Raw genomic sequence first — 71,379 nt, forward strand, 5'->3', positions numbered from 1 at the left:
AAGTCGTAGAGTGTTTGCATACCACAGCAAGTGTTTGTTTTCTCCTTAGGGACCGTTTGTGTTTGCTATAGCTGACAACAAGAAAGGTGAGGAAGAGAGAGCTAGTGTGTTTTAAAGCATGATAGGAGAAGAAAAAAAAACCAAGTCTTTTATATTTTTCTGGTATCTGGAGAATATTTTGCTCTGCAATTAAACAGATTGTAACTGGTAAAGGAAGGATGGGAGTCCTTCAAACAAAGGGACATGGGAAAACAAAATGGGAATTGTTGGCTAAATCCTGAGTGCTAAACTGGTCAGGATGCTGTATCATAGAGGGTCTAGCAAGTCAAACAGACACTGGCAACTTGGAAAACCATTTGCTAGGGATTTCAAGCCGTCCGTTCTTTAGCCATCCTACTGACATAACATAAAATGGTTCAGACTGTGTTTATCCTAGAGCTAAAAGGAGGAGATTATCTGTGATTTCAGCACATACACATATACTCACCTGCAGCACAGTTTGACTCAAAAAACATCCCAGAATGTTAGGGTTTTTTTGGTTACCCTTTTGCACATGAAGGGTTTAGAAAAAAGTAGCTGATGGCAACCACTGAACAGTCTTACTGATGACAAACATGGGACAGTTCATTTCCCTTTGTCATCTGGGTTGGCTTTAAAGACATGATAAATGCTGAATTCAAAAAGAATTGTTTCACTACAGTGGCTAAGATATACATCTATCTGTATACACGGAAGCTTGTATAAGAAATAATTTTAACATATTTAACATATTTTAAAAATAAATATTTATCCTACTAAGTCTTTCCATATCATACCAAGTTTTTAAAAGAAAAAAATATTTTCCTATGTATTACAAGCTTTAGGAGCTCAGAATTGAGATGCAAAATAAAATCAGTATTTCAGGGTAGGACTGTGTCATACTGATTACTGTACAGCAGCCAGAACAGTGTGGTTTCCTGTTGAAGTATGAGAAGAAATTAAAGTCTGGTTCATCTCACAAGTTCATGTTGCAGACAAGTGATGGTACTGCGAACGCCATTATATTTTTAAACTGTGTAGAGATTTCTTTTTCTAATTGGAGATCCCTAACAAATGCTCTAAAAGATATAGGTAAGTGGTGAATTTTTATGTCTACGGACATGCCCAAAGCAGGTTAACTATCTTCAGGTGACACCTCCTTGGGTAGGCAATTTCTTGTTCTCTTTTTGCACTAATGGATGCTTAACAACCCAGCTCAGTAGAGACAGTGGAATTCACTAGGCCAGGGAAGCTGTAGCAAATAGCAGAATTTTAAAGAATTTGAGTGTTTGCGTATTTGTTTTTCTCATGTAATAGTCTCAGCCTTCATTTAGATTTACAGTATTAGGGTATGTTTTTAAGTACTTTATCTGTGTATCAATTATTCTCTGAAGAGGGCTTCACTGTATATCTACAATATTGCACTTGTGCAGTAAAAACAAGTGTCTGAAGAACCCTCATGAAAATACATAAAAGCCAATTATTGTGATTTGTGTTTACATTCCAGCTGTCTTCTAACGAGATTTTTTTCCATGCCATTAAAAAAAGAGGATAGTGCTGTCAATTTCTGGACTCAGAGATAAAGTTCATGAAAACATTTAAGTATCTGTTTCGGGTTTTGTCTTGTTGGGAGATTTTCCTGAAACTAGATGAATTTAAACATATGCAGGAGTGACTTCATGAATTAAAAATTTGATTTAATAGAAGCAAGTAAATGCACAGTGAGACTGAATTAAACCACCATTTGTAGCCATGGGTTCCTTCCCAGCACAAAGTAACTGCTTACCTTTGACGATGAATGCCCAGTGTATTTCAGGGCAGTCAATAGGACAGATCTGGCTTCCAGAGGAATTCTTCCAGGCTACTAATATTTCTACTTGACTATGAGCAGGGAACAGAGTATAAAAGGTAAGACCTCATTACCACCAGTAAGCAAATGCCAGCTTCTGTGGAGCGCCCCTAGTCAACCTGCCCACACCCAGGCACAGAGGTCTAGAAGCTGCCTACAGCCCCACACAGACACAAATGTCTCTAGAAAGCAAAAATATCTCTAGTCTGCTGAGGCAGCACAGCACAGGCACACACATACTGAAAAAATGGAATTAACTCCTGTAGGAAGTGGGGAGTGAAGTGAATATGCCCCTCTAACTGCACTGTAACACTCAAACTGCAACTGCTGTAATAGCACAGTGAATGTTCCTGTTCCTTAAAGGGTGTCATGCATATCAAACCTTTCTCAGTCTTAATTACAAAACAAAAAATAATATTATCCTCTTACTGTATGTCTTTATTTACCCTCTCATCTGCTCTGGCTTTTTAATATCCAAGTTTTAGTTAGAAACAGATGCTTCAGCTTTAGCACCCTCTTGTAATGGCTTAATACTCTAGGTAAGATCAAAGACAGGGTAGAAAGATGCTACACTGAGCACAACTTTTGAGCAAATGGGTTTGAATATTCATTAAACAACATTTAATTTAAACACCCAAACCCTAAAAGCAGCAACATATGGGCCTGTTTTATTTTACATAAACTGAATAGGAGGTTGTGCCATTAGTTTCTGCAGACATAATGTTCATTACAAATGAAGTATGTTTTCCTTTAGGGAATGCACCACCATTTCTGTAGTGTTGTCATTCCCCCAAAAGGTTCAGTATACTTGCCATATGAAGTACTATTCTTGGCAATGTGCTTCAAAATGTAAACAAAATTCCCATAGATTTTCATCGACAAGGGGAACCTGGGGCAAATTAAATTCCTTAATGAGAAACAAATAATGAAAAGAGCTCTCCCTTTTCAGTATTTTACCATATTTAAGAGACTATCTCAATTACATAGTTTGGTACTTGGGTTTTCCCCTTACTCTTTGTGATGAAACATTTTTGCATAACTGTGTGATACGTGGTTCTACAGTCCTCTGCTGGCTAAAGAATTACTTTGCACAACCTCTTTCATAATCTTGCATGAGTCTTTACTGAAAAGCAAGATATCTGCTCTTGAATTTTGTGTAGATCAAAAATGGCTAGATAAAAACATTTTTATTACTCAGTAAGCCCCATGAAAAGTATTTTACATGTGCTCCTGCACTTCACATCCCAAGAGAGCTATTTAAGTGAGTTAAAAAAAAAAGAAATAGACTGGAGGTGATAAGTACTTAGAGAACTAAGCCAAAAAGCAACAGAAGCTTCATTACATTTGGGACTGGAGGATCTGTTCTCTCTATAGTGTTGCTGTAACTATGTTATTGAGAAGTACCAATTCCAGAGTGGGCTTCTGAAATATCTTGTGCAGTGTTTACTTCGTAGGTGTCAGCTGTAGCATTCTATTTCCATTTACTAATTTTAAAGAAGTGAGGCAGTGAAAGGTTTGTTTCTGTTCCTTTTTAGTGTTTTGTTTGTTTTTGTTTTAAATTGAAAAACCCTTCAGAAATTATTTTGGATCTTTGCTAAAGAAAAACAGTTCATGTGGGACTGAAGAAGCATAATACCTTGATACATCTGGGAAGTCTATCGCCTTTCATCCACATAACAACAATAAAAAACGCTTTACAAAGTTCCCTCAGCCCTGCAGACAGCACCCTCAGGTTTCTGCAGGGTTTTTTGGCACTTTTACCCACAAAGGTGCCAGTGGAACATTGATCAACCCCTAGGAAAGAGACTGATTAATAAATTGCTTTATATGAGCTGTGTGATTATTGTTCATTCCTACACAGTCTATGGGAAAGTAAAGCTAGAAAAAGCATCTGCAAGCAGAACAAACCTAAGAAACAAAAAGCCATTGGAACGAAAAGGGCGGGAATGCAAGGTAGAAGCACAAGAAGAATGGAGATACATCACTAAGGATTTATGCCTTGAGACATGTATCAGTGCAATAGCTGTATAGAGGTAGCATTTCCCAAAAGTGAGTAGACAGGTTTCAAAATGAAGCATGGTCCATATGCAACAGAATATGGAATAAAGACAAGATAGTCTCTTGGCTAAGCAAGCTTGTGGGTTAAAGAAACCTCAGGCTTCTTTAAGGGCACAGTAAAAAAATGAACCTGCCCCTAAGGGCTTTGCATCAGGCTGACAGTGATGGTTAAAACATCAAACATGGACTAGTTGTTAGGTTGAAGCTTAAGGGTGGCACAGCTGTTGACCTAAAGACTGTATTATAGAACACCACTGAGGCAGAGCAGAGCTGGTTGATACCTGGTTGCACTCAGTGTGTCTTATGCACTGAGCCTCTCCCTGACTATTTCCACGGAGTCAAGTCCCATCTCTGGTTTGTGAAAAGAGAGCAGGTCTAGCAGTTAACAAGATGCTTACCTTGACACAAAGGTTCTTCAATTCCCAAGCATATTTGCTTCATTTCTGATCTGTGGAGAAAGCCACAGGAATCACTGTTATACTAATAGGAGGTTCAAAGCTGCACTAGAAGTTGAGACTGGACTTTAGAAAGCATTTCTTTACCAAGGCTGGACTCAGGGGGACCACGTGGGGCTCAGCATGGGGAGGGGGGGCTCAACAAACACCACTCTGTTCATGCCCCAGGGTGCTGGGTTATACATTTGGGTTTTGTGGGTTAAAACCAATTGTTTGTCTGTATAATTGTATTTATTGTATTATTTTTATTAAATTTTTATTCTGACTTACAATCTCTCTTTTGAATCGGGTTCTTTTCCCCTGCCGGTTTACCTTTAAATCAGCACAGACATCCTGCCAGGACCACAGGAGTGCCCCACTTGTCTTCAAAACCAGTGTAGGTTTTTCTAAAGAGACTTTCCAAGGATTGGTCTGTGCAGCACACCATGTTAAAGCTTCTACAGAAATATTTATTAGTCCTACAGCAAGGCTTTCACCCAGCTTACCAGACATGCCACACCAATGAAGTACTGCCAGGAGCCCAAAGAACACTCTTGAACCAAAGAAAGTATTTTAAAGCAATCATTTATCACACCAAAAGGAGATTTATTATTTCAAAAACACAAATCAGAGTCATGAAAGGCAGCTAAGAGACATTTATGCCTCTGTAGATGTTCGTGGTTAATAAAAATGAGAAAAAAATTTGATGCATGTTGCATTTATTCCCTGTTTAATGCCAGATGTTTACTTTTCAACATTTCTTTGACTCTGGACAGTCCAATTTCACCATGCTTTCTGTGGTTTATGCATGAATACAGTCCTTCATGCTTATTTACACAAGCACTGTGGATTTCAATGCTAGGAAAAATATATTCTCATTTTAATTAACTCCTGAAAAAAACCCTAAAAGTTTAATAGTTGTGTGTGAATAGGAAGCAGTTTGTCCCAGTTCTAGGCCCTTACACTAGTCTTTCCTTTTGTAAAACCCTGAAGTAGGGCCTAGATCAACCTTTCCTCAATTACCAGAAGTGATCAATTAAAATAAATACTCAAAACATGAAATCTCTCAGTTCTCATGTTTTATTATAACCCTCTGCTTACCTTAAAAAAAAAATTACCTTCTTCTCCGTAGCAGGGTCCATCATACTATAAAGAGAACCGTAAAACAAACTATGCAAGAACTATTAACCAACATTTTAAAAATCAACTTTCCCCCCCATTTTAACTTAAAAATATTAAGCTGCTTTCACTGTGATTTTTACATTGGCTGTTAAACCTGACAGAAGACATTGAAAAAGGAAAGTGTCAGTCCCAATTTTCTACTTACAGCCAAAACCGTGCAAGAGATATGGATCTGAGGTCATTTGTCACAGAAAAGTTTTATTATCAGTGATTGAAACCTGTTATCAAATCAACACAAATGATGCCTGGCTTAACAAACAGGCTAGCAAAAATTGACAGAAAATGATAGCAGGGTAGCAGCTCCAGTACAATCAAATCAGATCATCATGAAAGGCAGTGAAGCATGTTTCTCCTAATGGGGGTCAGTTTGCAGTCTGGCCAGCTTCATTAAACAACAAGCTGCATTTTAACCCAATGCACACAAGTACAAACTGTTATCATCTACCTCAGTGAAGCATTTCGCTCCCAAGATTTTTGCTGATTGTGTAATAGCTACTATGTTAAGAGAAGGCACAGATGCTCTGAATCTCCTTCTGCCTCAGCACACTATTTGAGCTTATTTAAGATCTCTGTGTATGAACAGCAGTAACTTGAAAGGAAGATGGAGCTTTATTAGTAGTATTGGTTGCCGATGGCCAGCTGTTGGAAAATACAGTTACCTTCTAGCACATGATGTGTCTTTTAGCCACTTTTGCAGGCAGATGTTCCATTAGCCACAGCCTTTACAGAGAGCTAAGACCAAAATTATGAGGAAACTTACTGAATTTGAAATGAGGATAAAATTCCACAGGGAACATTTTTAAGACACAACTAGAGTTAAAAAATACTAACAACAAACCTAAGTTTCCATTTAATTCTTTTAAAATGAGGGAGTCCAGAGGCATTAATGCACTTGGATGTGCCTGCTCCCGACATGGATTTATCAAAGGTTACTTAAAACCTTTTTATTTTATGTCTTAGAGGCATTGTAAAAAATGCATTCATAGAAATAACTTGGTCTCATTGCTATTGTATTGGGAACATGATGAACAAAATAAATGTTTGCCACCTATACTGGAGAATTCACCTGCTCAGATGAAATTTTGCCAGAATTCATAGCAAAAAAAAAAAAATTAACTACTCTTATCTGGTCTGTTAGCAGTATCAAAATAACCACCCAAGAAAGGCTCAATCAACCTTGTTTTGCTCAAATAGAAGCAAATCAACAGGGAGCATTCACAATTGGAATTTCAAACTTACTGTATGCATCTAGTATCAATAGCTGCTACAGGACAATGTTCTATTTCCTCTGTGTAGGATACCAATGACATTAAAAATTCATTTTTTTACAGCAACTGACCAGAATAATATGAACAAGTTAATTTCATCTGACTGTTGCAAACAGTTGATAGTGACCTAAATACTTTAGTCCTTAAAGGACACTTTTACTATCAATAGAAAGAACCTACATCACATAGCATACTATACCTCATTTATTTTGAGACATTGACAATATTAGCTTCATTTCTTCTCCTCAAGATTTGTTCTCAAACCTGTTACAAGCCGGTCCCTAGACCAACCCACCTCACTGTGCACAGGTGATGTCAAATTTTACTATCTTTCATCTTTATCACAGTTATCTTTTTCTATGAAGGCAAGACACTCTTGGCTCCTCCAAACAGACTCTGTTAAGTCCTTCTCTGATATGATGTGGTTTGTCTTTTGCCTTCAGTACAACAATCTCCTTCAGACAGGAGCCACCACTGTCTGGCTGTGCCATATTTATCTCACTGAACACAGGAATGGAACTTCAGCAAGAAGCTGGACCACTGGACATGGTTTCATTTAAGACAAGCCCTTAGGCTTCTGCACAGCTTTCAAAGTGTTTTACACAAAGATTTAATTTATTCTTACTAGACTGGCTATACAGTTTTAAGTCCTTCCTATGGAAAACCCCAAACATTTTCTGTGCATGCAACTCCAACAAGTCCAGGCCATTATAAATGGTGGTTAATAAATGTCTTTCCACGTGTATCAGTTTGAGATTGCTCACCACCAGTTTAATAAGCTGGTCTCCAAAATGCCTTCAGAGACTAATCTGAACTCCAGATTGATAAAACCTTGAGATATTGAAATATGAGGGCCAGGCCAAAGTCTGAAAGCAGGCAACAGTGACAAAACTACTACCTATAGATGATGGGATGTGCCAAGATTGGCAGAAAACAAAAGAGTTCCTTTAGCACACAGTAGGGAAAGAAGTGCAGATTCCAGTTCCACTTAATTGTTTCACCTCCCACAGGAAAGGGGATTAACCTAGAGTCTGCACAGCACAGTGTGTGCATTAAACCTCTGAATTACAGAACACCTGCTACACATTGCTTAGACTGGAATGCATATGGGCAAAATGTTGGCAGAACAGATACTCACACGAAGAGCTGACCACAACTCCCAACCACTGAAGCACCAAGATTTCAGATGACAGCCATTCATTTGATTGTTCTGTTCCAAGCAGAATGACAGGAGAAAGGAGAAAGGATAGCCACATCAACACAGAATGTTGCAGAATAGTGGAAAAACTCCAACAGGTTGATCTGATTCGTTCAGTTAGCTCTAGATCTATGTCATTTTGACCCCCTCCCCTTTTTTTTGTGCTTAATGGTTCATATTGCAAGACCAGAGTACAGCTTATGGATATGTGGTTATAACCTAACCATCCACACAAGAGTCAATTGTTTTATTGATTCACTATGTGTCTTTTGCTATCAATCTTCAAAAAAAAATGGGGCATCAAATACCAACTTATGGCACCAAGTAATATCTATTTCAGTTCAACCCCTTTGGCAAGTTACTGTACCACATAAACCTGTAATAAGTAGAATGTAAGACATTACAAAACTGAAGAAGGGAACTTTTAATACTGCAACTCCAGAATTAATTTCTGCTAGAGGTAGATGCCCCTGGAACAGTACTGTTTACTGTATAAACTCAGAACACCAAGGCTACACAAGACACATACCCCTATGAGAGCACTTATTTATAGATCCTTTGTGGATTGCACAAAACTAAGATAAGAAGGCTTTTGAAAAGAGCAACTAGGATTTGTGCCAGCACTCTACAGCTTTCAAGTCGTAAACATCTGGAAAACACTAACTGTATGGTCTTCACTGAAACTGGTGGTTTCCACTGCATCCAAAACAAGAGTGAAACAAGAACATGACTTAAAGCCTCAGCTTCTAAACACAATTATTTTTAATGCATATTTTCAAAGGAGTTGACATCTTTGGCAGGTGATAATTTGACCTCCTTTCAGTCTATTCTATGAAAGATTGCTATATAACTCTTCCTTGTATTTGTATTGCTGTGTTCACATCACCCCCTAGTGATTGTTCAATTACATTAAATAGCATGACTCTTCCCTTTTATATATGTAAAGGGTTTACTGCAGATACTACCCCTGAAACAGGTTTAGATTCTAAGACTTATGTTCATAACATTTGCTCCATATCCCTTACAGTATTTTCAGTTGTCTGAGGTTTACTCACCAACTCGAGAGACTCCAGAGTACAGTGCACATACTGTATCAAAGTACACACATCCCACTTTTAATACCCCTCTAGCAATTCTTTTGTTAAGAGAACTTTCCAGTCTGACCATTCATGAGACTCTCTGGCAGAGAGTCTCCATTCATGAGACTCCCAATGCCAGAGACTTTCACAGCTGGCACCGGGGGGCAGCCCCTCCACAACTGTGGTCCCCACACCCCCACTCACAGTCAGACCAGGTTTCCCATAGCACAGTCTCAGAAGTCTCATTCCATAAAGCCACTTATTCATGGCACAGTAACACACAAAAAGCTCCAACTGCTACCTCTGAGGAGGGACTCCAAACTAAGGAACTCCTGGGCTTTTACCCCTTCACAGCCTAAGCACGTGACTCCTCTACTCCTGCCACCCTGAGTGTCTTTGTGCCCCTCAGAGGTTTGGCAGTTCATGGCCTCTTGCCTCAGGTTCCCACCAAGAGCTCATCCTGCTGCTGCACACGGAGCTACTTGCACTGAACATACATTCAGAACACATCTTTAGGAAGAACATCCAATAGGTATTTATCTTTGAAGCCCTGCCTGACAAAAGCCTTTTAACTTCCACGGGACCTTAAAATCAAATCCATTTTAGAATCGACCAGCATGTTTTGCCACCCCCTTAGTCTAATATCACTAGTTCACCTGTGGCTTTAAGAAACTGGAGAGCCCTTTCACCAGATCAAGTGCCTATTACTCCCAGTTACTAACATCAATAAAGGCAAAAAAACTACAGCATGAGGTACAGAGAATTTATGGTACAGCTAACAGTGTGATGCTGCTGAATACAGAAAACAGTAACAGTAACCCCACTAGTTCGAGACTCAAACTGAAGGTACTAGAAAAGGTATTAAGTGCTTCATCTATACTTGGCAGATCTTGCACAATATCCCCTTTCAACCACTTTAACAACTCCTAACTATGGTACTGTTAGTTTCCTCCCCCAAACAGTAAAAATGCCTTTCCTGCATTACAAAGTGCTGTCTAAGTACAATGGTAGTACAATTCAAAAATACTGTACTTAGATAATAAAATCAGAACCATAATCAGCACAGCTGCTACAGCTGCAATCTGTTTCAGTCCTATTAAGAGAATAAAACTTGTATTTTCCTTGCTCCTCAAAACACCTGCACCAGAATGCCCTCACTTCCATCTTAAATGGCTCCTTTAACACTACCAGATGAAAAATTAGGGGTGTACTACACAGTTGGTAGGCCAGAGACAGACCCCACAGCCTGTCCTGACAACTCGGGAACAAAAGACAAATCATGCCCAACTCCTTCCCTACCGAAAACCATTAACTGTGGAAGTAGGCAGCTCTGAGTATCTCTGTGTACATGTTTTGTTCTCCCTTACGCTGTATTCTACAGGTCTATAGAAATAAGGCAGCCAAACAAGAACATCTTAAAAGGACTTTCCAAACCACAGTTTGAACAACAGATGACAAAAGCCTGTCTATATCCATGAAGTAACACTGCCTGCTTGGAATTAGTTCATACTACTACCAGTAGAAAGCATTTCAAATAGATAGTCAAAACAAGAGGTGTTTAATTATGAAAAGGTTTTAATACACTGCAAACAGTGCACCTATGCTGAATTTCTCAAACTTTACAAAAAGTAGCTTTCAAATCAAAACTATAGGACAAATCAGCATTTTATTGACACAGTTTATTTGACGTTAAAGTCAGATGAACAGGTTCTGCTTTCCAGAATAATTCCTTCTGTACTTCTTCATAGAAGGATGCAGACTGTAAAGGAAAAAAATACATTACTACCACAAAATTAAAACAATTTTTGCACTCATACATTTATAAAGCCTGAAAAACTGGTTCCTAAACAAGTCAGGTGAACCACACTACTCTTCTTTTAAGAGCATAAAGTTCAAAATTTCACAGCACCGTCATGGGAATAAATCAGAGCCTAGGTTACAGCATCCCTGTAGAAGAGCTCCATAAGCTACAGGTGCTTTGACAGCTTTCTGTTTAAGACACTAGACATGCTGTATCAGCTCCCAGACAGACCATTTGTAATAAAACCACTTTTTTCTGAACACTTACTGAACACAGCACTTAGGTTTCTGCAACAAAAATACAGGGACTTATCTGTAAGAGTATCACGATTGTTTATAAGGGATTTACTTGAAGTAAGTGTAAGAAAACAACAGAAATCTGTTCCGAAAATAGTTATCATACTACTTTAATCTATTTAAGACAATAAAAACCAAGGTCTACTATCCTCCCTTTAGCATACCTACAAGTGAAAAATGTAAGCCTTGCTTACAGTTAGACTAAATAATCAGCAGCTTTAGGAACAGTAAATGTGAACTGCCCAATTTCTTATTTCAGTCTTTACACTAATCAGGTATTTCATCTAAGTCAAAGTCACATAAGCTATCAATTCAGTAGTAATTGATAGCAGTAATTTACTAAAGCAATTTGTAAATATTCTTTCCTAGTCTTACACTCTTGCATTTGGTTCGACATCTGCACAAGTACCACAGTCTTTGCAAAAATCAGTGTTAGACCTACATCATCATAATGACTGGACTGTAGAATGTCTACACTTACAAAGCATTCTCAAATCATACCTGTGATCCATTTTCCATCTGAGGAATGTTCAATTACTGAAAAAGAGAAAGCATTAATTAATATTAAGAATATTTTTATCTAAGTTCTACTACTGTAGAAGATGGAGCCTTGAAGATTTTTACTGACACTCACAATACGCTTTTTTCAATAACCACATGGAAATGTGCTGGGAAAACTTCAAAATTTTGACTACTGTAGAGACTGAAGACTTAAATTTCACACATTGTCTCAAACTCAAAAGGAGACCTAACAATAGTTGTTCAGAGCTTAACTAATATTCAGAATACAACTGCATGTTCAATTATGCCTACAGGCTACAATGGCTTAAAGTGCCTATCCATCCACACTTCTGTTTGAAGCTTTTTTTTTAGAAAAGCCTCACATGTCAAGGGCTGTCACAGGTACAGCTGTGACATTAAAAGGGAGGGTGGGCTTTTTTTTTTTATATTTCAGTGTTGCATGGTCTATGGTCACTGCTCTGAAAGCAAAGACTGGGTGAAGGACATCCACATATACTTGTTGCAAATTTTTAGCAAGCTCAGCAAAGTCTAGAGCTACAGTTACATTAAATAACACACAGCACTTTAAAATACTTCTCTTCAAACTGCAGGGAAAACAGAATGGGAATTCTAATGGGGTGAGAGGGAAGTACCAAAGAAAACAACCAGACATTGGCACAGTTACATATGACCTTAAGTTCAAAAAAAAATATTCAAGTATGATTCACCATTTCAGTAATTTTCATGACTAGATGGTACATAACTTTTAGAATATACACTTGGCTGAAGATTTTTCAGAATCAAGTGCCTACACATTTCTGAGATAAATAGTTCTCACAGACTGTATAGGTGGACTCAAAAACATATTCCAGGACTCCTATTAAAAATTCCTCTGCATAGCTGTGATAAAGGATGATGAACCATACCACATCATTATCTTTAAACATGCATTTTTCAAGATAAATTTTAAAGACACCAGTGTATTTTACATTTTTCTGTAATGCAGCACAAAACTCTTATCAAGCAAGTTTTCCAGAATGCACACAAAATAATTTATCCTAAGTGAGGACACAAAGATTAACAAAGGTGGTAAACAAGTAACATCTAACCCATGCATACTTATCAATTGAATGATAATTTAATAAGATATCAATAATGAAAACCACAGTTTACCTAATATTAAGACTGCATGCTGGTTTGAGAAGCACTTGATACAGAAGTCCAATCTCCTACATAATTACCACAGAACATGATCCTGGCCCTAAATTTGCTTTAAGAGGATTTCTCTGAACTGGACAGCTTTAATAATTCAAGTGACAGTAATTTAACCATTTTGCATTAACACTCAATAACAGGTACTTTCAGGTGCAAAAGTCTTGACGGGAAGTTCATCCATACTACTGGGATCAGTGCAACATTAAATGACTCCCTTGCCATTGACAAAAGGGTATATGTTATGTGTCACTACTATACCAAATGCTATTTTTGTGCCATAAACAACTGTAGGACTTCATGATTAAAACAGCACTAAAGCAGAAAGGAAGAAGGCTCAAAACCTATCTAGTAGAATAGCTCCCTCATCTAATAATTGTCAGTTACACTGGTCCATTTCCATCCAGTGATAACAAGAATTTGACTTCCACACTAACTAAAAAATCTAATTTCACTGAAATTTCCAATTTCGCTTTAATTTGTGTCTTAGCTTGGAATACTACAGGACAATAGTTAAATATAGTTTAAGGCAGACAACTGTGCCTTTTTTATTTCCAAACACCATCTCAAATGCACTAAGGTGTGATGTGACTCAGCTTTCATGTACGCAACTACTTACACACAACAGTCAAGTTACACATGCAATTGCACTGTACTACTTTGAATCAGATCCTGGGGTGTTCTGAACCAATGCCTCAAATTAGAGTATTGAGTTCCTTGGATTTCTTCTCACTGAGTTCCTTATTTTAAAGCTGATTCACTGGTTTCAAAAGTGTTGTTTGCTACTGGTCAAATTTAATTTCTAATTCACATGGAATAAAGTGCATTATGTTATAATTTAACCCTCACAGGACAGAACTAAGTTTAAATCAAACATGCATGCAAGGCAGTACAGTGCTTTAATTGAAAGGATGGACACATTTCAGTGATGTATAATTCAGTCACCACATCCATGCTCATTTCCAGTACCTGTAGATACTTCATTTCTGATGGAGAATTCCAAGAAAGTAGAAAAAAAGCAAAAGTGAAGATTACTAAAGTACAAGATGTCAAGGCATTTTCTCAACTACAGAACTAAGCATTGAAACCCACTACTCTCCCTCCCCTTATTAAAACACCTGAAGAAAATCCACTTGGCTGCACAGCTTATTCTGCATTTGTCAAAGGACAAAACACCACGAAGGAAGATGACTGGCTTCCCACCCAGGCTATTCCTCAGTTGTGGTTTTGTTTCATGACAGAGGAACTCTGCCTCCCTCCTAGCTGCTGGTATCAGGTTCCATCCTCAGCCCAGGAAGCTCCCACCACAGGAAGACTCTACTATCTTCGGAATCAGTCACTTAAACCCAGGACAAAACAGGCATTGTACTTTTTTCTATTTACACTCTGTTGTCATTGCCTAAAGTATCCTTAACAAACTCACCTTGATAAATAACACCATAAGTAACAGTAACTTGGTGGAGTAAGCATTAGGTACTTAGGCAGTCTAAGTAACAAGTGTTAAGATTATCTAATGTGTGTATTGCGAGACTGAGTCATGTGATTAGAGCAATACTGTTAGATTTAGGAAAGTGAAACAATAATTTAAGAAGCATTCTTTCATGTTGTATCAGCTAAGCTTGCAGCAGTGAGGAGCAAAACTAAGCTACAGAGCTGATGACAAGCTATACAACACACAGATTACCTTCTGTTATCCAGTAGAACAGGTGAAAAAATGGAAAAAAAACAGCATTACTCTGTTGAAGCATCTAATCAACATTCCAAAGGCAAATGCTCACTCTAGCTTAAACATATTCTCATCCTACCTTCTTGCCAGCACCAACATTTGCCTTGGCTGTGCCCCTGACTTTCTTCATTCTGTTCTTACGCTCCTTTCGCTGCTTCCTGGAAGTCTTCTTCTTTTCGTACAAGCCATGCTATTAAAAAAGTTAAAATAGCATTTGATATTGTTTACCAACTCTGTTACCAACTCTGAATTTAATTTTTATTACTTCTGAACTCTTCATATACAGTTTAAATTTGAAATATTAACTAAACAGCAAGTTCATTAACCAATAAATGATTCAACACAGACCATAAACACTTAAGTAGCACATGGATCAGCCCCATCTCTTATACTTCTTCCAAACCTTTAAAAGTGATTTATTATCTATTATTGCTAAACATCTCTGGTAACAAGTTTTGCCTTTCCAATTCTCCTGTAATGCAGAATAAGAAAAACTTAGCCTCTTTTGCAAGTGCAGAGGCTAACCTGTGTTATTTTAAGATGTCTCATATGACTGAGTACACCAACAGTACTTTCACAAAACGTGTAAATACTGAGTAATTAAATGCTTCTAACCTATCCTAACTGCTTCCAAGATACTAGAAAACAACATACCCTGGCAAGCCTGTGCTTTGGTTCATTTTTCTTTGCATAGTCCAAGGAATCGTATATCATGCCAAAACCGGTTGTCTTGCCACCACCAAAGTGAGTTCTGAAGCCAAAGACGAAAATTACATCAGGGGTTGTCTTGTACATTTTTGCCAGCTTTTCCCTGATTTCTGTTTTGGGGACTGTGGCCTTCCCAGGATGAAGCACATCAATCACCTAAGAAAGAATTTTGACAAGTTGTATAAGAGGTCAATATCCAGTAAAACTGCCAGGTGCTACAGTCCCACCAGGAACTTAAGACTTAAACTAACCCACCTTAGCAGCACAAAGTATTTATTATTCAGTTTGATATAAAAGCAGTCAAAAATTTCCTGCTTCAGTCATTCAGATTCGAAATTACCTTTAAGATCATTTAATCCACCAGTAAATTCAACACTGTCAAGTCTCTCAATGGTACTAAGCCATGTCCTCCAGTCTACATGTCTTTTTAATATCTCCAGGGATGATGACTTAACCCCTTCCCTGGGCAGCCTGTTCCAATGCCTAATAATCCTTTTGCTGTAGAATTTTTCCCCAATATCCAATCTAAACCTCCCCTGGTGCAACTTCAAATGACAGAAGAGTTTGCTACCTCACCATCAGTATTTACCTTCAGCATAGATCAACACATCTAAAGCCATAAGTTTTTACAATAAGAACTTTGGAGATTTCAAGGGCCTTGTACTGACAGCAACTAAAAACGACCTGCAGCCCTGAGCCAACAGACAAAAAAATTAAAGGCAAATTTCAGTATTCTTTTACCATCTGCTTGCGCTGCAGCAGCCTGTTTGTCATGAACTTCCTGGTTCTGATGGTCACTGTGTCATTCTGCAAGAGAAAACAAAACAATAGCTACACATACAACTGAAATTTAATAAATACGTAAAAATGCACACTACAGCAACAGTCAGGAGCCTCAGACACTGCAGTGAACTCATGACCTAAGTAGACTGGTCTTAGGATACATAAAACACCTTTAAAGACAGTGAAAAACTGACAAACTCATCCCACATTTTCAAACATCACAGCAACACACATACTTTCACCATTCTGAGGTGAAAAAGCTTTTAGTGAAACACACCAATTACAGCCCAAGCATTGGAACAATGTAACAGAAGTTTCCTTAGGAAGCTCAAATGTTACAACAACCTCTGTGGTGTCCCACCCTTAAGGGGAAGGAGCACGGAAGACTCCTAGATGCTAGGATGACAATGCTAGAATGACAAAGGTCAGAGGGTCCACAAAAGCTTACAAAGTTTTATGAGCAAAATTACACACTTGGCATGGAAATGCATATGTTAGACCTTGGCCTCCCAGTGTAAAGACACAGCAGTGGGTTTTGGATAAAGGGATACGCCAAAAGGGAAGAGAGTGAGAAGAGAATGGGAGAAAGGGATCACCAATCCTGGCTCCAGCATCAATCTCAGCTTCCTGGGTAACCTTTTATAGATAAGTTTCTCCCTTTCTATGTCACTTAGTTATCATGTACAGTTCATTCTTCTGGACCTTTCTGGGAATAAGTGGGAGGACTTGGATTCCCCCCCGATAGTCCATGCCCATTTCCTGGCCTCACTGCTTCACTTGCACTGTGCTCTGTTCATGTCCAGGAGCCAGAACAAGGATGCCTGTTCCTGGAAAAGTGCTGCCCTACCTCCATGTGGCCCCTCTCCCCAGCCACAGCAATCCTTGGTTGTCATTACCAACACTCGTTTGGCTCCGCTGCCACCCAGCTGTTGGTGCTGGAGACCCACAGGAGCCCACTCGACTTTTAGGCTTTACAGCTTCTTAACTGTTACAGAATAGGTCAGGTAGGGAGGGACTACAGAGGGTCATCTGGCCTTGCTCAAGCAGGGTCATGCTAGAGCACACAGCACAGGGCTGGATCCAGACAGTTCTTGAATATCTCCAGTGAGGGAGAATCCACACCTTCTCTGGGCAACCTGTTCCAGTTGCTCACACAGCAAAGAAGTTCTTCCTCATGTCCAAGTGGAACTTCCTGTGCAGCAGTTTATGCCCATTGCCTCTTGTCCTATTGCTCAGCACCACCGTGCAGAGCCTGGATCCATCCTCTTGGTACCCTCCCTTCTGATACTGACAGCCATTGACGAGGTCCCCTCTAAGGCGCCTCTTCTCGAGACTGAAACGGCCCAGCTCCCTCAGTCTGCCCTCATAAAACAGATGCCCCAGACCCTTCCTTCTTGCCCTCTACTGGATCTGCTGCAGGAGCTCCATGCCTCTCTTGAAGTCAGGTGCCCAGATTTGGACAGAGCACTCCAGATGCGGCCTCTCCAAGGCTGCGCAGAGGAGTGGAATCGCCTCCTTCGACCTGCCGCCAATGCTCTTCTTAACGCAACGTACAAATTTCTCTAAAAAAAAACCTCTCACCCCTCTGTTTCCGTAACGCCTTCAGACACGGGCAGCCATGAGACACACAGGACTGTGACCTACGGCAGCTCCCTGATAGTTCCCGAGCAGCAGCCCAGCGTTACCGCGCTATCAGACCCCGGGGCCGCACCCGGCCCGGCCCGGCCCGAGCCCCGCTCCTACCAGCGGTCACAGATACGCGGCAGCCCGGCCGCCAGAGCGCCGGCTCGGTGCACGCCATACCCCCACAGGCGGGTGCGGGCGGGCCAGCCCAGCGGGGCGCGGCGGCGCAGGAGCGCGGCGGGGCCGGGATGGCGGCGGTGCGGGGTGGATGGCAGGGAAAGGACGGCACACTCACCATGGCGGCGACGGCGGCGGCGGCGACACGGCGGGGAAAGGGCCGGCACCGCCCCCCGGCCAATCATAAGGCAGCGCGGGGGCCTTCCCACGGGGTGGGGCCTGGCGCGGGGGTGTCTTCTTCAGAGCCGGGCGCGGTGGGGGTGCCTTCCGTGTGCCTGATGGCCCGCGGGGTGGAGGGACGCCGCGTCACGCAGGAATGGCGGGGTGAGCTCGGCCCGGCCCTGCCCGGCTTGGTTGAGCCCAGCCCAGTTCAGTTTAGTTCTCCCGCCACGGGCTGGCGCTGCCGCGGCTCTGGCTTCGCCTCTGTGCAGTCTGTCCTGGGGCTGCTGCTGGGGCGCCACGCGCAAAGTCACGGGCTGAGCCAGAGCCATGGACTGAGTGTGGCTGTGGAGTTGTTTAAGGCTGAGGGAGCTGGAACTGTTCAGTCTCGAGAAGAGGCGACTGAAAGGGGACTTCGCCCATTTGTATAAGTATCTAAAGGGGGGGTGTCAGGGGATGGACCAGGCCCTTCTTGGTGGTGCTGAGCAACAGGACAAGAGGCAACGGGCAGAAACTCCTGCACGGGAAGTTCCACCTGAGCACGAGGAGCAACTTCTTACTGTGCGGTGACCGTGCACTGGAACACTCCACCCAGAGAGGGTGTGGAGTCTCCCTCACTGGAGATGTCCAACGCTGGACACAACCCTGTGCCATGTGCAAGGAGTGACCGTTCTTGAAGGGCGGGGTGGTGTGACCCCGTGGCCCCACCGTGATTCTCCCAATCCTGCCCATCCCGTGCCCGCTCCACTCTCCCGGAGCCCCGAGCGCGGCGCGTCCCGCTGGGGCCGCCAGGGGGCGCTGCGCGCGGAGGCCGCGCCGCCCTGCCCGCCCGGCGCGTGCAGCCCCGTGGGCCCGGCGGGTCCCGGCGCCGCCGCCGCGATGGTGAAGGAGCAGTTCAGAGAGACCGATGTGGCCAAGAAAATGTGAGTGGGGCCCGTGCGGTGCTCCGGGGGCTGAGGCGGGGAGCGGCAGGATTCCCGAGGCGGGGCGGAACCACTGGAGCTGGGGAGAGGTTCGGGGCGGAGGGCGGGGGGGGGAGCTGATGGTGCGGCGGCTCCGCCTGGAGAAGCGCTGGCACGGGCTGGGCTATGCCTGTGCCCACGTCTGGGGGTGCCCAGGAATATAAACCACCAGCTCAACCCAAGGCAGCTGTGTTCTTTATAGTTATCTGAAAAGATCCTGTTTCAGCACTACTGTGAATCAATTTAATCACCTTTGAATTGCTTTCGAGTACTTTCGGGTCCGCAGAAGGGCAGTGGGGCTGGTGAAGGGTCTGGAGCACAAGTCCTGTGAGGAGCGGCGGAGGGAGCTGGGCGTGTTTAGGCTGGATAAAAAGAGGCTCAAGGGGGCCCTAATTATTCTACAACTACCTGAAAGGAGGGTGCAGCCAGGTGGGGGTCGGTCTCTTCTTCCAGGCAGCGATGGATAGGAGAAGGGGACACAGTCTCAAGCTGCACCAGGAGAGGTTTCACTTGGTCATCACGAAGAATGTCTTCACCGAAAGGGTGGTTAGACATTTAAGGGCAGATTGGAAGTAGCACTTAGAGCCGTGGTCTAGCTGACAGAGTGGTGTTCAGTCATAGGTTGGACTCGATGATCTCAGGGGTCTTTTGCAAACTAATTGATTCTGTGACGCTTAAGGGGGTGTATGCTTGTCATTAGAAGTGTTTCTGCATACGTGTATGCATGCCCATACATACATGTGGACTCTTCCATCCTAGAAGCCACATCTGCTTTGGCATGAAATCTCCAGAAGAGATGCGTCAGCAAGCTCACATTCAAGTGGTCAGCAAAAACTTGTATAGTCAGGACAACCATCACTCTCCACTGCAGTATGGAGTGCTGGACCATCGCATGGTGAGAACCATTTCTTTTTCCCAGACTCTTTTTGTAGAACTACCGAAGTGGTTAAAAAAAGTTGGAGTCACTGAAATGTACCGCTTATCCAAAATACACAAAAATGAGTCTTTACCTGAGTTTCATAGACTGTTAGCTGTAGTGGCAACTACTTTATTCATGCTTTTGGGGGGTTCAGGAATGCATTCTTTTGAGGCAGGAGGTAAGTTCTTTCTGCCAAGTTGTTGGGAGACCCAGAGACATCCATCAACATCATGCCATATCAACAGGAACAAAATGCCATAAGGTAGATTAATGGGCTGTGGGTCATTTTCAAGAGCTGTGTAAGTCCATGTTATTGGTGTCAGTAGGGGCTGTGTGTAAAAAAAACATTTTTCTTAAGGGTTGGAGTGAATCTAATGCTACTGACGTGCTTCTGATGCTGGGGAAAAGGAGTGGGTCTGCTGTTAGAATACCTGACTAGCTTAAAAACTGTTGTATTTTGTATCTATTCAGTCAATTACAGCAAATTTTTCTTTCTTTATGTGTGCATCCTCTTTCTCCCAAAGGGAACCAGTGAAAAAGACCGTCCCTGTGAAACCTGTGGAAAAAGTCTAGCTGATTGTTTAGGACATTATGGGTACATTGACTTAGAGCTGCCATGTTTTCATGTTGGATACTTCAAAGCTGTGATAGGCATCTTACAGGTAAATATGATTATGATTTGTCGTCAGTTTTTAGTCTAGAAAAAGTAAAAAAATCAGGAAAGATGACATCTGAAAGGCCAAAATAAGGTTGCATTATTAATTTATCTTTATGTTTTCTTTTGCAAAATAAATGTATTTAAATACCAGTCTTAGTGATGTAAATACATCCATTTTGTTTTATGTGACCTCAGACTGATAAATTTAATCCATTATTTTTCTGTTGTTTCAGTTAAATATATACAGTACAACTTGCCTTTAAGGACATCCTAGTAAATCAAAGCTCTGTTTGCTATATATGGATATTTAAGGTCCTGCAGAGCTTAGATAAGGATTTTCCTCATTTACTGTAACTTCTTTTTCTCCTGGGCTTTTTAATGTATATTGCAATGTGTGAATTGGTCTTTCACTAAGACAGTGAATAGTATCTCATTCAAAAAACTGCATTCTATTGAAGAACTTAAGGTATAGATCAAGAGGTTACATCTCTGAATGTTAGACAACTGTGTTTCTATGTGTTCACGTTTTAGATGATCTGCAAAACCTGTTGCCGTATCATGCTGTCGGTGGAAGAAAAAAAGCAGTTTTTGGATTACCTAAAGCGACCTGGCCTTACATACCTTCAGAAGAGAGGGTTAAAAAAGAAAGTGTCTGAGAAGTGCCGAAAGAAAAACACTTGTCCTTACTGTGGGGCCTTTAATGGTGAGTGTTGGCATTAGCAGTTTGTGAAGCTGTCCACTGTGATGGTTTTTTGCCTCGACAGCTGTGATAGGATCCAAATCTTGAACGTGCTTGTTTGTTGCACAGCTAGTGGGTGTTCTCTCTGGCCTTTGTTAAGAAATAGGTAATTTTATTTCTAGTGCCAGACACATGCTTGTTCATGTCTCATTTGTGTGGATATAGACATTCACCTAGTTGCTTGTATTGTTTCATGGAAGTAACCAATAGTTGATACTTGAATAATGGCAAAAAAACCTGTTGAGCGTGTTTTTAAAAATACTGGGAGCTGTTGGCAGTGATTAATACTTGAACATGAAAACATGGGTAGACTTAGTAATTTTGAGTGAACATCATTTTTTGTCATGGTATTAAATTGTCCTTCTTAAGATTATTCCTTCTTCAGGGCAGAGTATCTTCATAAGGTTTCACATCGATTTTCAAAATACATCTTGTTTTTTTTCATCTACACTGATCACATGTTACTGCTGTTTAAGGACTTGAAGTGTTACAGATTCATAGTAGATAGTTAATCCATAACTTAGAACTTCACACTTTTAACTCATGAAAATTGTGGGTTGTTTGTTGGAATGGTCAACAACCTGAATAAATGGAGAGCTGCTTCATCATGAGTGCCATATGTACATCTAGGGGGCATAAACAGTAGGCATTTACAAAATTACATGTTAGGTTGGAATACTTCAGTAAAAAAAATGAGTATTTGTTCTAGTTTGTGAAAGTTTCATGAATAATGTTACCTGTATGACATGAAAGTATTCGATTTTTCTGATAATTCACTTCCAAAATTAATTCAGAGATAGTGGTATGATGCATAAATGTAACATCTTAGTCCTGTTTTTTAGTGTTGGAAATTCTACTTTAAAAAAATATCTGCTGTGAATGAGATGAAGCTGAATTAAAAAGTGTGGACTAAACCACCTGCTTTCAGCTTCAGATGCAGCATCATGATGTAGACACACCAAACCATCCATACAAGAAAGTATGACTTGGTTGTCCTCATATATTTGTGAGTTCAGATAGCTGGTTAATAAAGCTAATAAAGTTTTATTTTGCTCTTGTGTTTACCAAAGGTTTAACTATGTTTGGAGCTGTACTTGTTTAAAGTTCTGGTATTCTTTTGTTGCTTGCAGGAACTGTGAAGAAGTGTGGTTTATTGAAAATAATACATGAAAAGTACAAGACAAATAAGAAAGTCGTAGATCCAATAGTATCTACTTTTCTGCAGTCCTTTGAAACTGCTATTGAACATAACAAAGAAGTAGAACCCTTACTTGGAAGAGCTCAGGTGACTTTTATTATTACTTAAATTTTCTGCTAGTTTTCGTGCATGACATGAAACTCCTCAAGGGTTTTCAATGTATGAGCTAAAGTCTTATGGTAGTCCAAGAATTCTGTATATCAAAAGACACATGAAGAATGTTTGCATCTATTGCAATAATGTTAACTTTGCTAAAATGAGAAATTTAGTTTATTGGTATGTTCTGATACATCACTTTCTGCCTGTAAAGAATGGGGGTCTTCTTGGTGTGTTAGGCTTCCATAAGCTAGAAAAGGAAGAATAAACATAGAAGACAAACAAGTTTGCACATACAGGTAGATTTACTGTAACTCCAATATAATTCCGATATACAGATACTTTTTTGCTTCAGATAACCTTAATGTTGAGAAGGAGAGAGGAAACTTTTTTTATTAACTTTCTATTTCATGAAGCTTTGCATTGTATGCAGTTTTGTTTCCTTCTGCTCTCTGCAAGCTGGGAAGATCTCCAGGTACATCTTTGAATAGAAAAAGCAGTGAATATCTGAAGCTTCTTATACTACAGCAGTAGCTGTTCTAGGAAGAAAGAAACTAAGTTTTGGAAAAGAGTCTAGAAAGTACTGTAATTTATGTGAGTTTCTGCGAATAAAATGAATACAATGTGCTGTAAGTTCATTGTAGGATGGTAACTGCTTTGTCTATTAGCTGTGAAATACCCTTTCTCATAACTCTTGAGAAAAGACAATAATATGATGACAAGTAAACACTAATATATAGGAAAAAAAAGTGAGGAAAGAATATAGGACATTAACATTTGAGATGCTTAAAGCATTGGTTCAGGATAAATAAACCAAAACGTAGTTTTATTTGCATGAATAGCTCTCTGTTTGCCTTTGAAAAAGACTTGCTTTTTGAACATCAGTAAATAAAGGGAGGAGGGAAGCACTGAAACTTGATATGATGGCTTTTCCCCGTTTTCCAATGGATTTTGTAGGAAAACTTGAATCCTTTGGTAGTGTTGAACCTCTTCAGAAGAATCCCAGCAGAAGACATTCCTCTACTTCTAATGAATCCAGAAGCAGGTAAACCTTCAGATTTGATCCTCACGCGACTCTTGGTGCCTCCGCTGTGTATCAGACCCTCTGTGGTGAGTGACTTGAAGTCGGGCACCAATGAAGACGATTTGACAATGAAACTCACCGAGATCATTTTCCTCAATGATGTAATAAAAAAGGTGAGTTTTCCTTCAAGCTCTGAAACTGTTGCCATTGAAAAGATTTGGTTAGAATTGAATACAGGAAATGGGTTTACTGCTTACAATCTGCTACTGTGTTTCTGTGTTGTTGGGATTTTATTGAAAGAAGTAAGAAAAGCTTGCTTCAGATGGAGCTGGCTGACTGGCTGCTTGCAGTTTAGGACCTGCTCAAGATCTGCTGGGATTCTTATGGGAAATGTTTTGTCATTTCAGCTCTGGTCTGTAAATTTCTTTTTTCCCTCTCCCTCCTATGACACTTTTCAAGTGGTCACTTACAATGGAAACATTGCACCTATTGCTTTGTGGGTTTTTTTTTCTTTTTTGTCCTTGTAGACCTTCCTCTTTTTTTACTACATCTTTGTTCTTTCTTTATTTCACCATCTGTTCTTAAGAAGTCAGGTTTCATTTAGCATGGTTATCAAATTGAGACTAGAAGTAAATTTGACAATATATAAGTTGTTTAGAAGAGCACTTCTATCAAACTAATACTTTTTACGCTTTTCAAAACTGGTCTTTTGTCAAGCAAACAAAATCAGTTGAGTACTGACTCTCCCCTGATTGACAAATTATGCAATACTGGTGATTTTCCTGACCGTTAAGTTATATTACCTTAACTTCAGTGGATTGGGAAGAATATAATTTAAACAAATCCTTAGTTTTGTCCAAAGCCCGTGTTAGTGAAAAGATAGCAGTATTCACCCTGTAATAAAGTTACCTTGCCTTTTTCATTCCAGTGTATGGAAGTGTCATAGTGTTATTTGCAGAAGAAGAGTTGTATTTATAACAGAAAAATACTTTGCTAGTGTAATATGTGTCATTATATTTATTTTCTGAACTGGATGACTATTTTGTTTAGCATAGGATATCAGGAGCCAAAACACAGATGATTATGGAAGACTGGGATTTTCTTCAGCTGCAGTGTGCCCTGTACATTAATAGTGAGCTCTCGGGAATTCCTCTCAACATGGCACCTAAGAAATGGACCAGAGGTTTTGTTCAGAGACTTAAGGGAAAGCAAGGTATGTCTACAAAGTTGGTTTTAATTTTATTTTTTTTTTGAGCTGCAAATATTTGCTATTGTCAGGTGTATCTCTGCCACTGCTGTGTTACACTTCAGTGCTGTACCTTAAAGGATGTTCCAATATGCTGTCTTAACAGATAACATTTTGCAAACAATTTTTAATAAAAGAGTTTTAACGTTTTTATTTTGTTAGGTCGTTTTAGAGGCAATCTGTCTGGAAAGCGAGTGGATTTTTCTGGCAGAACAGTCATTTCACCTGATCCTAACTTAAGAATAGATGAAGTAGCAGTGCCTATTCATGTTGCTAAAATACTGACCTTTCCTGAAAAGGTAAGTAGTATAGAACCAAAACTCAAAACTCAAAACTCTTCCTATGCTTTTTTTTTTCTCTTCTTGAAACCAGACCTCAGTGTTGTTTCCTTTTAGCCTTTCTATAAAAGGGAGTGAATGTGTTGCATTCTGTTTGAAAGGTCATTCAGTGATGCTTTGCCAGTTTTGTTGCTGTTGGCAAATGAAGGCTTTAGCATTGGATATGGCAAGTGCTGAGAGGGCATGTGGTCTAAGGTGTGACCTATTTATGGGGAAGAGTTTTGCTTCATATTTTTTGAACTCTTACATAGCTTCATGTGTTTGTTGGTGTATCTGTCTAAGGAGTGGTTGGGTATTTTTATATCTAAATTTATCACCCAGATTTTTAATTTAATTTAACTCTGTTATTGTGCTCAAAGATTGGCTTATGTTTTCCTCCTCTATTCTTTCCTGCCAATTCCCTTCAGCAACTTGAGGCTGTGACAGGAGATTGTCAGTTGAGCCTAAAATTTGAAAATGCAAAAACCACCAGTAAAAACAAGAGATCCTGAAACGTGTTTCGTTTGTTTCTGATTGAAGTCTTTATGCAACAGGTGAACAAGGCAAATATTAATTTTATGAGGAAACTTGTTTGTAACGGTCCTGATGTTCATCCTGGAGCCAACTTCATACAACAAAGGCACACCCAAATGAAAAGGTATCAAGCTTTTCTGTAATGATTCACTTTTTATTTCTCCTCATCAACTTGTTCTTACTGCTGTGTGAAAACAGGTTATATCTAAAGAGATTAAAATTTATTTTTAGAATCTTTCATTATGGGCAGTAGCAAAAGAATTGTCATTATGTCCTCAGGTTTAGTGTAATATTTATTTCTAAATAATCTGTTACATTTAATCTGAAGTGCACATACTGATGATAATGAACTGCAATTAGATTGGTATTTTTTTGTGACTGAGACTTAGTTGAAATAGAGGGTGTAGTACAGATGTAAATGAAAATGGGCAGTTATGGGCAAGTTGTACTGCCTGTTTTCATGAGAGCTGATCTGCAGTCAGTTTATAGGTAGTAAAAAGGGATAATATATGAATAAAACTTCCTATACTCTTTGATACAACTGAAACAAATTCTGGTTTTATAAATTGACTTTTTTCTTACTTACTGGTCTAATTACTGTAACTTTGTTAACTGATGTCAAAATACATTCACTACTTAAAATAGCAGCAGGACTGATGGTTAATGATTCAATCCGCACCAATTTTGTCTTCTACTTAGTGTAATACAAATACTCCAACATTTAATGAAAAAGCTTGCATTATTAACACAGAATTATTTTTCAGTTGTCTTTACATCTACTGCTTGTATTTCTTCTGACTGTTATTATATGTTGCTATTAAGATTTTTGAAATATGGGAACCGAGAAAAGATGGCCCAGGAGCTGAAATTTGGTGATATTGTGGAGCGACACCTTATAGATGGTGACATAGTCCTGTTCAACCGACAGCCCTCTCTTCACAAGCTGAGCATCATGGCTCACATTGTAAGTGCACACAGTCTAACACACAGGTGGGGCATCCCTGGATATTGGGTGGTTTACTTTCAGTGGTGTTTCTGTCTTACATGAGCACAAATAAACAGCATCTTCTGAAGCAGTGTGTGGGAACTAGCATGAGTACAGTGCAGTTGTGCCTTTGCATGGGAACTGATGGGTACTGGGATAGCTGTCTTCTGCCAGTAGCCATAATTGACTTTGGTATCTGTTCTTATGTGAGCATTTCATTTTTGTAGAGTTGTTGTGATCTCTGCAAAGCACATTGTCTTTTCTGTGCTTTGTATAAATTCTTCATAATGAAAAGTATTATCTATGTTTCTATAATACAATAAGTACTATTTCTGTCAGTTCCTGCTTGAGTTAAATCCTTTAATCAGGAATTTTCATCTTTCATCTGTGCTTGACTGAATGTGCATCACTTTTTTTTTCCCTGTTTTCCAGGCTAGAGTAAAACCTCATAGGACATTCAGATTCAATGAATGTGTCTGCACACCATACAATGCAGACTTTGATGGAGATGAGATGAACCTTCACCTTCCTCAGACAGAAGAAGCAAAAGCAGAAGCACTTGTTTTAATGGGGGTAGGTTGATAATGTTTGGGTTGGGATTTTGTTAGTGACAGACTGGGTGAGCCCTGTGTTTCTTAACTTGCACATGAAATCTGAAATATTATCTAGATTACTGGATGTGGATAATTTTTAACTTTGAAGCTGCCTGAAAACTGCAGAAGGGAATTCAGAATAAATTAGGACTGTTACTTAATGGTAGCCTAAATTTAATATCTGTGGAAAATCCAGTGGTTTTAAGTAAGCAGATGTCATTAGTATGTTTCTGCCTGACTGGCCTTAGGGATTGCTACCCAACTAGGGTGGCTATGTTACCAACAGATATTTGCTTTCTGGTCTGACAGCATGAATGTTAAATCTAAGATGGACAGACCAGCTGGAAAATGTGGCAGCAATACTGGACTTACACTGGAGAAGGCAACTTACCAGAGAAGGCAGGAGGCTCTTAGGGCAGGGTCAAAAAGGGTGAAGGGAGGGTAGATAAATAGGGATCCCATGGTTGCAAGCTTTGATCTGTGGTGTGAAAGTAGAGTCAGCAGTATCAAGCTGAGGATTTTCCAGTACATTGCTCCTTTAGGGTGACTAAATGACACTGCTGCTTCAGATGTACCCACACAACTGTTGGCTGCAGCATGTACGGGCTCCCTGAACTGACTCACGAGCTTAAAAAGAAAACCCCCAGCCCCCAAGTGTGGGATTGAGGTCTTTGTGGGTGTGTGTTCACTGGTGGATAGGTGAGGGGTGGGGGTGATGAACTGGAGCAGTAAACTGAGTACTAAGACTCAGACTTAGAGAAGAACATAAGAACATGGGGCTTGTGGAAGTGGCTGGCTTGACTGTTACTGATTAGTAAGGATCACACAACTTGGAATATTCCAGTAGCTCCCCATAGTAAGGGTAACCTCTTTTCTCCCTTCCCAGGTTCTCAAAGCTAGCTTGTCTTCCTTTCCCTTAACTGTCCCTACCAAAACACATCAAGTTGATTGCAACTTCTGTTTTGGAAACAGAATACATAATTTCCAGTAACTATTCCTTAACTGTCAATAGATGTGCATGGACTGCAGTGAACTGAAACTTGTTTTACTTTTCTATCTTCTTGAAGAAAGCTGTACTTTGATTTAGAATAAGCTTTGACCATTTTTGCTAAAATAAATACCTGAAATGGTAAAGTTTTGTTTTGAGTAGCAAATGGAATATAAGTGTCTTCAAATGCATAATGTTTTTCTGTATCATATAGACTAAAGCAAACTTGGTAACACCAAGAAATGGAGAACCTCTTATTGCTGCTATTCAGGATTTTCTCACAGGTATGTATATAAGCTTATTTCAGAGGTGTGATATTTAACAGTTTTTCCTTCAGAGTCACTTTGCTCCGTTCTGGAGTTTTTCCACATTAATTAAAAAATTTCTTCTTTCACAAGTCAAAGTGACATTATGAAATAAGGCCATTGTTTGCCTGAAATATAGTGATGTCCTTAGACTGATTTCTTATACTGCCTACCTTTGTGGCTGCCATTATTATTACCTTTGCATAGGTTTTGCAGTGTTTTTCTGCAAATGAATATTTGGGATCTTTGTCTGCATTAGGTAGATAGTGTAAACTGTTTATGATTATGGTAGAGGAGTTGATTTCATTCATTAAAAATTAGTTTTAACCTACAGTAAGTACCTTCAATGTACTAAATGCTTTGGGAAATGTCCAATGAACATCAAGAAGAAAGTGTACAAAAATAAATCCCATTCATTGATGGGATAGACTCTGAGAGAGAGAGAATAGATTACTGAAATGCACTGTTCCTCATTTTTAGAAGTTTGGTGTGGAGCAATTTTAAAAAATCTGGAAAGTATTTACAATTGAAGCTGTCTAAACCATTGTCATTTTGCATAACTAGCTAACTAGTATTAGAATTAAGTAATTGACACTGAATATGCAATAGTTTTTAAATTTAATCTTAATTTGCTCTGTCATAATCCTTTTTTTACATTCCAGGTGCCTATCTTCTTACATTAAAAGATACCTTTTTTGATCGAGCCAAAGCCTGTCAAATTATTGCTTCTATCCTGGTTGGCAAGGATGAAAAGATTAAAGTTCGCCTTCCACCCCCAGCAATTCTGAAGGTGTGTTATGGTATTTTTTTCATTTTACTAAGACTTTCTCCGTTGTGTGTACTTGACCCATGGTGATGTTTTCAGCAGAGACAGTTCTTGTTCTCTGACATAAGTTTTGTATGAGATTTTGTATTTGTCTAGTGTGAAGTGCAAGGATCAGAATTTGGGGTCGAAGCTGTGCAGAAGTGGTTTGTGGGTTCCTGACACTGAAAGGTGTCAGCCTTGCGTGGTGCCGTTCAGATGCAGGATTCCTTCAGGGTTCAAACATGGCTTTGCTGCTGTCCTGCTGCTGTGACACAGATCCCCTGGCTGTTTGTGACCAGCAGAAAATACCTTGTTCTTAGTGACCTCACTGTTACTGACTGTGCAGAGTAATATGGGTCTGAGTGCAGAAACTGTATTATTCTTTGGGTCCTGAAATGCTCAATAGTTCAAGGTTTAGGAGACAGGAAACCCGGGAAAGAGTATCCTTTAGCTGTGTTAAAGGTTAAAGAGGATGAGTGCTGTGTAATTTGTTTGCTTGCAGGGTGTTTTTTCCTTTGTTACATCATCTACACAAAACATTTATGAAGGGCAGACTATTTGTGTATTTTTTACAAACTTTGAAGAGAGTTTTAGTATCGTTTATTAGATTATGGTATGTTAAGCCTTCATTCACATACATTTGAGGGTGTTTGTATTTGATTAATTTGGTATTTAAGGCAAATAGTATTGTCTGGAGAGAGTTAGTACATTTTTAAATTTGTTGAATACTAAATGTTGGTGTATATGTTTTTACATCCTTTATTTAATTTCAAAATAATGAGTTTAATATTAGGGGAATTCAGGAAGTGGAATTGAAATATCAGTGAATAATACAACTTAAAGCAAGGTTAGGGAATTTATGGGCAGTATCTAATATGAATTCTATAAATTAATATCAACTTTTGTGAATAGCTAAGAGCAGTGATTCTTTGGCTACTTCTGTCACTCCAAATTAATAATTTTAGTGCTGGCTGTGACAGTTGCTTACATCTAACTCCAACTGAGGGGAGTACATAATTATACGAATCTTTAAACTCCTAAAATTTTAAATCAAAGGCACTATATAAAGAAGGAATTGTAAATGTTGCAACCTCTTCGAGAAATTAAATGACAGCAGCAGCATCTTTTTCTTTTCTTTTCTAATCAGAAAGGGAAACATAAGAGGGAGCAATAAAGCATGTTTCTCTAAATGCAAGCACATAACTGATGTAAAGGATAACCATGCTGTACTCAGAGATTTTTAAACTGTAGAAGTGCATAATACTTCCCTATTCAAAGGAATGCTACAAGTATGGTTCTCTATAGAAAGGTTCTGTACATAAAACAGTTTTACAATTACGTTCTTGCTTACTGTTTTACTGTAGCTGTAGCATAAACTTGTAATCCTAATTCTTCTCTTTCTGTTTCTTTAAGCCTGTAACACTCTGGACAGGAAAACAGGTTTTCAGCCTCATTCTCAAACCCAGTGATGATTGTCCTGTAAAAGCCAATCTACGAACGAAGGGCAAACAGTATTGTGGCAAAGGGGAGGACCTGTGTTACAATGATTCTTGTGAGTGACACTTCTGAAGCTGTGTTTTGAAAGTCTTCAAAGAAATTGTACTCTTGTTGAGTTCGCTGTAGGAGTTAAAGTGGTACTTCACATAAGTATTCTTTAAATGAAAAATAAAATTATGCAGTTGTTCTCAAAAGTTGAAGTTATGCTGAAAACCAAAGAAAAGATTTGGGTGTTTTCTTAAACTGAAATGTCTTCTGGCTGATGCTGGGCTTGTCGTGATGCTAACTTAGTATTTGAACTGAGAGAAAGAGAAAAGCTAAGCAGCTTAGGAGAGGGTTGTGCAGAGGGCAAATGGAAAAATTTGGTATTTTAAGTGGGGGTAATAATACAGAGATTACGAGACAAACACTGAAAGGAGTTAGGATACCTAGGGAAGATAGGAATCCCTAGGATATCAAGCCATCTGTGTCCTTCCAATTAGGGAAGTCAAAGTGGCAGACGGAATGCAAAGGACCACTGTTGAAGAGGCTGTAGGAGATAAGCAAGACTTTGCTTCTAATTAATTTAACATTCATGTGTTAACTGTTGGAAAGGAACATGAGCAGGCAGGATTAGGCTGGCTCCTTGCTGCTCAGAAGTGTGAGAAGAGGAACCATTGATTTATAGTAATTCTTTTATGCAATGTTGATGTGAGGAAGAACTTCGCAATTAGCACTCAGATCCACTCTACAGCAGACTGAGTGATTTCTGTAGAAGATAGAACCACTCTATGGCTGTGAAGTTTATTATAAATGTGGTGGAACTATTTTTGTCAGCCTCTAAATACTATGAGATGAAAGGCCACAAAGCAATTCTGCTCACACTTGTATGAACATAAGCCATCTTCTTTGCTCCACAGTGTATTCATTCTAGGAAGTATGGGAAGAATTTCCATTTTCTGAGTTTGAGAGGAGCTCATAATGTGGAAAACCTTTGGATTTTGTTGTTGGCTGTGTTCAGTTCTCTGAAAAAAATTCATTTCTGAAACCATACTAATTCTCTTCAGAAAGTTCTCTGCAAATTCTCAAAAAACACAAGAAATCCTACTATCATGTTTTGATTTTATATAGTAAGAGATAGAGCACTGACTTGTGATTCAAGAAGATGATTACCTAAATTCACATTGAAAATATTGAGCATGGAGTACAGTGTGCAAACATCTACTATGTTCTGCATAAAATGATTTAAATTGGATCCATCTACATACACCACTCCTTTGAAAGATGTACAATGAAGTTGGTGATGAATATATATTGTACTGCTATCAGAAAATAAGTTTAAAGTTCACGTACGCAAGATACTTGTTAATTGGTTCAAGACTAAAGCTTAAAGAAAGATTCAGTGCCTGAAATGGAAGGTTCTTAATGAAGAACCTTCTTAATGAAGAAGGAATAATCTAAGAGAGGCATCATGTACAGGAATAAAGGCAAGGCAGATGGGTTGTTATGGTTCTCTTGTAATTAAAGGAATTTAGGAGTCTACCGTGTCTTTTAACTTCAAGCTATGCCTCCAGAGGTGATTTGGTTGAACTGAATATCAGAATCTTCAAATAAGAGTACTGTAACTTCCTGAAGTATTTTTGCTCTTCTTTATCAATAAATAAATTGCATTGGTTTATTATGATTAAGGACTTTATTTCTGGATGGATAAAATTGATCAAAGACATTATTTAGATTAGGGAAGCAAAGTTTATTTTTAGATTTTTACCAAAAACTTACTCACAGTGTTTCTCACAAATCTTTAATTGGATACAGTTGTCTTTCTAAGAAGGAAGGAAAATAAATTTTAACTTTATTTGGTAAGGTCAGGTTGTAGGCTGTTCCTCTTACAACACTTAGTCATGCATTTCTACAGATACATTAAATATGTCTTTGAGTTTTACTCTTCTAATGAATAGAGCTTTTTTTTTTAAATTCTCTCCATAAGTGATTACTAGTGATTAGTTCATGATGTAGAAAACTGGTGTATTCTTTTTGCCTTTTTATTTCTAGATGTCACAATTCAAAACAGTGAGTTAATGAGTGGCAGTATGGACAAAGGAACATTGGGTTCAGGATCCAAGAACAACATTTTCTACATCTTGCTGAGAGACTGGGGACAGGTAGAAGCTGCAGATGCCATGTCACGTCTAGCCAGACTTGCTCCAGTCTATCTCTGTAAGTACATTTCCTTGTAAAATAGTACTTCAATGCAGAAATAGAGTGCAAGCAAGCAAGATTTTTGCTTCAAATGTGAAATGCTGTGCTTAAAAAAAAATAAGCTAGTTGTGAAGCTGGCAGAAGGGGAAACAAACGGTTGTGCATATGCTTGTGATGTTCACATGATGGGAGGCAAAAATAAAAGTTCCCAATGATGATAATATTCTGGTTTTAATTTGTTTTCTCAATGTGAGATGAAGCTATCAATTTATTTTTTTTTTTAATAATAGCTAATCGTGGCTTTTCAATTGGAATTGGTGATGTAACCCCTGGTCAGGGCCTGCTAAAAGCTAAGTATGAGCTCCTGAATGCTGGCTATAAGAAATGTGATGAGTATATTGAAGCTCTGAACACTGGAAAGCTACAGCAGCAGCCTGGTTGTACTGCAGAAGAGACACTAGAGGTAAAATTTTTGGTTTAATTCACTATACATTTAGAGTAGAGACTTCACAATGTACATGAATATATTTGTGAAGTCTTCTGAAAGAAGACAGCTAAAGTCGTCTTCTGAAACCTAAAAATACAAGCAAATGCATTTCCTAGGCATGCAACTTGAGCTGACTCTATAGAGACTTAACATTAAGATGTTTGTATGCATCTAAAAATGTTAGCTAAACACTTAACAACTGAGATCTTCCCTCCTTGCAAGAAGTACTGGGCTGATACACTAGAATAAAATGGCATAGGTAGTTGAAATGGAGTTGATTACATTTATTAAGATTTTCTAGGTTAATTAAGAACAGTAACAGTAAAGAAAGTGATACAAGAAGCAAAACATTGCTTTGGTTGTAGATCTCATGCAAGTGTTATCTTGTTCCTTATTGGGGTGAAAGTTAAGTGGACTTTGGTTATGCTGGGTTGTTTTCTTTTTTCTGTAGAAATTTTGGTGAAGAGCAATGAATGTTGTCCAAAAGCTTACTGACTTAGTCAGGTCAGCTGAAGACACTTTTGTATTTAAAGATTTTATACATTCACCTCGGATGGCTAATGTCTACTTGTTACCTTTAAAAAAAGTAGAAAGGAAAAAAGAAAAAAACCAAACACCACCACCCCCCAACCACAGAATGCCGTCCTATGATGAAGTACTGCCACAGTTAGCCAGTTTGAAGTGAAATTCTCACTGAAAGAAACATCTTGCAGTCCTTTCTACTCCAGCTTTTTTTGGACACCTGTGCATGTCCTGGCATGTTTTTTGGATACAGTTATGTTTGTAATAGTTGGAGAGACCAGCGTTGTACTTTCTGAGTACAGTCCAAAAATACATTATTTTTGTGGTAATCTTTCATGTGGTGCAGTGTGTCTTAGAGCTTAGTGCAGTCCTTAATTTAGCTTAACTTTGTGCTGCTGGTAAGACAGGATCATGTTCCTGGATATTCTTGTCTTGTCCCAACAAAGACATTTTGTGCAGCAAACTGAAAGTTATGCAAGTTAAAATTTAAACTTGTTTTACCCAAAACAATGACTGGGTTTCTTGATTGTATTTTGAATTGCATTTGACTACTGAAGGTGTTGCTGGGAGTGATAGAGTATTGTTTGTGTACGTGTTTTTTAACAAATGCTGAACCTCTGAAATATTTGATTTCAGGCCTTAATCCTTAAAGAACTCTCTGTCATCAGAGATCATGCTGGCAGCGCCTGTCTCAGAGAACTGGACAAGAGCAACAGTCCCCTTATCATGGCTCTCTGTGGTTCTAAAGGTAGGGAGAGCTGAACTTTGCATGTAGGTTGCTCACTTCATCACTCTTGTGAAAATTACTGGTTCCACCTTTTTAGCTTGTTTGATACTGTCAGTTGTGCAAGCTCATGTTGTATCTATTTTAAGTGACTCAGTAAGTACAGGCAGGGTATAATTAATTAAAATCAAGCTGATGTTCTAGTTTTTGTGTCTTTAAATTTTTAGTACAAGTTAAAAAACATCTTATTGGAACTTAGGATGTTGTTAAGACTAATTCATCAGTAAAAAGTTTTCAGTTGCATTTCTACTGCAAGTTTTTATATCACATACAAAAATCAACTGTAAATGACTTATTCAGAATTGGAATTAATATTTCCCAGAATCATGGAATTTTTTGGAAGGGACACTAAAGAACATCTAGTTCTAATCCCCCTGCCATGAGGGGTGTCAGTACAGCAGAATGGGATATCCACAACTGCTGAGCAACCTGTTCCAGTCCACCATCACAGGGAAGAATTTCCTCCTGACATCTAATCTAAACCTGCCCTCTGTCAACTTAAAGTAATTTTACCTTGTATCACTACATACTCTTGTGTAAAGTCCCTCTCTGGATTTCTTGTAGGCTCCCTTTAGGTACTGGAAAGAGCTATAAGGTCTCTCAAATTCTTGTTTGAGCCTCCTTTTGTTTCCTATGAGAATTTGAAGGAATCACTTAACCTTTTGCCTTTTAATAGCTGTCTAATAAATTGTGGAAATCCTCAGGGTGACGTGTTCTAAAGAAATACTGAACTCTAAGAAGAAGAATATATTAAGTGTATAATTTGGGAGGGAGAGGTGGGGAGGCATTGTTAGCAAGCATGTTCAGCAAAGAAAACTTCTAATTTTGTGACTTAATGCTCTGAGGCTTAATTTGTTCTAGGAATCTTGATAGATACTGAACCCTTGATGAAAAATGTGTTCATTGAAGAAATTGTGAAGCAAAATATGTAGGTTAGGATCATGGGCTGTATGAAACACAATCCATAACACAAACCAGGATAATATAAGGACTGTAGTCAAATGGTGGTGGCATGAATGTCTATGACGCAAGGGAAAAAAAAATAAAAGGAGTTGTTAGTTGTATCATGGACCTGATTGTCAGCCTCTGCTAAGTGCTGAAAAGAACAGGACAAGTAACAGAAAATTGAAATTCTGAGTGGTTTTTTGACCAGTTATGAGGCTGAGATCTTCATGGAAGTGAAGATGGTTCATCAGGGAAGCAGTGTATCCCTCATTTGTGAATGAGAGTTTTTTTCCTTTCTTCCTTTTCAGGCTCCTTCATTAATATATCCCAGATGATTGCTTGTGTAGGTCAGCAGGCTATCAGTGGGTCCCGAGTTCCTGATGGATTTGAGAACAGATCTTTGCCTCACTTTGAGAAGCATTCTAAGGTAATTCTGTACATTTACAATAGACTGTGAAGAAAAGTGAAACATGTTTCCTTAAGCCATTTTGAGAAGGATGCATGGTAACACATGTTGTCATGACAGGCTGAAGGAAAAAGGATCGCATATGATCCATGTAAAGTGTCCTGAGTGTGATTTGGGAGTTAACCGTAGTGTTTTGAGTTGCCATAGAATGCTGTGAATTTTTACAGCTAATCCTTGCTTTGACCTTTCTAACTTAGTAAAATTAAAGTAAGTCTGATGATACATTTTTGGTTCTCTTAAGAGTCCTAAAAATAATTTGTTAAAGTTTATCTCATGTATTATGTGTGACTGCACTAATACTTTTCAGGTCAACTGCTAGGTGTGTATTGGTATCTTTAGACAGGTGAGACATGCCAGATAAACCTTTCTGGAGTCTGTTTTTTTTTTTTTTTTTTTTTTTTTTTCCACCAGAATAGGTGTCATGGGTTACTCTCAGTGTTTCATGTTTGAGTTTGGTCCTACATGAAGCAATAATGAGTCTAATGCACTTGTTAATATAATTCAATGAAATGAATTTTTTTAAACTGCTATTTGAAATCTAATGAACAGTGAAGAAGATTCTAGGTATAAGCCATTCATCTAGTTAGTGTGTTAAATAACTGTCAGATGGTAGCCATGACACTTGCATTTGTCATTCAATGTCCAAATTTCCACTTCTGAGTTCTGTAACATACTGAATAAATAGAAGAAACAATACTTCTTGGATTAGATGAGAAGATAAAACTTAAAATTGAGCTCTAGTGTTTTTACTGTTTTTAACTACCTGTTAAATAACAACAAAAAGTTATTTTCTAAGATGAAACTCTGATCACAGAGGCAGTTTGGTGTTACTTGACTTCAGGGAATGCCTGTGTAAAGTTGATTGGCAAGAACTTTTCTCGAGGTGAGAGCAAACCACTCAAGAAAATTAATTATATACGTATCTCCAGTCATATTTTTCTGGGTTCCCTAGTCTTCAGCACTGCAAATACCTTTGCACTACTGTTGCAAAATGAATGTTCTAAATTGCTTTTTCAATTTTTGCAAGTTTAAGGGAGTCTAAAGCATTATAAGTCGGTGTAGTGTTTGCAAGGAATGGCTAGAAGTGTGACAAGGTTTGTAGTGAGAAGGAGAAAGTTTGTTATATTAATGTGGAAGAACTAGGCAAGGGGTTTTGAAGCCTTTATTCAGATCTTCTATACAGACATGGAACTTGAGAGCTAAATCCAGGTGAGCTGATTACTCTGTGTTTGTGAGTGTGTTGGCTATATCTTTGGAACAATTTAGATGACATGCAGCATGTTTTCCTGTAACATGCAGAATGTACATTGCATTTTAACTGTGTTTTTCCCACTCTTCTCTGTAGCTCCCTGCAGCAAAAGGCTTTGTTGCTAACAGCTTCTATTCTGGGTTGACTCCCACTGAATTTTTTTTCCATACAATGGCGGGTCGAGAAGGTCTGGTTGACACAGCTGTAAAAACAGCTGAAACTGGATATATGCAGGTAACTGTCAGTGGGGTGGGGATTTTATCAGTCCTGCAAAATGTGGATATTTCTCCTGTGTGTGATGAGGTTACGGGTTGGAGAAATGCATACATTGCACGTGCGTGTGTGTTTTCAGTGTAATGGAGTAATTTATACTGTGAAATACATGGCTTGCCTGTATTCTCCAGCAGAGGTGAGGTTTGTAAACATGCTTGTATTAAGCTGTTTCCTTTCAAATATGGGTTGTAAAAGCCTAGAAATTAATAGTCTAATTTCTATGTTTGTTTTTTTTTTCCTAAAACTGATGTGAATGATGGCTAAAACTCCCTTCCACTGTCTATTCTCTCTAGGTAACAGGCACCGTGGGCCATACAGACTTAGACTAGTTTTGTAATATGTTAGTGTCTTTTCTGTACCTCCTGTGAAAATGTCCCTTCAACAAAGCTTCTTGATATTATGAGCAGTCTTGGGACTTCTGTGCAAATATTTACATAGTATTTAAAGTGTAGACCTCTTTTCAGTGTAACAGGCAGTAGAAAAGGCAAGATAATTTGTGGCTGGGGACACATTCTGAGATGTGCAAGTAACTGTACAAAGACAGAAAAACCACCTCTTGGGGTGGGTGACTAATTAGACCATTTGTCTCCAAAACTAATGGAATAATGTTGGCATGTGTGTAAGTGTTTACAAACACATATAAATATAAAAAGCAACTTGCAAAATATTTTTCCTCTTCAACTTTGATCCTCTGTGAATAAATTGTAGCACTTGGACTTTGGAATTAAAAAAAACCAACTTAACATTTATTTAATCTTACCTTTCTTCTCCTCAGTGAGAAAAAATACCAGTTTAGTCTTTGGTGATCTAATTTGCTTTCATAGAACAATGAAATTTCCCTCTCAAGTAATAATGTTTTTAACCATTAATGCTTCACAGCATGCCTTCTATTTGGCATGCCAAGGAAGATGATAGTAAAGGGATTTCTCAAAACCAGGAGTTGATGTAAGAGAAATAGTTAACACAGATAGAAAAATGGCCTCGACAGATGACCTCTTTGCTTTTTGTCAGTGAAAAGAATTGTTTACTGGTTCTGCTTCCATACACAAAAAGCATTGTATCTCTTAAGCAATAAACCTGATGAGAAGAATATGATGTCAAAAAACCCTCAAATTCCTTAGACTTCAATAGGTTCTTGCAGATTAGCATTAGGTTTCCTGTATGATAGAATTTCTGAATGTGGATTATTGTGTTGTTGCTTTGAATGTTGTTATTGTTGATTTTTATATTCTGTGGAATGTACAGTAAAGCCCTAGGGCTAATGTGTGATTTTTAAATAGGTTTTCGTGCCTGCTTATCACTATGTCAGATTTATTTCCCGAGTCCAGTTCCTATAGTTCTTGTAATCTCAATCAATAGCTGTTTTTAAAAAGATCCATTTTACTTTCTTTGCACTTTTTTTTCCCTTCAGAGGCGGCTGGTAAAATCACTTGAAGATCTTTGCTCACAGTATGATTTAACAGTCAGAAGTTCTACTGGTGACATTATACAGTTTATTTATGGAGGAGATGGCTTGGATCCTGCAGCTATGGAAGGGAAGGATGAACCACTGGAATTCAAGCGAGTTCTAGATAATATCAGGGTAAGGATTGCTGAAATCCTTGTTAGAAGTGTGAAAAGATTACTAAGCATGTAGGAGGAAATAGTGAATTGTGAGGAAAATGGTTTCAGTTTAAGTATTTATTTTTAAATTGCCTTTTTTGCGTGGTCCTGTTCAGTTGTTCAGCATGTGTATATGAGTAGGTATTTTTTACAGTGGAACAGAGCAACTAGGACCAAACTGTGTATAAGCAGTGAAAAGTAAAATTTTTCTGTGCTTAAACATAGTTTTGGGGCCTAATGTGCAACTCCCTAGATAAATGACTACCAACCTATTTGGGTACTAGTTTGGTACATTGCACAAAATAACTCCTTATTAAATCAAGGCATGCATGTTCTTTGTGTTGAACTGGCTGATGTGTTGTTCAGTAACTCTGGATATATTGTGATGTTTGAAGACCTGTATTATTTGGTTTTGTGGTTGGTTGGTTGGTTGGTGTGATATGGCCCCTCTCACAGAAGAGCCTTTTGCTGAAATAACTGTTAAGATTTCTGTAATATGAGCATAGTAAATGGATAGAACTGTGTATACCTGTGTGTATACCTTCATATTTACATAAAAAAGTAGAAGTGTGTGTGCCTCTTCTTTTCACAATAGTTTGGTATAGTATAGCAAAACAAGAACAAGTAGACAAAAAATCCCAACAAACTACAGAAAACCACAACCAAACCTAAAGAATGGTGTTAATCAATTCTACACATCTGTATTCTGTGTCTTTACAATGAAGTTTTGTGCATGTGTTTTATGTGAAGAAATGATGTTTCTTCCTCTCCAGGCTGTATATCCGTGCCGAAATGAACCAGCCCTCAGTAAAAATGAATTGGTGTTAACGTCCGAGTCCATCATGAAGAAGAATGAATTCCTTTGCTGCCAAGACAGTTTTCTGCAGGTAATTACCTCACTTCTTTATCACAGTGTGATTAACTTTTCCTCATTAATTAAGGAAATTAAATAAAATGGTCTTATCAATCTGGTGAAGCAACAGCTGAATTTTACGTGTTAGTAGCAGGAACACTGGTTTGTTCAGTAATGCATTTTTGTACATTTAGGGGTGGGGAGCTAGGACTAGGGATTTTAATTCTTATTATGGTAATTGTTCATGTTCACCACAGGAATATTAGAAATGAGAAAAATCTAGGGGCTTTTTTGACTAGAAGTTTTATTAATCTGAGGTCTTTTTAGAGTTTCCTTTCCATAGCAAAATGGTACAGTATGTATGTGCTTCCCCTGGGACATCAGAAATTAAATACTTATTGTCTCTATGTAAGAAACCACTAGGACTGAGTATCATACTCATCATATTCATATATTTTGATATTATCAGTTCTCTGAACAACTGTTTTTCCTTATTTGCTTGTTTTGCTGTAGTGGAAACACCACCTATATGCTTGCGTAGATATGTGCGCACACACACAGATATACACATATGTATATGTTTATATATAAAAATATATATATATTTGCACACCTATATACCTGACTTGCTTATGAAACTAGCACAGCAAAAAAAAATGGGTCATACAAACTGCTTTGCTGCACAGGGCTTTAGCCTTTGGAGACTACTTACATGTCTTCTGAGGATGAGGGGTTGTTCACATGACTGCTTGCACTTTGAATTGTAAAAGTCAATTTGTTTGAAAGAGTATTGGGCAATTTTAATATTTATGAGAGCAGACACTCTCAAGAGTTCTTTGAGAGTCAGTGATAAAAACTGTAGAATTAACCTACCTGTAGAATTAACCTTCCCTTCAGGTTAAGCTGCTACTTTGATGAACCTTCTGATTACTGGCAGGGATGAGAGCAACATGAGTTTAATGACCTGTGTTTGAAGAGTTTATTTTTAATAGATCAGAGTGCCTCAGAGCAGAAGGTAAACCTGATTAGGACTTCTGTTGGTAGAATGGAGTTGGAAAAAATAGTTATATCCATATTTGAAATATGCTGCGAATCTTACCTGCATCTCTGCAGGAAAAAAAAACACCAATATTTTGATATCAGAGTTTGGGAATAAAGCTGTTATTTGAAGTATACATATTTTTAATAATATTAGGAAAATAATTGTTATGAATTTCAGAAGCAAAAATATTACTATATCACCCTAGTGATAATTAGTTTGACTTAAGATTTTTAAGTTTTAGATAGTTACACTTTCTTCTTTCCTTTCCTTTTTTTTTTACTGTTCATCTTTGAAGACATTAACTGAGACAGGTTATGAAAAATATAATGAGGTAACTGTAGCATGTGTGTGCAATGTGTGAGCATTAATGTTAGTGCTTTTTAGCTAAAGATGTGTGTATAGTGCTAAAGTAACCGATTAGCATATATGCATTAGTGCTTGTTAAATTATGATGTAGGTGTTCATCACAATAATTTAACCTTTTTGATGGTGAAAACTACGACACATGAATTAATTCCCATAGTTACATTTAAGGATTTTGAGGAACGTTTCTTTTGGTATTGACTCTTCTTTCAACCTTTAGGCATATTAGCTTGTTTTTTCTGGTGTTGTCCTATCCCTTCCTCCACTTTTCCATTCCAGGACAGAGATACTTCTTAGTGTTGTTATTTTAGCAGGAGGTTCCTAATGGGCTTATCCACTCTTGTCCAGAACACAGTATGTCTAAACAGCCCTTTCCTAACAGACTAGCATTCATTCTGCCTGCACTCTGCCCTTGCTGGAGGGAATTCAGCTGAAAAAAAGCAGATTGTTGGCTGACACAATTTCAGTTGTGTTCAGGTTTTAACGTATTTGATACAGGTCAATGGAAATTTTCATTTTCTTCTTATTGGAATCAGAGGAATCTCCAGAAACCCTCCCAATTATAAAAAAAAAAATCAGTCCCTTTTCTGTGGTTTTTCCGAAGATGATAGAATATGAATGCTGAGAGTGCAAACACAGAAAAAGCTCAGCACGCAACCACTCAGTGCTGCCATATGTAGAGTTGACCTAATGGGTCTGCCTGGACTTGAATGGATTTTTGCTGAATCCCGTGGCATTGTCTGTGCCACTCTGCATTTCAGTGGCTTCTTCACTGTGAGGATTCTGATATGAGCAGTGCTTCATGTCTATAAATGATCCTACCAGTGCTGGGAGATGTGCTGCAAAACCCTGGGTGACTGTGGTTTATGCCCTGGACTATTTTGACTAAACATTGGCTCTGGAGGAGCTGACAAAAGGCCCACGTTGAGCCAGAGCTTACTGAGTCTGGCTGGGGCCTTTCTGTTAAGCTGGTCAAGGCTAAAAGACTTAGATTTTTTCACGCTGTCTAAGTCTATAATGTTTTTTTGAGCCTACTCTGGAAGTTACATAGCTGTGCTCCTGGAAGACAGTGTTGCACTGAAAATTATAAGCTCATAGAGATATTTAAGCTCATCAAGGAGTGAGTTACATTTTCATTCCCTTTGTAGTATAAATTAATCCATAGTTTGGATAAACTGACAACTGTTGAGAGTAATAAATCACTTCCTCTTTTAGGTCTTGTGTGTGAATAAAACTTGTGACAATGAAAAATAAGTCTTCAGAGATTTTTTTTTCCACCTTTTTTGACTCTAGTGTATGGAAGTAACATAATTTGAATATCTTACTCAGAATTATGTATAATAATCAATTTACTATGTTGGAGTTGTTAGGATTTTTTTTTAAGTACTCTGGAACTCGGGGACTGTCAAAGAGAAGAAGACTTCTGCAAGTCCTACAATATTCCTTGTTATATGCACCTGTAGTGAAAAGTTTAACTTCTCTAATATCACAAAACTTATTTAGGGACATAAATCACATTGTCAATTATATGCAAATATTTCAGAGTCAAAAGCCTTTAAAGTGGCCAAATATTTCATTTGTGAATACTACTTACTGCAGGGCAAAAGGGGCAAAAATGTATGAATGCATCTTGTCATGGAAGTGTTTTCATAATGATTCTGTGAACTCAATTTTTAAAAAAAAAAAAAAGGTCCCTCAAATACTTATTCAATTTTGCAAGTAATTGTCAGTGCTCAGGTACAGTGATGGTTGCAAGGAGTTTAGTACCTAGTGCAGAAGAGGTAATGTAATTACTTCTTTGTCTGGTAGGACTAGTGGTGTAGATAGAGAAGGTTTAAAAGGACTCTAAAAAAATCAAACTGTTCATTTCTCCACAGAGGCTTTCCTAAATCGTTGTTGAAGTAGATGGAAAGGATTTCCTCTTGCTTTTTGTTTATATTTTGGTTTTGATAACTCTGTATTATGGTAATGACTTGCACTGAGTCCACTTTCACGGAGGAGTTTAATCATGGACCTCATATTTTGTGACTTCTAGTGTACATGTCCATATCCAAAGTGTAATAACTGAACAATCTTTCATATAAGTGTTGGATATTTTTCTAACACTATTGTTTCAATTTATGTTCCAGTAAAGACTGTTAGAACTGCTCTTGAGTAAGCCTGGTAAGAGAGTGAAAAGTTTATGTACTTCAACATGTCAAGTACAATTACCTACAAGACCTCCACAGCATAGAGGAGTTATTTGAATTATGTTAGGTGGAGACTGACATGTATGAATCAGTTTTGAGGTTTTCTCTAATAAATAAAGTACATCTTGAATCTTTGAAATCTATCCAGGTACACTTCATGTACTTGCTATGGTCTTTCCATTTTGACTGTTTTGAATACTGAGAAATGAGTGAGAATGTGTTTATGTCATTATAGTCAAAGAATAAGAATTTTGAGGTTTATGGGCTTTTTTATTTTTGAAGTCACTTTCAGTAGGTGCTGGGTAGGAAGGAAGGATCAACCCAAGTCAAGCACCTTCAGTTGTCAGTGTGTTCTCAGAAAGGCTGTGTTTATTCAGTGGGGACCATATTTCTCATGTACTGCTACTGATCTCTGGTTACACAAGAGCCAGTCTGATTTGTTAAATTCTAGTGCATGTGTTTGTCTAAGTTTTGACTTTCTTCTCTTCATATTGTACCTTGTAGTTTATTTTGTAAATACTCTGTTGGGAGCTTTAAGCTAATTACTTGCTGCTGAAGACTTCAATATGAAGACCATGTCTTCACTTACTGTTGTTTTAATGTGATTTCAGGAAATTAAAAATTTCATCAAAGGTGTTTCTGAGAAGATAAAAAAAACTAGAGACAAGTATGGAATTAATGACAATGGCACAACAGAGGTAAATAGTTTCAACAGGGTAATTATGTAGTTCTTTTCAGTCTTCATAAGTTAGTGCTTGTCCAACTATTCTATTCTCTTTTCAGCCAAGAGTTTTATATCAGTTGGATAGGATTACTCCAACTCAATTAGAGAAGTTTCTAGAGACTTGTAGAGACAAATACATGAGGTAAGTGTTTACCCTGCTGTGTTCTCAATGCTGCTGCTTTCTTGGCCATGTAGGAGTGTATTTTGCTATTTTTACTGTATGAATGTTGGTTCTGTTGTGAATGCAGTACAAGTTGGCTCCAATGACATAAACATTGCAAGACCAAGGCAGGATGCAAAAGAAAAAAAAGTATCATCATCTACATGTGGGCTCGTTAAGGCAGATTTGAGTTTCGTATGACAGTTCTAGAGGTCAGACAGGTGAGGTTTTTTATGATTGTCTTGAGTCATAATCAGATTCTTTCATTAGAAGATTCATTTCCTTCTACATTGTAGAAAAAAATGGTTTTGTTTCATTTGAGATTTCTTGAGCATGCAAAGCTATCTGCTTGTGTTTAGGCACCTTCCTTCTGAAATAGTAGTAATCATACCAATGAACACAGTTTTCTCCTGTAGCTACTTACTGCTTATATCCACAGATTGTGTTTTGACAACAGATTCTGGTAAAAGCCCAAAGTGATAGGATTCAGGGTAAGGGAGGATATTGTTTAAACATGAACATTTCTACACCCACTGACAGACATGTTCCCTTCCTCCCCCTCTTGCAGGAGGTTGTTCAAAACCTCCAATTAAGTCCATGCAGAACAAAGTCTGAATAGATCAGTTTTAAATTTATATAAATCTTGATAGTTATTCTTGCTCTATCTACACAGTCTGTGAGGAATTACATCACAATTTGTTCTAACATATTCTTGGATCTGTTATGCGCTTGTAGGATCCTTTTGTTTGTTATTCTTGGTCTCTAACAAGATAATGTGGATAGTGTGCTAGTGTGGATGTTTTAATCTCTTCATCCACTGAGATTTATTCTATTTACTAGACTCCTTGGATTAGGTCCTTCCCATGCAGCCACTGGTGACATGTACTTAGTGACCTCACTCTCACCTGCATCAATTGTTTTCTAATGTGTTTTCTTGTTTTAGAAAATTCAGATATATTTTGAATTCTTAACTATTTCAAAGCAATTACCAGTTTTCTGTTACAGTTACTAGGAGTACCTGCTTACATTTGTCTTAAGTGTTCTTAAACATTAATTACCTATTTTACTGTAATAAATAAATGTTAACATATGGGATTTCCCTGAAGGGAGAATCCTGGATCTCGTGCTCGATGGTTTGGAGGAAGAGGATAAGCATTTTATCTGTTATGGAAGTTGCACTGAATCTGTGGAATGCCTGTATGACAGGGCATCTTTTTCAGTCTTAAGTATTGGTGACCTTTAACCACTCTATTGTTTGTTGATTAAAACTCAATAATATATTAACAAACTTCTTGTAAATCTACCAGAATAGTTTCTGTTGTTGTTTGCTTAGGACTTTATACTTCATTGACTTCTATGTCTCTTTCTATATTTATCAGGGCACAGATGGAGCCTGGTTCTGCAGTAGGAGCTCTTTGTGCACAGAGTATTGGAGAGCCTGGCACACAAATGACTCTGAAGACTTTCCATTTTGCTGGTGTTGCTTCAATGAACATTACTTTGGGTGTGCCAAGAATCAAAGAAATCATTAATGCTTCAAAGGCTATTAGGTACTAACACTGTTTTGATTTGTTTGGCAGTTTTTTTCCTTTGCCCAAGTGAAACCTGATGGATAAATTTGCAGTACATGATAACATTTCCCTATTCTCAGCAATATATTAGATATCATCCAAATCAAATACTCAAAACAAGAAGAATCTAGTGTCTGCCCAACTGTAGGTGATACTTAGGCCCAGAGAGACGGCAAAGTTTTATTTTTCTGAAAATCAAATGAGGGAAAATGGTTATTTAAGTTTAATGTTCCATTATGTGTCTCATATATTGTGAAGCTTTCTGGTGTTTAGCAGTAGGTGAAGCATACCTATTCCTAGGTATGTATGAAGCCATAATTAAATAATACTAGAATAGCATACACCATGAAAACAGTCACTAGTACCTATCTTATAACCTCTCATGTGTTTCCTTATTTTTACCAGCCTGAAGTACATGAGCAATAACTTTCTTAAATATACCTGAGGAACCTGAAGATCTCTTGATCTTATTAAATACTACTGTAGATACAAGATAAATTCCATAAAACAGGCTGTAATTCAAGTTACCATTTGTAATCTAGCTGAGCAATTTCCTAACTGGTTTTGTATGTGTGTGTGTGTGTGTCTGTGTGTGTGTTTGTTCTTTTTAGCACCCCTATTATAACAGCACACTTGGACAAAGATGATGATCCTGATTTTGCCCGTCTAGTTAAAGGAAGAATTGAGAAAACCTTGTTAGGAGAGGTAAGAAAAATTGTGTTATTGCTAATCCTTTAAATGTAAGCATTAGCCAGTTGCTGTGGGGCATTTGAGCTATTTTCACATGCTAACTATTTTGTCCTCCTTCTTAAAGATTTCTGAATATATTGAAGAAGTGTTTCTTCCCGATGATTGTTTCATCCTAGTGAAGCTGTCTTTAGAGCGCATTAGGCTACTGAGGTTAGAGGTGAGTTGCTCAGTTCTTATGCAGAGTATGCCTTGGGTATGTTCCTAAGGCATTCCTATGTTTCTTTATCCTGGCTCAGAAACAGAAATCACACCAGTGGAAGTTAAAGAAAGGAAGTGAATGAAGGATGTCCTGTAGCTACATTGTATCTGGAGGGGTCCTTTTTTTTCCTTGCAAAGTGGAAAATGTTCCCCTTATTTGGAAATGAGAGAACAAACATTCATTTCTTTATGTCTTGCTAAACACTGGGATGACATTTCTGTCCATTGGTTAATGTACAGGCTGACACCCTCAGCATAGGATAGTATTTCATGCAATTTATATGGGTAATTTATAAGAATATATTTGGGGGTCGTTTTTCCTACATTCTTCCTCTTTATATTCTGTTGAAAGACTGCTGCATTTATTTGAGCAGATTGATAGATGTTTAGAGATAACCCTGATGTTTGCTGGCTGACTTTTGCCACAGGTGAATGCGGAGACTGTGCGCTACTCTATTTGCATTTCCAAACTCAGAGTAAAGCCTGGGGATGTTGCTGTCCATGGAGAAGCAGTTGTATGTGTGACCCCTCGTGAAAATAGCAAGAGTTCAATGTATTATGTATTGCAGTCCCTGAAGGAAGAGCTACCAAAGGTAAAAGCAAAGGCTGTCTCGTGCTCTTGTGGGATGTAATCAGTAGTGATAATTTGAGGGTCTGTGGTGGGAAGATGAAATAGTTCTTGTCAGTATTGCCAATGAAAATAGATGGGCTGAGTCTGTAACTCTTAGATTGTGATGGTACTGCTTTGCTGTTGAAATTAAGCTTTCCTTTAATATTTGTAAATAAAATTGAAGCTTTGATACTTTCCTTACATTTACTGAAGCATTCCAAATTCAGCAGCATGAAGCAGCTGTATCTTCTTTCAGCTGCTTCTAGAATTGAACCAAATGACAGTATCTGGCATTTTTTTAGCTTTCTGTGAGGAGACTGTGGATTTTAAAAATAGTGGTAAGTGAAGCTTTATTATTGGCAGCATGTTCTGTTATTGGTGTGGGCCTGCCACCATGCAGATCCTCAAGTCTGAGTGTGAGAATACCTGGCATAAAATATAAAATGTAGGTAGTGAGTAAGGTTTATAGTACAGCGTCAATGTCAATTTTGCACTGGTGTATTTAGGAGCAAGAAATCTTATTTTGTATGTGCTTTAAGTGAGCATTTACTCCATATACTGGAGCTCCTAAGTAGGTTTGAATGCTGATAAGAGTTACCCTTTTATACTGCATTACTGTATATATCAAAGCTACTAGGGTTTTCTTGTTTTCTGAAGGTTGTAGTGCAAGGTATACCAGAGGTTTCCCGAGCTGTCATTCATGTTGATGAACAAAGTGGAAAGGAAAAATACAAACTTCTAGTTGAAGGTGATAATCTGCGAGCTGTTATGGCTACTCATGGAGTGAAAGGAACAAAAACATCCTCTAACAACACTTATGAGGTACTGTTTAAATGAGTACTCTGGGTTTTTCCCCCTGGCACCTTGATTACAAGTGCTTGCTTGTGCTCAGATGCAGCAGTTGATACCAAATCAAACCTGATTTCACTAATAGATGTCAGAATGCATTAACATGAGAGAATAAATCGAGTGGCAGCACTTCACTTCAAAGAAACTGTTTCTATAAATATTTTTCAAATGGAGAACTACAAAAGGGTAGTAATGGGATTGGAGTATTAGTATGATAATGGATGGTACTTATTCTAGGGCTATACTTGCTCCAAGCATTGGTTTTTCATTAACCTGCTATAATCCCTTGTGTAGGTAGAGAAAACACTAGGAATTGAAGCTGCTCGGACAACCATTATCAATGAGATTCAGTATACAATGGTGAACCATGGTATGAGCATTGACAGGAGACATGTTATGTTGCTGTCTGATCTAATGACTTACAAGGTTTGTACTATGTTTTTTCTAAATGTTATATTAGCCTGTTTATACGAATTAATTTTACCATGTTTGAGAAGGACGGGTGAGCTAAGGAGATGGAATTCCATTCTAGGCTTTTAGAATTCAAAGTTGTACTGACCAAATACTGTTATTTGTACTTTACACAAAAAGCTTAATTACTCTAGTTCTTGCGGGGAAAGGAGACCTATTTTGGCTGAAAACAAGTTGATATAATGAGTAGGGAACCATAATTTCATAGTGGAAATGGGAATCCTCAGAATTATGGTATGAAAATCAACTGTTTAGGTAACCATGCATGCAATCTTAAGGTTTGCTGTGCAGAAAACCACATGGGGTGTGGCTCATAACAGCTGCACTGTATGAGAGAGTCAAAGGATACAGATATACAAATAGAATCAGATTACATGAACAGTTTTACAGAACTTGTTAGTAGAAAATCATATCTGTTCTTTATTGATTGATTTTCTTTACTTCACATCCAGTGAAGGAGTAAGTACATTTAGTGAAATAAGATTTTCCAATTTGCCTGCCAGAGCACAAGGGTTTAATTTGGGTGAAATGGATGGAGCTCTGACTTGTTCCAAAACTGTAGAGCTTTGTTGTACTGAGCTGCAGCAGTCCCCAGGGCTGACCCTGTGGAGCTGCAGCACAGCAGTGGAAAAGGGCATCAGAGTGCCATGTTGTAAACGTGCTGGGCTCCTAGCATGCATTCTTGTGACTGCAGTTCTTGACTTATGCTTCTGTGCACAATCTGATATAATCAGGATGTTTCTAACAAACATAGGCAGAAAAACGTCCAAGTTAAACAGCTAATTACCTTTTTTCTGGAGAGTGGAAAAATGAAGATTTAGCATCTTCTGTAATCTCCTGGCAGTGGAAGTCAGATTTATCTGTAGGCAATGAGCAGTGGTTTCAGCATAGTGCTTTCAGGCCCCACTGAAGTTTGTAGCTGAGCAGCTAGTTTACAGTTGTGGGGTTTTTTCTCGTGGCCATGTTTCTTTCAATCTTTTCAATACTCTTGCTTAAAAAAATAATCTATTAACCATTTATAATAGTTTCTGTTTTGTATGAATACTGACTTTTGTTTTAGGTAAATATTGATTACTACCAAACTATTAACCCTCAGAATGTTGAACTGTGAAGCACCATATTATGACAATGCTATATTGTAGATAGTGTATTTTTTTACTCAGTCTTATTCTTTGGTTTTTTCCCTCAATCAAGGGTGAAGTGCTGGGCATTACTAGGTTTGGACTGGCAAAAATGAAGGAAAGTGTGTTGATGCTGGCTTCTTTTGAAAAGACTGCAGACCATCTCTTTGATGCTGCTTACTTTGGACAGAAGGATTCTGTTTGTGGTAGGTATTGCAAAGTCTGTGGCAGTCTGTGGTCCTTAACCAGCATCTGTAAACCTCTTCAAAGCACTGGATTTTTGCCCTTGTTAAGCTTCCTCTTCAGCTTACCTGTCAAAAACTTCAGGTCTCAGGCTGATCCATTTTCTGGGATCTTCTTGGTCCTAGAAGTTTGGTGTATGTTTATCTACTTCTGATCTCAGTCAGAGGTCTTTATGTCAGACATTTGTTGTATGTTTCTTAAAATAGACTTTTAGTAATTTGTTTTTTCTTCTCACCCTGGATCTCAGTGAAATACCAGGAAATTTGTACCACTATCATTAGCTCTGTTTTTTCCATTGTGAAAGTTTGTGTATCTACAACACTTAGAGCTGATGGAGAAATCTATTACCTCACTCAGTATTTACATTTCATTTTCATTCCTGCTAAGAAGTAGGAAGGTTTATGTGTCTCAGCCTAGGTGAAGATTACAGCCTTACACGATTACTTAGGTGATTTGGCAGTTATACCTAGAAACAAACAGAAGGGCCAAGTTCTTGACTTCTTCAGTTAATTCTGATCTAAATAGATAAAAATTGTTTCTTAATTTTTATAATCAGTATTCATTAATAGAACAGACAAGATGCCTGTTGTCAGAAATTTCTTTTTAAATGTATCAGTTTTAAATTTAAGTTCATTGACATCGATTGAATCATCTCACTGAATTCATGGAAGAATCTGGTAAGATTAGGAAATATGTGCCTACATGTGCACAAGTGCATGCATGCTCACATACAGCAAAAAAAAAAAATACAGTAGATGAGTTCTGGCCTTCTGTTTGTCTCTGTTTTGTATTATTGCCATGCACTCCAATATTTGGAATTGAAGTTATTTTCTGGTTTTTTTGAATGCTTTTACCCTGTTTCTCTCAGATTTTCTTGTCATTTAAGCTCACATACATTTTGGGAATGATTTCTTAAGAAGTCTCTGTCTAGTAGGTTAAACAGAAAAAAGAAGTCAAGCAGGTTTCAACCTTTAACATCTGTTTATGCAAGGCCTACCATCCTTGAGCTGGAATTGCTTGTGGGGAGTTTCTGGGTGCTAGTGAAATAAAAAATATGAGTGTGTTAGGTTTACTAGGTTTACTAGTTAGGTTGACTAGTTGGTGTGTATGTGCAGGTAGTCTTAGTGCAGTCAATTTCCAGCAGGGCTTTTGTGAACAGTATTTTCTGAATCACTGGAATCTGTTAGAAACCCTTGTATTACTAGTTTGTATATTAAGAAGTCTGCCACTTTCTGGCTCTCCAGCATTCCACATGGGTGGGATTTTTTTTTCTTTAATTATTATTTGCCTGTGATTAAAGCAAAGATCCTATGGCAGACTGATTTCATCCTGGACAGTAAGGAAAAGAAAATCTGTCCTAAGTCCTCTCTGAGCTGGTAAAATCTTGTTTTGAATAATGTGAAAACCAAAGGTCTTTTGATGTTACCTTCTGTATAAATGTTTTAGTTCAAATAAGGAAATGCAATGGACAAAACAGCAATTGTTGTCTGCTTACCAAAACTGAAGAGATGATAGTGGCTTGCTTGTGTGAAAAATTGCTGTGCAGATGCCTGACCTATTACTTGGTCTGTGAGGCCAAAGGGAGGTGGGGAGGAAGGCTTCTTGTTTTATACATGGAAGTATTGCAAGGGAAGAGGCATGTCTAAAATCTAAATGCAGTTTTGATGGCTCAGTGGTTGGCTCAGGTTGAAAGGTTATTGTGCAAAACCAGGTAAGTTTTATTCTGCTAGATTTAGAAAGGTATTTTCTTTTGTAACCTGCATGCTGTAGGGGCCTCAATCTACAGTACCTCCTGAGAATTCTATATCCTGCACAAGATTTTTAAATGCATATTGTTGGCAAATAGTGGAGTGGAAATGCAGCAATGGTCTAAGAGCAAAAATACAGACTCTTCATTCATATACATTTAAATTGCCAATCACATCTTGCCAGAATTTTAAGCAAATTTATTTTCATCCTTTGTGCATTCAAAGGTACAGCTGTTTATTGCTACTTTGTTAAACATTTTTGTGAAGGACAGTATTGTTATACTCCTGAGAATGTGCAAAGGTGTTGTTTGGATCATAACTATGCTAAGAAAGAAACCCTGGTATCTGATAGCTTGCTTTTAATGTGGAACGTTCTTTAGAAAAGGAGTGTACATCAGTAGATCTGGAGTATAAACGTGTCAGCACATTGCAGTGGAAGTGTTAGAGCTGTCAAAATCATTGGGACAGACTAAATCTTTCAATTCAAAACAAGCACTCTTTCAATGCTGAAAATGCCAAAAGCATTATAGCTCAAGTACTGTGCCTTTCTCATTGGGAACTTGAAGGGGTTTCAAGGGAACTTGGTCAGATTTGACTGAAGTCTTAGCACTGAGTCAGAGAATGGACAAGTAAGTTTGCCTTGCATCTTTTGCTACAGGCACTGCATGGAATGTGTCTGCTCCGAAAACAAACCTTCTGAAGCACTTCCATTACTAGAGAATGGATCTAGGCTAGGTTGAATCTTTGCTATCTAAAATTTAACACTATTTAAGTAATATACTGATCTGATGACCGTAACATTTAACTCAATCTGGTAAAGAGACCTTGGCCCTTACATGTGAGGTTCAAGGAGATATAACAGAACAGACAAATGAAAATAATTTTGTGAATCCTTAATGTTCAGATGTTCACCATGTTTGGTTTTTTTTTTTTCCCTAGGTGTTTCTGAGTGCATCATCATGGGAATTCCAATGAATATTGGAACGGGACTTTTTAAACTGTTGCACAAAGCAGACAGAGAATCAACCCCTCCTAGGAGGCCTTTGATATTTGATCATAATGAGTTTCATATTCCCATTGTTACATAGCACTTGGACATGATACAACATAGCAAAACAAGAAATAAGAAGCAAACATAATTTAAATTTAAAAATGTCCGTTATCAGTTCTGTGTCTCAATAACTATGAATTGTAAGTGAAATACTATCAAAAGAATTGCCCAATTGTTTACCACCTGTTGTTAGTAGAGACTCTGAAAGGAGAGGCTTCTCTGCAGCAGTGAGTGAAAAGAAATTTCAAGTGGATATCACCTGATAACATTTTCTTTTTCATGTGATAGAATTAGCTTTTTGTGTTACTGTTAATGGGTGGAAGCTCTTATTAACTCAGTATTACACGTGTATTCAGATTTTATTAAAAAACAAAACAAATAGAAAATTGCACGACAGTTCTGTGAGCTTGCCCAGAGTGCATTTGGAAATGGCCTTTAAACAGGAGCTGCAGAGGTCAGTCCACAGCTGTTAAGAACAGAAACTTCAGAAAGCTGGAACTGAGTCTGTGATTAATTCATACTGAGTTTAGGAGTGCTGTTCAAAGTGTTTGAAGTATTTGCTCTTTGCTTGTGGTGTTTTTAATTGGTTTTCCTTTATCCCGAGTTATTATCCAGTAAATCATTTTCCTCCCCAGGATTCTGTTTTGGAGCCACATTTGCAAGAAGCTGCACATTGTAAAGCTGCTACTAAATTCTGAGAACTGTTGTAAGAATATTGCGAATTATAAGTAACTTTTGATATGACAGGAGCTGTCTAACTGCTGGAATCTGAACTTTACAGCAGTCTTAGTTTTGGGAAAGTTTTATAATTGAGCAGGATCATCACAAAAACTTAGTTTTTATTTTATTATATAAAGTAGAAATAGAAAGGGTTACTGTTTTTATGCATTGCCATGAAACAATTTGAAAGTATTTTTAGCTTTAGCCCATTGGAGCAGTTTTTAGAATGTATATATATTTCCAATTATTTCAGAGTAGTATGTGTAAATCGGCTGTGGTGCTATGGAGGGGAAGTATCTTAGTGTTTTGTCGCAGGGTTTGGGTATTCAATGTGTTCATAACATTGGGTCAAAGTTGGAGAGAAACAAAGCAGAGGAAAAAGCTGGACTTGTGCCCTCATGAAATAAAAGCAGGCTGCTGAGTATCCTAGCATTTAAAAAGGAACAAGTTTGTGCTGCAGTTTGTCTTTATGTAGCACCAAAGGAAAAGCGTAAAACAACAGACTTACAGTCTCTGAATGTAGCTTTAAGTGTTAAGGTGCCACTGTGTTTATTTTTTTAATTCATTCTCCATGCAGACAAGAACTCACAAGACATTCAACAAAGCTATTCTCAAATTATTTTGTTTTTTCAGTGTGATGCTAAGATCTACTTCTGCCTAGATTTTGGCAAGGTAAAGATGGAGAATGTAGTGCAATTAGCATCTGCTCTAAAAGCCATATATATATATTGCTATCTCTGTTTTAAAAATAGAAATTTAAGAATAAATTAAAGTTTTCTTTGTGATCTCAGTGAGATTGCCACTTACTGATTTGTCTATTTCTTTTTCAAGATATAAGTTTAACACAGTTAGGGGCTACATGAAGAGAAAGCCCATAAAACTTTCCTGTGGTTAAGTACTTCATTTTATCATGGGAAATTCTATTGAAAGTGTTTGGCATTTTTGTGAATAAAGATTCTTCTCAAGGCCTGAATGGGTTTGTATTGCAACAACCACATCTTTCTCTTTTTTTTTCCTCTAAATACAGTGAAATGGGCTATTTAAATGATGGGTTGACTCTCTTGTTTGTTTTAAAAGTATGAATTAAATGTCACCTGTTATCATTGTTTTTGATAATAAAAATGGACAGAGGTAAAGGAAAGGTAAAACTTGTGTTTGTTTATTGATGCATTATATCTGTGCATAATTAATTTATGGATGAGCTAACCTCTATCTCTCTCATTTGCTTAGTTATTAAGACACTTGAGAATTATTGAGTTTAAATCTCAGGTATTTACAGCCTAAATGAATATGTAATATAAAACCTATCTTGCATGAAGTCGACCCATCATGTCCTCTGAGCATGCTCTGCATCTCATGAGTGTTTCAACCAAAAATAGATTGTTTACAAGAGCACTGAGAATTAGTAATTACTGTTTGAGCTCTCTGTATAGTCAGTAAACAAATTAGCTGTTGGATTTCACTCATAAGCAGTTTTTTATAAGGGTCATTTTTAATAGTAAAAACCATGGAATTTTGGGATATTAAAATTTAGGTTTCATTTTTTAAAAAATAGTATCTTGTACATTTTCATTTCTTTTCTAATTTATGTGGTAATTGAAATTAAATACTAAGTTAAATGTAAATTTTAAAGAAACACAATTTTGTTTCCAAAAAATTAGTAGATAACAGTAGAAGCCACAGAGAAGAACATCACAGACAGGCAACACATCTTTGCATGGAAAAGATGGAAAAGCATCTCTTGTTCATTTATGATGTCTCACAACTGTTTGTGTACTTAATATACAGTAAAAGCAAGTTCAAAGTTAATGCTAAAATCTACACGTTAGGTTATGGGAACAATTAGGTACTATCATTCTACACTGATCATTGGATGCCCTTAAAATTTTAAACATTGTCCAGCTCGTGTAGAACACGGATGTTGACCTTAGAACGGTCGGGCTGCTGAAGAATCTCGGGCATGAGCTGCGTAGCCAGTGGTGCAGCAGGGCCAGCTGCAAGTGGGCGGCCTGAGATGGGAACCCACATTCGTATCGGTACAGTTTGAAAAGGCAAAAATTGCCTCCCAAAGTTCATTAAATTTTTCATCTGTTTTAAAACAAATTTCAACTTTTCCTTAAATGTCAGGCTTAGAAACATCTCGAAGTCATTATTTATAAACTGGTCCTTGAATTTTTATAATTTTATTTCTTCTCAGTGAGGTCTACTGAAAACAGTACTTTACTTGTGACTTGCACTAAAACTTGAAAATAGTTTTTCTGTTTTAATCCCAGGAAAATGGCAAAGCAGAGATATTGTTCATTTGTACTCATCCATGATTAGCAGTTCTGGATTTTATGTGTGATGGGTCAAAAAAGCCCCTTCCATCTCTATGTTTTCTTTCTGTCTAACAATAGGAGTAGCTGAACAATTATACAGTAGTTCAGTAGATGCTTGGAGATGGGGTTAAGCTTCTCTCTGTCTCTCTTTGCCCTAAAAACAAATTCAAACCCACCTGTGGTCCCTGTGCTGAGAACACAGAAGATGACCTGTTAGTCTGGTGACAGCTGGGCTGGAACAGCCTGGAGGCCTGGCAATGGAAGTAGGAACAGTGGAGGGATCGGCTGGGAGCGAGGGCAGCGTCTGCTGGGGGGTGGGAACAGAGCAGAACACGAGCAGAAGTGTAAGTGAAGGGGGAGCACACAATAAAGAAATGAAATGGGGAAGGTAAGTAATGCTCTGTTTCCTGAAGCTTTTGCAGGATGATGAGGTATTTGCTGGTAAGTCCATGTCTGGCAGTGGTGCAGATGGAAACTGCAAGTGGGGACTTGCAGGAGAGGCCACCCTTTGCTGTGGAGCTGGGTAGGGCTCTGGTGAGGATGTGCAGCTTCAGCTGTTGGGGGTTGAAGTTAAGCTGGAGTGCTTTTCCAAGCCTTGTTATCCTACAATATATATAGCTGTCCTGGTTTCAACTGGCATAGTGAATTTCTTCTCAGTAGCTGCTAAGGTGCTCTGAGTTGGATTCAGTATGAGAATAACTTTGATAATAAAGTGATGTTTTAGTTGTTGCTAAGTCATGTTTATCCTAAAGCAAGGACTTGGGGATAGTCCTGTGCAGGGCTAAGACTTGGACTTGATCTTCGTGAGTCCCTCTCAACACAGGTTATTCTGTGATTCTGTGACTTTTTTGTGTCTCATGCTTTGCAAGTGAGGAGGTACAAAAAAAACCAAAAACCTGGGAGGAAGCAAAGTGGGGACAAGTGACCTGAACTGGCCAAAGAGATATTCCACACCACAGTGTCCTGCCCAGTATATCAGCTGGGGAGTTATCCAGAGGGGGGGCAATATGGGTTCAAGGATGGGGTCTGGCATCAGTTAATGGGTGATGAGCGATCATATTTTGCATAACTTTTTTTTCCTTTTTGTGATTATTATTTACTGTTATTATTATACTTTACTTTGTTTCAGTTATTAAACTGTTCTTATCTCAACCCACAGGTTTTACTTTTGATTCTCCTCCCCATTCCACCAGGGTGGGGATGGGATGCTGAGCAAGCAGCTGCATGGTGCTTAGTTGCCAGCTGGACTTAAACCACAACAATAGCCTACATAATTTTTACTGAAGACTAAATACAGACCTGTCAGGGTTCTAATTTTTACAGTAAGGTTTACATTAATTAGCAGTCTATTACTGCTTAATCCATATCCTTTGATAAATTACTGTTCTCTCCCCATATTGTTTGTATTTGAGGAGAAAAGTGCTCAAGGTAAAAGAAGTATGTAGGCAAAAACTGTAGTTAAAATTAATTACTAAACCAATAAGCAGAGAGTAATTTTTTTAAAAGGCACTTCAATTAAAAAAAACTATTTAATAACGTACTTTCTTGCTATGTTTATCAGGAAACTACTTTGCACACATCTCATATCTGCAGAGAGATAAGAAAACAGCAACACGTGCTATATAGGTTTCCTGTTATGACTATGGGAAGTTGGAAGTAAATCCAGAATTGTGCTGCTTTGGTTCATACCTTGAACCTTTTTGCTTATCTGTGCTTAAAAAAAAGGAAAGCACATGAATGGTGTGTTTTATAAAGTTAACTAAAAGTAGGATAAAATTAAGCTGTTTCAGTACAAACGCTCCTTGATGGCTGACCATTTGTTACTGTTTCAGTATGAATTGAAAGAACCACCGCAACAGGAATTCCTCAGTTTTGTATCACTGTTCTTGCAGACATGATACAGATTTTCGTAGTATCTGCATATTTGCCTAAAATCTGCTATGAATGTAACTGATAAATGTATCTTCAAAGTGGTTAGCTGAAGCTCTGTATACAGACCTAGGAAAGTCTGTCAGTAATTAAACATGTGGGGGAAAAAAATAAGAAAAATTGGCCTATGTTTTTATATTGTCTAAGAACAAAAAAATGAAAGGGATAAAATTATAAAATAGGTTAATATTTTAATGCACAAATACTTGGCAGGTTATTTGGATGTGATTATGGTATTGAAGCATAGCAAGTTTATCTTGAAGAATAAATACCAAAATCTCACAGGCCAATTGGAAAGACCCATAGAAAACAAACCAGCCCTGCTACTTTTGTGTATCAGTGCTTGTGCAAATGAGTTAAGGTTTCCTGTAACGGATAAAATGAAAATTTTAGAACATTTCTTCTAATGAAATTAGCTTATAGCATCATCATCTTCCACTAGAGAGCAGCATTTTCTTTTGAGAAAAGAGGTATTGGGATAGCAATTCTTTATTTTTTTCTATTAAAAATGGTTTTTTATAATATGAGGACTGAAATATGAGAAGGAAGGTCACCTGTTAAAATTATGTACATGAGGAAGGAGATTAAGGGAATTCATTTTCTTAAGAAGGAGAAGCCAGAGTCCACACAGGCTTTTTCCTGAATTAGTAACATTTTCACTTGCATATTTTCTGTCAATCTGGCTTAAAAACCAACCAAATAAGCAAACAAAAATAGTACTTAAGTAGAAGGCTCTAGTGATTCCCAAACGAATGTAGCAAGTTACTCCAGGGAAGTGAGAACAGCGAATCTGTCCTGTGAACTGGGACATGTCTTTTGTGGCAGCATTTTCCATGCAGCACTGATTGTTACAATCTGCTCACTCTCCACAGTGAGCACTGAAATACAGCTCTGAGAGCTTCTCTGAAGCGTGAAGTCCTGGCAGCTCACTGGGTAGTGTCTCACATTCTTCAGCTCCTGCAGAACTCCAAAGCAAGGCTGTATTAAAAACACTTGAAGGTGATGTTGATCAATGCAAGAGACCAATGTTTAGGACTGAAAATAATATGAAACAGGTGGTCTTCTCTGTGTACAGACAGCTGAAAACAGCAAGATTTATGAAAGATGACTTCCACTTTAATGTCTGAAAGCTACAAGGGTGCCTGTAGCTTTGTTAGTTCCTGTCCTATGTGTGACAATTCACAGTGGTGAGGACTTGGTATTGGCTGGCTGTGCTTAGGGGTTCTGTGGGCTCTGAGCTGCTCTGGGTACTGCACTGGCTTAACCACCACAGTTACTTCTGGTTTTATGTAAAGCCACCGTGTGCATCAGACGGTGAAAGGCGTTCCTTCATCTAAAGAGTGTCCTGTGAGTCCAAGCCTTCAAGATAAGGAAAAATTGCACGTTCCTGTTGTAGGTAGGAAGGACTGATGTTGTACAGGAATATGGTGGTTTCTGCAGTTGTTGGGAATAGAGGAGAGAAAGCTGAAAAGACAAGGCATGTAAAGATAAGCGAGAGGATAAGCAGTGGGAGTTAAGATCTGTTTGGGGAGGAAACAGAAAGGTGGCACCAGATGAAGCAATGCACAGATATTCATAATCTCTATAAGGAGTCCTAGTGAAATGATGGAAATAGCTGGGAAAAAGATAGGTATTCCTGAGAACTAAGATTTCATCATTTGTACTGGAGATTAGCTACTGGCTGTAACAAGCAATAATTAAATCATCATTCTTTTGGTAGATGACTATTAATAATGCAATAACTAATAATGCAGTGACTACTAATTAGCAATAACTGAATTATTTCCTTCAGTTATTGTATCAGTTTGGATATACTGCTCTTTCAACCAACTGTGCATAGTTACAGCTGCTGAACTACAGTGATATGCTGCAGCTAAGCACCAAAAACTGCTGTTCCTGGTAGGTTCTGGTACAGCCCACGAGGAAGATCATATCTATAATTGGCAGGTGAATCGGAATCTCTCTTTTAGTGTTGATACCTGAAGGGAGATCAGAAATATTCCAGGAAAATCCTTATCTTACTTTTTTTTAATAATATACAGGTCCTGCTACTGAGAAATTACAACCATTAAATTTCTTGTGTTGTGTCTCATACTAGAAGAGGGACAACAAGAGCTATGAAGATCAGATGGATAATTTACTGAAGTCTGTAAAGGAAAGCTATTCTATGTAGATTTTCCTGTTACTGTTAAAACTTAGGGCTGTTTGCAATGAATGTTTGCCATCACAGTGCTATCATCATGTTGGTTTCAGAGCCAGATAGTGCTGAGGAGTTTTAGTCCATGGGTAAAACAGGACATGCAGGTACCTCTGACTGTGGCTTTCAGGGTCCACAGAAACCTGGGTTACCCCCCAGGATTTCATACCAAGTTCCTTCTCCCCTTCAGTGGCGATGTTTTGTCAGTTGGCAACAGTGTTGGCCAGAAATGAAGCTGTTCTGAAAGCAGCAGGTACCTGGATTATTAATCATAGGCTTTCTATTCTCCTTTTTGTGCAAGTGTAGGTTGGTTAGCCCTAACGGCTAATCTTTCAATACATATGGCAATTTTCTCAGCATGCACCCCTTTTAAATGTTAACTTGTGTGGATTTTTAAAAGCAAAATAAAGAAATTTCTTGCCAAGAAATGCAAAAGTGATAGTGAAATTGTGCTGGTAAACTTCAGGAGTCCCAGAAAATGCCAGAATAAGGTGAGAGACTTTAGAATTAATTTATTTCAAGGTTTTGTTGGTTTCTGGGAGCTGGTTAGCAGTGTGGTGTGATTCATCCAGGTTTGACACAGATGGGGGATTCTTTGTCTCAGGTTGATTCACAGCATCTCTGTGGTAAACTGCTGATTGTCTTTGGAGTGACAAGGGTGGCTTGGGCTTTGTCATGATGCAGGCTTGAAGCACCAGCAGTGACACTGTGGGACTTGTTTGTGAAGGGCAAAGTGGGTTGGGTATCTTTCATGCACTTGCTGGAAGGAATGACCTCACTCTTATCTACCTTGATCCCTGCACTTTTTCAATGCAGTGGTGCTAAAATGTTTGCTGTATGTGTCGGTACCTTGACAAGCCCACACAATAACTTACTCCCTTTCCCATATGCAATTCTTCCAGGTTTTCTGCTCATGCAGACATTTTGCAGTTACTTCAGAGACTTCCTTTAAACTTCTATTTTTTCAGAAGATATATAGTTCTTCTGACTTATGCCACTGCTGAGCATTTTCTAGTTCCCTTTGCATTTATTTCTGTCTCTTGTCCTTGTTTCTCACACAGAGTCGTCCCTTCTGGACCCGTAGTGACTGTCACTGCTGGTGACACTGCTTCCCTGCAGCAGTGCTATGTCAACCATAGTGTGCCACTGGCTGGAGTCAACTCAGCCATGCAAGGTTACCGTGAACAATTGCCTGCAGCATAATTAAACCACTCAAGGAAAAAACATCTCCTCAGCACATCTGGAGGTGGAAATTTACTGCCATCAAAATTACAGCTATGGTCAAATAACTCTGGGGAAAAAAAATGACCTTATTATATAAGGGAATATATTCATACTCTAAACTGAAAAGCATCCCTGTTTCACGTGGCTCTTTGTCAGCACTAAAAACTGTATTCAGCCCTTTAAGTCTCCACTTACTTTTGTCTTTAGCCTGCTTCTGGCCCTCCCTACTTAGCTGACACCAATATTGTTTCCCTTCCTTGTGTTTGTATGTATTCTGTTGAGAATAAACATAAGGGATCAGCACAGCAGCTTGGTAGGTAGCTGGCACATGTAGAATCAGTTAATTTGCTGCCACAGACTTGTAAGACCTGGGGAAATCTTTAGACTCTCTATACTTTAGATTCAGTCTGTTAAAGACTATTAAATTATAATAGTCTCTCCTGGGCAACATAGTTATGAGAGGAGATGATAGAATCAATGTGAGTGAAGGGCCTGTGCTTGTGAAAACTTCCGTGCTATAGGAATATCTAGTAAATAGGATGTGTGGATTTAAGGATGTGATTAGCATCTGCTATGTATAGTTCATTTTATTCTGTCATCTTCTAAAGTAAGTGAAAAAGGTTAGTAGTTGGTGCTCTTGAAGTCAGCTGCAAGACAGACATGGACTTCAGCTGGAAAAGGAGAGGGCAAAGTAGTGAAGCTCTTGACCGCCATTAATATTCTTGGAAGGGCAGGGTGGCAGCTCTAAAGACGAGTTAAGGGAAAAAACTCAAACAGTACAAATAGCCCACAGTAAAAAGGATAATATTTGGCTTGCCTTGCTGATGAAGTGTATTTATCCTTCATGGAATATTTCTAGCAGACTCGGAGATTTTTTATTTCAGTTATTCTTTTTGCACAGTATTTTTATGACCAAACTGGGGCTTAATCCAAGTCCCCTGGAAACCAATTAGAGAACTCAGCAGAACTGGATGAGCTTTGATATATGCATTATATTAAATATTTCTATCCATCAAACTCCCACCAGTTAATGCATCTTTATAAGTTTCAAACAGTTGAACAACACTTCTCTAAACTTCATTGCTGCATGCTTGATTCAAAAAGAATAATTTTAACCTAAATCCTTTTTAAAGCTTCCATACCACTCAGGACTTTGTCTCAGATGTTTTGCTTACTCTGGGCCATGCTGTGTGTGTTCGTTTCCGTTTAGTATCGCAGTGAGGATTTTCTATTTGTTTTGGGAGTTGTTTATTTGTTGTTCAATTCTGACAAATCCTAATATTTAAAGTAATTTAAGTTTTAAATTACTTCTATGGCATTTTTCTTTAGAAAATACTAGTTAACTTGAACTGTTGAGTGTTTAATTTTTACATTTGTGTTATAAGGATCAAAAATACAGATGTGTTGAAGATCTGCAGCTCAGTTTAAACTCGATGACCAAACCTTGTGGAAGCTGGTAATGCAGCTGCCACCGTGCCAAGATGAGACATTATTTCATTCTGGAACTCTCTGATGGCTTTCCCATCCCTTCCAAGGCATGTAGGCTGGCACAGAGACTGTATTACTTTTGCCTTCTAAATTAGAGTGTATTTTAGGAGTTACTTCATTTCATGTTAGTTACTGTTTTCAGAACTAATTTTAGTTAAGGCCAGTATATTTATCATTTTAAACACTTCTCAGTCTTAAGTTGCATCTTGGCCCATGGTGTGCTTTGCCTGAGCAAACCGATTATAGCAAGTTGTACAAAGGTTTCTCTTTGACTTTATTCTCACTGTAATTCCAGTCTTGTGTTTATCTCCAACAAAAATGATTTCCCTTTCCTGCCCAAGGAATATCCAGCAATGTTAAAAGTAAAACTTCCTTCTCAAATGAGAAGCATATGGAATTTATGCAGTATTTATGTAAACAGAAATCTATGTATCACTATCAAATGGCAGTTCAAGTGTCAGCTATGGGTATGACAGGATCTGCTGAAAGCCCAGCATATTTTTCAACATCCTGAGCATGTGCATTTGTCTAGTTCTCACAGGCACTTGTAAAACTGTACACAATTAATGAAAGTACACCAGAAATGCTTCTCCTATGTAATAAAACAGATTAATTCAGAATGCTAGAGCATTCCTTATGAAGCTGTAATAATCCCCTCCAGCTGGACGCTCCCCACAGTCCTGCTTATCTGCTGCCATGCACGATAAGGTTTTGGAGTTCAACCAAATCTGAGTATTGGTCTGTTCTCACATGTGGATCTGCTGGGTTTTGGTTTTTTTTCAGGAATTGGTCTGGCACTTCTCTTTTCTGCTTAGCCTGAGCATTGCAAAACAGGTGAGTTGTGGGACAAGCTCTTCAGGCATGTGTGGAAAGACAGGTGTCAGTATCTAGAGAAACAGAACCACAATTGCATGAGTACCTGTCTCCATTTCCTCAAGGAGAAAAGCTCTTTGGGCTTAGACTACAGATACTTGGACTGCCCTAGAATTTTCAAGGAATACTGGTTTCTGTTCAGCATCAGGAGCCTTTTTTTTGAGTCCAAAAGTTTTATTTGTGCCAAATAAAAGCACTTTCCCAGGAGACCCTGGAAAACTCAGTTTGTAACTGAGATGGATTAAACTCTTACACCTTTGCATGTCAGTAAGTAGGGGAACTACTTGCTATTTAAAGTACATATGCAATTCTTAGCATATCTAAGAAATGGAACATAAGGAAATCCCTTTCCTTCTTCAAGAGCCTTTTGATTCAAATCCAGTTTGAAAATGCTCATTGCTGACAGAAAACCAATGAAGAGGGTGAAAAAGTGCTGAGGCATTCTCTGGAGTCCTTACTATTGCATTTGTCTACCTTCTTAACTGCAGTTTGGGATTTCTTCTTATGAGTTCCCAGTTTGTGCATGGCTTGTTTATAGAAGTTGCCCGTGGCTGTTTAGGGCACCCATTTGCTTTTATCTCCCCGTTAGTGTTAAAAGAAGTAAAAGCAAATGATTGGTATAAATAATCTCTCTTGGCTTGACTTGAAAACTGACCTAGAAACTGAACCAATAACAAACTGCAAGCAACAGCTTTTAAAGGGGCTGTTTAACATCTGCTTGGTTATAGAAGTTAACCACATCACAAGTCAGGCCAGTCCTGAAAAGAAAATTAAATCACCCCCTGATCTATTCTAAGCAGATGGGTACTTGGGATTTGCTTGCAGAGTGTCTTCCTTACAAAAGCTGAAATTCTTACTGCCCTGCAGTATCACCACCAATGTGCCTCTAGTATTTCTGGTTTCCTTTTGCTGCCTTTTTTTGTCTGAGAAACAGAAGCGATTGTGTGTATTCACAGGTTCAGGAGATGATTTGCCTACCCATTTCTTTCCCCCTCCCTGCCCCAAACAAACAAACAACCACCCTTCCTGCCAGGTATTTTGCCTTTGAGGAAGCCCTTTTCTTTCCAAGGAAAACAACTTTTTTATTTGTATTTTTCAACAGCCCAGGGAAATCTAAAACCTTCATCAAACAATGTTGTTTTCTTTCTATTGAAGCTGACTGAAATATCTCATCTTCTTCATTTTAATTTGTCCAGGGTGGGAAAAGACAACAATAATTTCTATCTGAAAACTGCCTAGTGTAGTACAAGATGAAGTGACTGATAGGTTTTATGGCTACAGAAAAATAAAATAAAAAAAAGGTCTGCTTTCCCTCGTACTGTATGTCATAGGAGCTCACTTAAGAAAGAGCTAAACCATTTCCTGGAGTTCATGGTTACATATTTTTGGGAAGATAAATGATCCTTGTGCTTCTGTGTGTGTCCAACAGCAGCTCCCTCAGTCTGCAGCTTCAGCAGGAGCTCTGAGGACCTCAGGATTTATGGGCATAGCCCATTCCTGGAGACAATACTGCCAGGTGAAATATTTTCCCTGGGCAGTGCCTAGACTACTCACATTATGGTTTTGGGGTTTTTTACGGATGAATGAGATCCTTTGATCTGCTGGCCCATTAGACCAGCACCTTCCTATCCTGAAAATGCTAATTAATTGTCTATCAGTCACACTAATTTGAAAAAATAAGCTGCTGTTGAGAACCACTTAGCTGCAGGTGTTTCAAATGACACCTATGACAAAGTCTCTGTGGTGTTTACTTTTTATCTACAGAGCTCTAATCTTACCTTGGTGATTACTTGTATTTTTCATATAGCTGTCTTGGATATTGCATAACCTTCCTTCCCAGGATCCACACAGTGTTGTCACCTTCTATTAACTTACTGTAAATCTCTCAATATTTTTCTCTGGATCTGTAGTTGCTTGAATCATATGATTACATGAGAAGCTTAGCTTTCGTTACAAAACCGTTTCTAGCATACATGACTGCCAATGAAGCTTGAAGACCCGTATCCTAAGGGCTCCAAAAAAAAAAAAAAGGCACATGAAATGTCTCCCATGCATTTAAAAATAACAGAAAAAAAAATCCTAATTCTAAAGAAAATCCTCCACTTTTGGCCATTAGAATTTCTGATTGGTTCAAATTGATGATTTCTGAGGAGGGGATTTACCAGCGAACCTCCAGCAGCAGAGCTGCTGCTGTGCCTCGGGCAGCAGTAAGCAGGCACAGCAGAGGAGGAAGTGCTTGAGAAGGAGTGACGGGTATTTTTGCATGGTAGACTTTTGTCCTGTGAAGATTCCTATTAAAAGGAGTACAAGAAGCCTGTTTTAAAATCTAGATGTTCCTGAAGGGTGTCTTATCAGAAAATACCAAGCTAAAATAATATGATAGTGTCAGTCAATATGTGGATGAGTGATGCGGAATATAAATCTCATCGCCTAGAGGCTTTTGGAAGCACAGATTTTGCAAGACAGAAGAACAGTCACTGGGTGCAGTCCCTGTTATTGCAGGTGCAACATTTTATACTATCTTATTGAAATCCATCTTGAAAACAGGAAGGCTCTTCTTTTTCTATTTCTCTGTTTTTTTCTCCTCTTCTTTCTCTCTCCTCTGCTCTCCCCTTTCCCTTTTTTGCTTGATCATCATGCTGTTCAGAGTCTTCTTGGTTTCAGTCTGAAGTTCTGTGATCTGTATGGAAGATAGACTTTTAAAGTGCTGGATTACGTGACTTTAAATCTCTTTTTAGTTCCTAGTGTGAATTATGACACAACGCTATATTTCAGGGAATGTGCTGTTTGCATACACAAACATGATGATTATTGCATATTAAAAAAGGTGCATTGACAGTTACAGGAAGAAAATCTTGTACAGAGGTTGAATCCTGTTCTTGCTGGTTTTGATTCTGATCTTAATATTTTCAAAGGTTTGCATGTTTGCTTTTTTAAAATACACTGTAGTTAATATTGTGGAATTTGGGGGATTTCATATACTTCACAGGGTTATAGACACTTATAAGAAAAACAGTCTTCACCTGCAGGAGTGAGGCTTGCTGAAACCCAATGCTTTTGTTGAAGATGATCCTGTCCTCCCAACAGAAAATTCTACAAGATGGGAACTCAGTGCTTTGCTGCCCCCCATCTTGAATCTACAGAGGGAGGTTATCTCAGAGGCAGATACACCAAGCAGATAACTTGATTCTTCTAATTCTGATCTCTGCTTTAGAAAATCAATTCCAAGGTCTGATAGCTTCTTAAGCCTCACATGTTCTATCCATATTTGAAAGGCTTTATTTCTGCATGGCAACACTTGTGTGTTTCTCCTTTTCTTTCTGAAAAGAAGGTACAAAATTGGCTAAAAATAAACTTCAATTTTTGCCTCCATGTCCCCATCTTGTCTCCCAAATCTTTCTCAGATTTCATAGGCATAGTTATTGCTAGCCTAATACTCTTTTTCAGATAGTCAACAGTTTTTTTCTAATGCCCAAAGCATACATCCTCAATAGCCTGATTTCCAATTCTAAAAAAAGAAAAAAAAATAAAAAAAATTGAAAGCTTTTTCTCGGCTTATAAAAATCTACTGATCTTCTGTTAGTTTGTCAAATTGTGGTTTAAATCCAATTTTACACAAGTATCCATGGCATCCTTTGTCAGAGCTCCATATTTAATTAAATTTTTTAAATCCTTCCTTTCATTTGGTTTAAACAAACAAACAAAAAACTTGCCTTCATTTTGGTACTCTGATAAATACCTGGTTGATTCTTGCACAGCCTGTCCAAGTTGTAGACTTGAATTAATTTCAAGGATCTGTCTTTGATTAACTTAGATTTTAGTTCTGAAAACTTATTCCACAGATATATTCAATTTCTAAAAACTTGGCAGAGGAACCAAAGGGTTTTGCCTATTTATTTTTTTTTTCTATGGGGGGTTGGGGAGAAAGGAATGAATTGAAAACTGGGTTTGCTTCTTTGTATGGCAGTGGAGTTGTACATTCTGCAGTACCGTAGTGATCTGAATTTGGGTTACTTTTTAAAGTTTTGGCATAATAAATTTGCATCCATTTCACAGCTTGAGTCTTCAAAATATGCCTAAATCTTATGAAGACTTCCCCTGAACTTTCTGGAGAAGGTCTATATTGAGTCAAGTAATTGAGGTAACAGTAAGGTCCCTCTCTTAGACAGGCAAGTGGCTGCCACTGGACTCAGGGAAGAGACATTTATCTGTGCCATAAGAAATTTATCTGATTTTTTCAGAGCAAAGACAACTTGCCATTTGCAAGAAAAACAGAGCATAGGAGACTCAGGTATGTCAAAAAGATAGAAACCGCATTGCTAGGAAGAAAGAAACCTGGTACAACAGGGATTTACCTACTATCTGGCACTACAGTGGCAACTATCTGGAACAACGGGAACAGGAGATGTGAATCTGCAAGCAAAAAGGAGAGGCAGGCACTGCAGGAGAAGATGGATGATTTATTTGGAAGAGAAAGCAAAGGACTAAAGCAAAGGCAGGACTAAGTAGAGTCCAGGGTAAACACTTGCCAAGGCACACCTCCCTCTAGATTTTCAAATGGGACTCAAGATAGCTGAGTTATGCCCTGCCTGAATGATGCCATGCCTGTGTTACACCTATCAGAGTGCCAAATCAGGCAGAGGAGAGAAAGCAAGATTGTCTTTATTATTTCAAATAGCAGAGGACTGCTGCATAGACCTGAAGTCTGGCTCTTATCATAATAACTCGTAATGAAAGTTGATGGTTTGTCTCCTTTCCTTCAAGGGAAACTGTATAAGCACATGCACAACAAAACATCATATTTAAAGGACTGTTGAGATTAGACAGTCTTAAAAACTAGCACATCCCTGAATAATTTTCAGTGTTGTTGGGCATTTGCCTTCCGACAGCTGTCCCTTGCGCAGTGCCTTACCCTGTGTCCTGTGGCTGGCACAGAGGTGCTCTGCCCTCACACTGGCTGGGAGGGTTGTGCTTTGGCTGCACACTGGGTGACAGGAGGCGAGTTTCACTTCTTACCCATAGTTTTTGACTCTGTTCTGTTTCAACTTTGTTTTGCTGAGGTGAAACAAATAAGTAATGCATACTAGTGTTAACCAGTACTTCGGGAACGCACAATCACTTTACTGGCTAAACTTTGCCCAACTTACTGGAGAGAAATAGGCAGATTTTCTGATAAATTTAAATAGTCTAGATAGAACACAGTTTGCAGGAGTTTGCAACAGTAATAATTATGCAAAAAAGCTAATCTCTGTACTTTGTATAGCAAAGAAAGTTGTTGAGAAAGCAATGGATTGAAAGTTAAAAGAAGTGAATCTATAAGAGCATTAAATAACCGTGAATGGACCAAATATGGAAAAATGTGTTTCAAAATCACCCCATACCTTCCAGTATTGTAGTAAATAATGACTTTTAAGGCTGAGAAAAATCCCTAAGTCCTCTTATTCTCTGCCTTCGCTAGTAGTAGTAGAATGCATAGCACAATTATGCACATAACTCAAGGCTGTTTTTACTTATGAGAGAAATCATCATCTGTTCAACTACATAAAGTGACTTGAAACTTAGTTCAGCACCTAAATTCTCCAAATGGGTGTCTTAACAGAAGATTTGAGGCAACAATGGCTTCCCCTTGTACTCTTTGTGTTCAGCTCTCTGGACACTGAATAAAGGATATGGTTGTTCGGACAGTAAGCTGTCAGACAATTTTGGTTCCTATTTGATGTAATGGGGCTAACACCACTCCCAGTAATGCTCTTTCAGTGTCACTGAAAGTATAAAAAGTGAATTTAAGATGTGTTATAGGTTATAAATCTGAGAGGTGAATTTTTCTTTCCCTGCTTCACTGTAAGAAAAAAAGGAGTTGGAATGGGAAGGGAGAAGGGGAGGTCATTAGCTTTACGAAAGATGTAGCCAGCCGAGCTACATTCCTAGCTAATGGCCCATTCGAAAGCTGGAGTGAGGGGGGGAATGAGTTTGAGATTTGGGGAGAGCTGGCCGCCCGCGACGGAGTGCGGAGTGGTCTCGCCGGGACGGAGACAGGGACTGTATCTGGGCATTTCTGGAGGAAAAGCCTGGAAGCCAGTCTTTCTGGTTCTCTCGTCCTGGTGAGGTCTGACCACCGGCCTTGTGCCGCCACTGCCTCGCCACTGCCTCGTAACTCCAGCCGAGACCTACTGGTTTGGGTTTTTTTTGTTGTTGTTGTTTGTTGTTGTTGTTTTGGGGTTTGTTTTTTTTTTTTTTGGTTTGGTTTTGGTTTGGGTTTTGTTTGTTTGTTTGTTTTCTCTTTTTTTTCCCTAGGATTACTGTCTAGTTTTTTGTGTTCTATTACTGTTTTTGCCAACATACGTATATCTTTTAATAAAGGGTTGTTATTTCTTCTGGTTTTTTCCACACTTCCTCGATTAAAGCCCCTTAATTTTGAATTTACAATTGCTGAGAGAGAAGTTTGGTCTATCTCATAAGTCATCCTCCTTAGCAAACTTTCCAGTCTCTTCAGACTGAGACAAGATGATAACTGCTTGTGGTCATTCTGCAGTCTATTCCCCTAGCTGTTTGCAAATTAAGGTTACATTTGGTGCAAGTGATGTTGGCAGCCTGTTTACCTTGAGATAGAAAAGTTGTTATTCTCCTATTTCTTTGCTAATCAATTGCATCCTCCTGCTACTGCTGATTACAAACACATCTGTAGTCTATTTGTAAATTACCCGGTCTCTGGTTATTCACGACACGCTGATGAAACTACATTTAAACGGGAGATGAGCCAACACACGTTACTAACGTTTAGATATCGTTTGAAAACTTTCAGTTTTGCAAATTCTAATGGACAAAGCTCCAAGCGGTCTGTGGCTATTTTGATATTTAGCTTTTCCCGGCGTAGGGCGAAACAAATCTCGACGACTGAAGCCGCCGCCCGGTGCCTACCCCGGCCCCGCCAGCACCTCAACAGGCGGCCGCTCTCGCACCCGGGAGAGGGCAGCGGCTCGGCCTTTGTCTCGCCGCCGAGACACCCGGGCCAAGCACCCCGTGCGGCCCCGGCGGAGCCCCGCGGGGAGGAGCGGGAGAACCTCCCGCAGGCCGCGCCGTAGCGGGGGGGGGGCGCGGGTCCTTCCCCCGGCCCGCCCCGCTCAGCTCGGGGGCCGGCGGGGCGGCCCTGACTGACGGCCGGGGGGCGGCGGCCGGGCCGGGCCGGGGAAGCGGCGGTCGCGGCGGCGCTTGGGCGGGGGGGCGATGCGCTGCCGCAGCCCCA

General features: G+C 38.6%; 2 protein-coding genes across 6 annotated transcripts; one reads left to right on the forward strand and one right to left on the reverse strand.

The window, feature by feature from the left end:
- Positions 1-10,750: 10,750 nt before the first annotated feature.
- Positions 10,751-18,100, reverse strand: RPS24 (ribosomal protein S24). Of its 4 annotated transcripts, XM_017807178.1 has the most exons (8): positions 18,032-18,100; positions 16,072-16,137; positions 15,277-15,486; positions 14,702-14,812; positions 14,581-14,583; positions 13,866-13,882; positions 11,685-11,720; positions 10,751-10,845 (listed from the first exon to the last, which is right to left on the reverse strand). In XM_017807178.1, the coding sequence occupies exons 1-6, from the start codon at positions 18,032-18,034 to the stop codon at positions 13,877-13,879; spliced, it is 399 nt and encodes a 132-aa protein (XP_017662667.1). In that variant the 5' UTR covers positions 18,035-18,100; the 3' UTR covers positions 10,751-10,845; positions 11,685-11,720; positions 13,866-13,876. The 4 variants fall into 4 exon arrangements, with proteins under 4 accessions (XP_017662667.1, XP_017662668.1, XP_017662669.1 ...); XM_017807179.1 differs by lacking the exon at positions 14,581-14,583; XM_017807180.1 differs by lacking the exon at positions 13,866-13,882.
- Positions 18,101-18,900: 800 nt separating this feature from the next.
- On the forward strand, positions 18,901-55,255 carry POLR3A (RNA polymerase III subunit A). 2 transcript variants are annotated; one of them, XM_017807162.1, is made up of 32 exons: positions 18,901-18,995; positions 19,794-19,929; positions 20,478-20,615; positions 21,143-21,314; positions 22,481-22,635; positions 23,602-23,841; positions 24,719-24,881; positions 25,077-25,213; positions 25,786-25,889; positions 26,588-26,729; positions 27,183-27,323; positions 28,546-28,615; positions 29,299-29,426; positions 30,855-30,993; positions 32,970-33,134; positions 33,407-33,579; positions 34,762-34,873; positions 36,163-36,281; positions 37,666-37,803; positions 39,254-39,424; positions 40,218-40,331; positions 41,635-41,670; positions 44,503-44,589; positions 44,675-44,757; positions 46,155-46,325; positions 46,958-47,051; positions 47,161-47,253; positions 47,723-47,887; positions 48,562-48,726; positions 49,048-49,179; positions 50,419-50,551; positions 53,276-55,255. In XM_017807162.1, the coding sequence occupies exons 1-32, from the start codon at positions 18,952-18,954 to the stop codon at positions 53,422-53,424; spliced, it is 4,209 nt and encodes a 1,402-aa protein (XP_017662651.1). In that variant the 5' UTR covers positions 18,901-18,951; the 3' UTR covers positions 53,425-55,255. The 2 variants fall into 2 exon arrangements, with proteins under 2 accessions (XP_017662651.1, XP_017662652.1); XM_017807163.1 differs by lacking the exon at positions 41,635-41,670.
- Positions 55,256-71,379: the final 16,124 nt, after the last annotated feature.

The sequence above is a fragment of the Lepidothrix coronata genome, unplaced genomic scaffold (assembly GCF_001604755.1).
Source record: "Lepidothrix coronata isolate B3197 unplaced genomic scaffold, Lepidothrix_coronata-1.0 Scaffold17, whole genome shotgun sequence".
Taxonomy (NCBI): Eukaryota; Metazoa; Chordata; class Aves; order Passeriformes; family Pipridae; genus Lepidothrix; species Lepidothrix coronata.

Excerpts from the sequence above, each read along its gene's own strand:
- RPS24 (XM_017807178.1), bottom strand. Across the intron at positions 15,487-16,071 it reads TGCTGCAGCGCAAGCAGATG|GTGATTGATGTGCTTCATCC; the intron begins GTAAAAGAATAC and ends ATTCTTTCTTAG. Across the intron at positions 14,813-15,276 it reads CAAAGCACAGGCTTGCCAGG|CATGGCTTGTACGAAAAGAA; the intron begins GTATGTTGTTTT and ends CTTTTTTAATAG.
- POLR3A (XM_017807162.1), top strand. The coding sequence starts at position 18,952 with ATGGTGAAGGAGCAGTTCAGAGAGACCGATGTGGCCAAGAAAAT. Across the intron at positions 29,427-30,854 it reads CACCCCCAGCAATTCTGAAG|CCTGTAACACTCTGGACAGG; the intron begins GTGTGTTATGGT and ends TGTTTCTTTAAG. Across the intron at positions 41,671-44,502 it reads GTTATGAAAAATATAATGAG|GAAATTAAAAATTTCATCAA; the intron begins GTAACTGTAGCA and ends ATGTGATTTCAG.